The sequence below is a fragment of the Salmo salar genome, chromosome 02 (genome assembly GCF_965601325.2).
Source record: "Salmo salar chromosome 02, fSalSal1, whole genome shotgun sequence".
NCBI classification, from domain to species: domain Eukaryota; kingdom Metazoa; phylum Chordata; class Actinopteri; order Salmoniformes; family Salmonidae; genus Salmo; species Salmo salar.
In genome coordinates this window covers 80,890,494-80,952,500 of record NC_138292.1, presented here as the reverse complement: position 1 = coordinate 80,952,500, position 62,007 = coordinate 80,890,494, and the positions used below count along the sequence as shown (strand labels likewise).

General features: G+C 47.3%; 2 protein-coding genes across 6 annotated transcripts in view; both read right to left on the bottom strand.

The window, feature by feature from the left end:
- Positions 1-1,291: 1,291 nt before the first annotated feature.
- micall2b (mical-like 2b) lies at positions 1,292-37,877 on the bottom strand. Of its 5 annotated transcripts, none has more exons than XR_014382167.1 (17): positions 37,496-37,876; positions 35,144-35,192; positions 28,624-28,765; positions 26,750-26,937; positions 26,065-26,195; positions 23,124-24,023; positions 18,717-18,934; positions 18,519-18,579; positions 14,190-14,377; positions 14,036-14,103; positions 13,831-13,954; positions 11,213-11,315; positions 10,575-10,648; positions 8,858-8,972; positions 7,494-7,540; positions 2,093-3,362; positions 1,292-2,055 (listed from the first exon to the last, which is right to left on the bottom strand). XR_014382167.1 is itself a non-coding variant. In XM_082967483.1 (16 exons), exons 1-16 carry the CDS (start codon positions 37,636-37,638, stop codon positions 3,295-3,297), a joined length of 2,604 nt encoding a protein of 867 aa, XP_082823609.1. In that variant the 5' UTR covers positions 37,639-37,877; the 3' UTR covers positions 1,292-3,294. The 5 variants fall into 5 exon arrangements, 3 of the variants coding, with proteins under 3 accessions (XP_082823609.1, XP_045566542.1, XP_082823613.1); XR_014382168.1 differs by having other exon boundaries at positions 1,292-2,174; positions 2,212-3,362; XM_082967483.1 differs by having other exon boundaries at positions 1,292-3,362; positions 18,717-18,919; positions 37,496-37,877.
- A 13,950-nt stretch (positions 37,878-51,827) lies between these two features.
- The window catches only part of LOC106595381 (lysosomal alpha-glucosidase), a 40,801-nt gene continuing 30,621 nt past the window's right edge, over positions 51,828-62,007 (bottom strand). The window contains exons 18-21 of the mRNA XM_082967477.1: positions 60,150-60,248; positions 59,450-59,614; positions 58,608-58,754; positions 51,828-55,508 (exon numbers count right to left, since the gene is read on the bottom strand). Coding sequence (XP_082823603.1) covers positions 55,446-55,508; positions 58,608-58,754; positions 59,450-59,614; positions 60,150-60,248 — 474 coding nt within the window. The 3' untranslated portion in view covers positions 51,828-55,445. The remainder of the gene's footprint in view (positions 55,509-58,607; positions 58,755-59,449; positions 59,615-60,149; positions 60,249-62,007) is intronic.

Here is a 62,007-nt window from a genome sequence, read left to right as displayed (position 1 = left end):
CCAGGAAGCATAGGAACTGAGAAGTGGTCTGTGGTCCCCACCTGCAGAACCACTCCTTTATTGGGGGTGTCTTGCTAATTGCCTATAATTTCCACCTGTTGTCTATTCCATTTGCACAACAGCATGTGAAATTTATTGTCATTCAGTGTTGCTTCCTAAGTGGACAGTTTGATTTCACAGAAGTGTGATTGACTTGGAGTTACATTGTGTTGTTTAAGTGTTCCCTTTATTTTTTTGAGCAGTGTATTTTGTGAAGTGCACCAGTCCCTCCTGCAGCAAAGCACCCCCACAACATGATGCTGCCACCCCCGTGCTTCACGGTTGGGATGGTGTTCTTCAGCTTGCAAGCCTCCCCCTTTTTCCTCCAAACATAACAATGGTCATTATGGCCAAACAGTTCTATTTTTGTTTCATCAGACCAGAGGACATTTCTCCAAAAAGTACGATCTTTGTCCCCATGTGCAGTTGCAAACCGTAGTCTGGCTTTTTTATGGCGGTTTTGGAGCAGTGGCTTCTTCCTTGCTGAGCAGCCTTTCAGGTTATGTCGATATAGGACTCGTTTTACAGTGGATATAGATACTTTTGTACCCGTTTCCTCCAGCATCTTCACAAGGTCCTTTGCTGTTGTTCTGGGATTGATTTGCACTTTTCGCACCAAAGTACGTTCATCTCTAGGAGACAGAATGCATCTCCTTCCTGAGCGGTTTGACGGCTGCGTGGTCCCATGGTGTTTATACTTGCATACTATTGTTTGTACAGATGAACGTGGTACCTTCAGGCGTTTGGAATTTGCTTTCAAGGATGAACCAGACTTGTGGTCTACAATTTTCTGAGGTCTTGGCTGATTTCTTTTGATTTAACCATGATGTCAAGCAAAGAGGCACTGAGTTTGAAGGTAGGCCTTAAAATACATCCACAGGTACACCACCAAATGACTCAAATGATGTCAATTAGCCTATCAGAAGCTTCTAAAGCCATGACATCATTTTCTGGAATTTTCCAAGCTGTTTAAAGGCACAGTCAACTTAGTGTAATGTAAACTTCTGACCCACTGGAATTGTGATACAGTGAATTAATCTGTCTGTAAAAAATTGTTGGAAAAATGACTTGTGTCATGCACAAAGTAGATGTCCTAAACGACTTGCCAAAACTATAGTTTGTTAACAAGACATTTGTGGAGTGGTTGAAAAACAAGTTAATGACTCCAACCGAAGTGTATGTAAACTTCAACTGTACATATGTACACACACACACAGTGAGGAACAAAATATTTAAAAACCAGGGCAAAATGTACCATTTCTATCATTATTGAATTTATTGAAGAAAAAAGGAGATATGAGGAATAAACAGTGCAGAAACACAGGACAGTATATGCAGGGAGACACATGGGAACAGAGGATCAGTTACACGCTTTTAGTGGTTTTGGTCCAACTGTAGTCTGCCTTCCACAGTTGATTACAGCTCCTTCAATAGCACTGTTGAATTAGAAAGACAACTCTCCATTCTGATAAAACCACAAATCAGCTCACAAATTATACAGAAGGGAAAAAAAACAAAAAAAACTGACATTTAACAATTATCTCGATTCATAAAATTTCTCAATTCTGACACAACCATCTAAAAAGAAAACAGTTACTTGTCATTTATTAAAAGTGCCGTTAGCAAAAACAAATTTCCCTCAAAGACGACTCAGGTATTGACCATTTTGAATAGCACATTCACACTCAGGTCCAATATGGATCGAATCATTCACGCATTCATTTCCTGGTCAAATCATTAATTTCCTGGTCAAATCATTCATTTCCTGGTTTCTCCACAAGACTAAAACTGGCCACATTTCTGTTTTCCACTATTGATCATTATAACAGAATGTGAAGTCACTAAGGCACCACGCTGATCATTATAACAGAATGTGAAGTCACTAAGGCACCACGCTGATCATTATAACAGAATGTGAAGTCACTAAGGCACCACGCTGATCATTATAACAGAATGTGAAGTCACTAAGGCACCACGCTGATCATTATAACAGAATGTGAAGTCACTAAGGCACCACTGATCATTATAACAGAATGTGATGTCACTAAGGCACCACTGATCATTATAACAGAATGTGAAGTCACTAAGGCACCACGCTGATCATTATAACAGAATATGATGTCACTAAGGCACCACTGATCATTATAACAGAATGTGATGTCACTAAGGCACCACTGATCATTATAACAGAATGTGAAGTCACTAAGGCACCACGCTGATCATTATAACAGAATGTGATGTCACTAAGGCACCACACTGATCATTATAACAGAATGTGATGTCACTAAGGCACCGCGCTGATCATTATAACAGAATGTGATGTCACTAAGGCACCACGCTGATCATTATAACAGAATGTGATGTCACTAAGGCACCACGCTGATCATTATAACAGAATGTGATGTCACTAAGGCACCACGCTGATCATTATAACAGAATGTGAAGTCACTAAGGCACCACGCTGATCATTATAACAGAATGTGATGTCACTAAGGCACCACGCTGATCATTATACAGAATATGATGTCACTATCATCATTATAACAGAATGTTAAATGGTAAATGTGAGTCTATTATACTGAATAAAAACCCTTTGGCTGAAGGGCCAGCATTTATACACATTAACTTTGATCAATGCAAAATGCTGCTTAATAAAAGCTCATAAGACTGATCTGGATTCAGGACATAACATTCTAAAACAAACTAGGGGGCGATTACAGCGCTAACATCTGATCTGGAGTCAGAAGATAAACCATCCCATGGACAGATGAAGCTACAGAGAAACGTGATGATTAGTATGTCATAAGAAGAGTTGTCCGACTCCTGAAGAAAACAACGTCTCTCTATAGCCTGTAAACATGGCTTTAAAACAGCAGAGGGCAAAGGGCACAGACACACGGTACAGTGAGTGATGTAAGCCATTAGCAGTGAGTCATTATTAGACAGCGAGGCCAGAGTTCCTTTGATATCTTCTAATCCCTACATAATCCCCATCATACAGATTAACTAACCACACACACACACACATTACATACAGACAGACAGTGTGGATGTGTGGTGTTATACTGGGTTTCAGCCTGACACAGAGGACAGTGTGATGACGGATGACAATCAGGGGTCACACACATATGGCAGGAGCATGTTATAGAAACATGAATCAGAGAGCTAACAGACTTCAATACATGAACTATCAAAACAGTAATAAGCACATCTAAAGCAGTGTAACAGTGTGTCCCAGAGTTCCTCCCCGTGGGATCATCCCTCCTTCTTGTTCCTACCAAACAACTTAAAGCTAGACTTCTTCTTCTTTTCTTTCTTTGTGTCTGAAAGAGAGAGGAGGATGGGATGAGAGAGTAGAGGTAGAGAGGATGGGATGAGAGAGTAGAAGTGGTTAGAGAAGTTACAAAGAACCATAACTAAAAGAGTGATTGCAATAAGAACCACGACAAACAAAAGGAGAGAGAGAGCTTACAATAAGAACCACGATAAACAAAAGGAGAGAGAGATTACAATAAGAACCACGACAGACAATAGAAGAGAGAGATTACAATAAGAACAACATACAGTAGAAAATTGCATGGAATAAAGTTTCTCAGTACTCTCTCGAGACTGAGTTGGGCCTCTGGGGCTTGGCGCTGGCAATTGAGTTATGATGGCTTGGTGATAAAACCTACAGCCTGTATTTCATAGAATGACTTGGTGTTTGTGTACTATGAGCTACCAGGGAGGAGATGTCTCTGGTGTGGACGGCTGATGGGAGGAACCTTGTCTTTGGGGCCAAACCCTGGTTTCTATACAATTACAACAATCTGTCTGGGGGGTTCATTCTCTCTCACAAACAAAACCTCACCTTGAACAACATTCCACACATCTGTTGTTTGTCATGAACATTTCAGGAGGATGTACTTTGCTATAAAGAGCTGTAACCCAAATCTGCTGGTGGCTTCTCAGTGATCCCCTCCGGTTGACCAGCTCCATTATTACAAAAATTAAACCCATAATAAGGTTGATTGTTTTGAAGAAACCTAAAAAAAAAACGTTTTAAAGTCTCTCTAGTTAGAAATATTCCAGGACCAATTATTAGATTTTTTTTAACCTTTATTTAACTTGGCAAGTCAGTTAAGAACAAATTCTTATTTACAATGATGGCCTAGGAACAGTGGGTTAACTGTCTTGTTCAGGGGCAGAACGACAGATTTTTACCTTGACAGACAAAAAGAAGAGAGGTTACAATAAGAACCATGACAATCTGTAGTCAGTGTGCTGTTCATGACAACACGCTGCTGTGAACTTTGAACTGGCACACTGTACTAGTAGAGAACTGAACTACGAGCCAGATAGGTCGAGTCTAAGTCAAGGAGGGAGACAAGCCTGTCGGTCTGGGACCAGCTCCAAGCCCGTCGGTCTGGGACCAGCTCCACCAAGCCCGTCGGTCTGGGACCAGCTCCACCAAGCCCGTCGGTCTGGGACCAGCTCCACCAAGCCCGTCGGTCTGGGACCAGCTCCACCAAGCCCGTCGGTCTGGGACCAGCTCCACCAAGCCCGTCGGTCTGGGACCAGCTCCACCAAGCCCGTCGGTCTGGGACCAGCTCCACCAAGCCCGTCGGTCTGGGACCAGCTCCACCAAGGCCGTCGGTCTGGGACCAGCTCCACCAAGGCCGTCGGTCTGGGACCAGCTCCACCAAGCCCGTCGGTCTGGGACCAGCTCCACCAAGCCCGTCGGTCTGGGACCAGCTCCACCAAGCCCGTCGGTCTGGGACCAGCTCCACCAAGCCCGTCGGTCTGGGACCAGCTCCACCAAGCCCGTCGGTCTGGGACCAGCTCCACCAAGCCCGTCGGTCTGGGACCAGCTCCACCAAGCCCGTCGGTCTGGGACCAGCTCCACCAAGCCCGTCGGTCTGGGACCAGCTCCACCAAGCCCGTCGGTCTGGGACCAGCTCCACCAAGCCCGTCGGTCTGGGACCAGCTCCACCAAGCCCGTCGGTCTGGGACCAGCTCCACCAAGCCCGTCGGTCTGGGACCAGCTCCACCAAGCCCGTCGGTCTGGGACCAGCTCCACCAAGCCCGTCGGTCTGGGACCAGCTCCACCAAGCCCGTCGGTCTGGGACCAGCTCCACCAAGCCCGTCGGTCTGGGACCAGCTCCACCAAGCCCGTCGGTCTGGGACCAGCTCCACCAAGCCCGTCGGTCTGGGACCAGCTCCACCAAGCCCGTCGGTCTGGGACCAGCTCCACCAAGCCCGTCGGTCTGGGACCAGCTCCACCAAGCCCGTCGGTCTGGGACCAGCTCCAAGCCCGTCGGTCTGGGACCAGCTCCACCAAGCCCGTCGGTCTGGGACCAGCTCCACCAAGCCCGTCGGTCTGGGACCAGCTCCACCAAGCCCGTCGGTCTGGGACCAGCTCCACCAAGCCCGTCGGTCTGGGACCAGCTCCACCAAGCCCGTCGGTCTGGGACCAGCTCCACCAAGCCCGTCGGTCTGGGACCAGCTCCACCAAGCCCGTCGGTCTGGGACCAGCTCCACCAAGCCCGTCGGTCTGGGACCAGCTCCACCAAGCCCGTCGGTCTGGGACCAGCTCCACCAAGCCCGTCGGTCAGGGACCAGCTCCACCAAGCCCGTCGGTCTGGGACCAGCTCCACCAAGCCCGTCGGTCTGGGACCAGCTCCACCAAGCCCGTCGGTCTGGGACCAGCTCCACCAAGCAGACCCACATCACCAAGCCGACTTCTGCCATGCTGACTCTACCACAAGCCAAACTAACCCCCAAATCAGTAACAGAATGTTTCGGGTGTGGTTTGATATGGGTGTTGTGTGTGTTCACAGGTGGGAAGGGTTAGCCAAATTATTTAGCCAATTAGCTTCAGCCGTCTGTTGTGCGAAGGTGGCAAAATTGGTTTGACTTTGGGATAGTTAGGGGCCGTCAATAAATTACACACAATGTAAATCAGACCATATTTTCATGTAGCACACCTTTTAGTTCTCATTAAATGACTTCAATATCTGTATATGAATTTCTACAATTTATAGTTAGTTTGAGGTTAAGTAATTGAAATTTGGAGCTATTGTATTTTTGTGTACATTATGCAATTTACTGATGGTTCCATAGGGCTATTCATAGGGCTAAGTCAACACAAATTCACCACAGGCATTGCAATCAGGTCGCAAACAACTGCACTCCGAATTGATGATTACTTGTGTGCTGCCAGCTGTGGGCAGGGTTGAAACACACCCAACCTTCATTTATGCTGTGACGCAGTCACGACCTTAAATCTCACAAAACGACATTTTGGGGCAAGACTGACGTTATGACATAAATTATTCCATTTACATTTTGCAGTGCATTTTGTAAGTAGAATAAATGTTTGACTCAAAGATGCCACAGAGGCTGTTTTCTAAATGAGAAGTTGGTTTTCAGGGGCAGTTGCTCTTTAAAGAAAAGGTTAGACAGAGACCAGAGCAGTTGCTCTTTAAAGAAAAGGTTAGACAGAGACCAGAGCAGTTGCTCTTTAAAGAAAAGGTTAGACAGAGACCAGAGCAGTTGAAAAGCTGCACCAGAGGTCAAGTCAAGGTGACAAAGCAGTGGGTTTAAACACGCAGAATGATTTACATTCATTTAGAAGAGGCATTATTCCTTCAACTAAGGTACAAATACTGTTTCTACAGAACCCCCCCCCCGTGTAGAATCCCCGAGAAACGTCAAGCTGCGTGTAGAATCCCCGTGAAACGTCAAGCTGCGTGTAGAATCACCGTGAAACGTCAAGCTGCGTGTAGAATCACCGAGAAACGTCAAGCTGCGTGTAGAATCACCGAGAAACGTCAAGCTGCGTGTAGAATCACCGAGAAACGTCAAGCTGCGTGTAGAATCACCGAGAAACGTCAAGCTGCGTGTAGAATCACCGAGAAACGTCAAGCTGCGTGTAGAATCACCGAGAAACGTCAAGCTGCGTGTAGAATCACCGAGAAACGTCAAGCTGCGTGTAGAATCACCGAGAAACGTCAAGCTGCGTGTAGAATCACCGAGAAACGTCAAGCTGCGTGTAGAATCACCGAGAAACGTCAAGCTGCGTGTAGAATCACCGTGAAACGTCAAGCTGCGTGTAGAATCACCGTGAAACGTCAAGCTGCGTGTAGAATCACCGTGAAACGTCAAGCTGCGTGTAGAATCACCGTGAAACGTCAAGCTGCGTGTAGAATCACCGTGAAACGTCAAGCTGTGTGTAGAATCACTAAAACGTCAAGCTGTATACTGAAAGCAGCTCAGTTTTCTCCCCTGCTGGTTCTGATAAGGGTAATTGAAGGGAAACTGATCCTAGACCTGTCGTGTAGGGACTGACCTTGGGTTTGATAAGGGTTATAGAAGGCAAACTGATCCTAGATGTGTTGTGTAGGGACTGACCTTGGGTTTGATAAGGGTTATAGAAGGCAAACTGATCCTAGATGTGTTGTGTAGGGACTGACCTAGGTTCTTCATCATCTTACTGAGCTGCTCATCTTCCTCATCCTCCCTGAAAAGAGATCAGACAGAGAAGATTAACGACACAGCATGACTAATCTATACACACACACACACACACACATCCCAGAGAGCCATTCACATTAAGACAGCTTCTCCCCCCTCTCTCCTACCCGAATCTGACATCCCCCCCCTCTCTCTTACCCGAATCTGACATCCCCCCCCTCTCTCTTACCCGAATCTGTCATCCCCTCTCTCTCCTACCCGAGTCTGTCATCCCCCCCCCTCTCTCTTACCCGAGTCTGTCATCCCCCCCCTCTCTCCTACCCGTCTGTCATCCCCCCCCTCTCTCCTACCCGAGTCTGTCATCCCCCCCCCCTCTCCTACCCGTGTCTGTCATCCCACCCCCCCTCTCCTACCCGAATCGGTCATCCCCGGCCTCTCTCCTACCTGAATCGGTCATCCCCCCCTCTCTCCTACCTGAATCGGTCATCCCCTCTTACTACCCGAATCGGTCATCCCCCCTCTCTCCTACCCGAATCGGTCATCCCCCCTCTTACTACCCGAATCGGTCATCCCCCCTCTTACTACCCGAATCGGTCATCCCCCCCTCTCTCCTACCTGAATCGGTCATCCCCTCTTACTACCCGAATCGGTCATCCCCGGCCTCTCTCCTACCCGAATCGGTCATCCCCGGCCTCTCTCCTACCCGAATCGGTCATCCCCGGCCTCTCTCCTACCCGAATCGGTCATCCCCCCCTCTCTCCTACCCGAATCGGTCATCCCCCCCTCTCTCCTACCCGAATCGGTCATCCCCCCTCTCTCCTACCCGAATCGGTCATCCCCCCCTCTCTCCTACCTGAATCGGTCATCCCCCCCTCTCTCTTACCCGAGTCGGTCATCCCCCCTCTCTCTTACCCGAGTCGGTCATCCCCCCCTCTCTCCTACCTGAAATCGGTCATCCCCCCCTCTCTCCTACCTGAATCGGTCATCCCCCTCTCCTTACCCGAGTCTGTCATCCCCCCCTCTCTCCTACCTGAAATCGGTCATCCCCCCTCTCTCTTACCTGAATCGGTCATCCCCCCCCTCTCTCCTACCTGAATCGGTCATCCCCCCCCTCTCTTCTACCTGAATCGGTCATCCCCCCCCTCTCTCTTACCCGAGTCTGTCATCCCCCCCCTCTCTCCTACCTGAGTCTGTCATCCCCCCCTCTCTCCTACCTGAATCGGTCATCCCCCCCTCTCTCTTACCCGAGTCTGTCATCCCCCCCTCTCTCTTACCCGAGTCTGTCATCCCCCCCTCTCTCTTACCTGAATCAGTCATCCCCCCCTCTCTCCTACCTGAATCGGTCATCCCCCCTCTCTCTTACCTGAGTCTGTCATCGTCCAGTCCTTCTATGATGGCGTTCCTGTCATTGACGATCTCCACCAGCTTGACCATCAACTCCTCTTCTCTACGACGGTCCCACGACGTCTTCAGTCGCTCTGCACACAGTAACAAACGTCATGTTACTGACTAACATTCTGCTACAATCAGTGGAAACACACACATTAACAAACGTCATGTTACTGACTAATATTCTGCTACAATCAGTGGAAACACACACATTAACACACGTCATGTTACTGACTAACATTCTGCTACAATCAGTGGAAACACACACATTAACACACGTCATGTTACTGACTAACATTCTGCTACAATCAGTGGAAACACACACATTAACACACGTCATGTTACTGACTAACATTCTGCTACAATCAGTGGAAACACACACATTAACACACGTCATGTTACTGACTAACATTCTGCTACAATCAGTGGAAACACACACATTAACACACGTCATGTTACTGACTAACATTCTGCTACAATCAGTGGAAACACACAACTTTTCCATTGTCCCCAACACACCCCACTGTCTCCTCACCAGGTTTGTCCCCAACACACCCCACTGTCTCCTCACCAGGTTTGTCCCCAACACACCCCACTGTCTCCTCACCAGGTTTGTCCCCAACACACCCCACTGTCTCCTCACCAGGTTTGTCCCCAACACACCCCACTGTCTCCTCACCAGGTTTGTCCCCAACACCCCACTCTGTCTCCTCACCAGGTTTGTCCCCAACACACCCCACTGTCTCCTCACCAGGTTTGTCCCCAACACACCCCACTGTCTCCTCACCAGGTTTGTCCCCAACACCCCACTCTGTCTCCTCACCAGGTTTGTCCCCAACACACACCCCACTGTCTCCTCACCAGGTTTGTCCCCAACACACCCCACTGTCTCCTCACCAGGTTTGTCCCCAACACACCCCACTGCCTCCTCACCAGGTTTGTCCCCAACACACCCCACTGTCTCCTCACCAGGTTTGTCCCCAACACACCCCACTGTCTCCTCACCAGGTTTGTCCCCAACACACCCCACTGTCTCCTCACCAGGTTTGTCCCCAACACACCCCACTGTCTCCTCACCAGGTTTGTCCCCAACACACCCCACTGTCTCCTCACCAGGTTTGTCCCCAACACCCCACTCTGTCTCCTCACCAGGTTTGTCCCCAACACCCCACTCTGTCTCCTCACCAGGTTTGTCCCCAACACACCCCACTGTCTCCTCACCAGGTTTGTCCCCAACACCCCACTCTGTCTCCTCACCAGGTTTGTCCCCAACACACCCCACTGTCTCCTCACCAGGTTTGTCCCCAACACACCCCACTGTCTCCTCACCAGGTTTGTCCCCAACACCCCACTCTGTCTCCTCACCAGGTTTGTCCCCAACACCCCACTCTGTCTCCTCACCAGGTTTGTCCCCAACACACCCCACTGTCTCCTCACCAGGTTTGTCCCCAACACACCCCACTGTCTCCTCACCAGGTTTGTCCCCAACACACCCCACTGTCTCCTCACCAGGTTTGTCCCCAACACCCCACTCTGTCTCCTCACCAGGTTTGTCCCCAACACACCCCACTCTGTCTCCTCACCAGGTTTGTCCCCAACACACCCCACTGCCTCCTCACCAGGTTTGTCCCCAACACCCCACTCTGTCTCCTCACCAGGTTTGTCCCCAACACACCCCACTGTCTCCTCACCAGGTTTGTCCATGAGTCTCCTCAGCTCCTGCTCTACACTGGGCTGCTGTTCCTCTAAGTCCTGTGTCTTCGCTCTGCGCACACACACACACACACACACACACACACACATATTTTAGAGGAAATAAAAATATCTGCTGTGTGTATTTTTGTGGTTCTGTGTGTGTATATCTGCATGTGGTTCTGTGTGTGTATACAGTGGGGGGGAAAAGGTATTTGATCCCCTGCTGATTTTGTACGTTTGCCCACTGACAAAGAAATGATTAGTCTATAATTTTAATGGTAGGTTTATTTGAACAGTGAGAGACAGAATAACAACAAAAATATCCAGAAAAACACATGTAGGAAATGTTATAAATTGATTTGCATTTTAATGAGGGAAATAAGTATTTGACCCCCTCTCAATCAGAAAGATTTCTGGCTCCCAGGTGTCTTTTATACAGGTAACGAGCTGAGATTAGGAGCGCACTCTTAAAGGGAGCGCTCCTAACCGCAGCTTGTTACCTTTGTTACCTTTCTTTATCAGTGGGCAAACGTACAAAATCAGCAGGGGATCAAATACTTTTTTCCCCCCACTGTATGTGTGTATGTCTGCGTGTGGTTCTGCGTGTGTGTGTATGTGAGAGAGAGAGACTCACATGTAGACCAGTTCAGACTCTCTCCTCATGGACACCTGCTTGTTTCTGATGAGGTTGAACCATTCCACCATCAGGTCATCCATCACCACGTCCTCTTCTCCCTCTGAAACACACACACACACACACACACACACACACACACACACACACACACACACACACACACACACACACACACACACACACACACACACACACACACACAGTGGAATTTAAAAGCAGACTTCAAGATATTAAAGACATACTGACAGAGTTCAAGGTCATGAAACACTAGAGAAATATTAAAGACACTATTTCCCCTCCTCGCCCGCCCTCCCTCCCTCCTCGCCCTCCCTCCCTCCCTCCCTCCAGCCACCAGGGCTGTCTTTATTTCCTCCTACCGCCCGTCAATCCCACAGAGACAGGAAGCTATCAGAGACTTCATTAGAGCCAGAAGTGGCGGAAATTCACCAGTCTCTTTTTGGGTCACATCCCCTCAGGCGACACCGACCCCAATCTCCCCCTCTCAATCTCCCCCTCTACCTCCCTCCTCACGCTCAATATCCCCCTCTCCATCCCCCTTCCTCTTCCATCTGTGTGAGTCTTACCCTCTTCATCCCCCTCTGCGCCACCTCCTCACTCTCCTGTCTCCATCGCTCCTCTGTGTGAGTCTTACCCTCTTCATCCCTCCCTGCTCCCTCTCTCCTCTTCCTCCTCACCCTCCCATCTCCATCTCTCCTCTGTGTGAGTCTTACCCTCTTCATCCCTCCCTGCTCACTCTCTCCTCTTCCTCCATCTCTCCTCTGTGTGAGTCTTACCCTCTTCATCCCTCCCTGCTCCCTCTCTCCTCTTCCTCCATCTCTCCTCTGTGTGAGTCTTACCCTCTTCATCCCTCCCTGCTCCCTCTCTCCTCACTCTCCATCTCTCCTCTGTGTGAGTCTTACCCTCTTCATCCCTCCCTGCTCCCTCTCTCCTCTTCCTCCATCTCTCCTCTGTGTGAGTCTTACCCTCTTCATCCCTCCCTGCTCCCTCTCTCCTCTTCCTCCATCTCTCCTCTGTGTGAGTCTTACCCTCTTCATCCCTCCCTGCTCCCTCTCTCCTCTTCCTCCATCTCTCCTCTGTGTGAGTCTTACCCTCTTCATCCCTCCCTGCTCCCTCTCTCCTCTTCCTCCATCTCTCCTCTGTGTGAGTCTTACCCTCTTCATCCCTCCCTGCTCCCTCTCTCCTCACTCTCCATCTCTCCTCTGTGTGAGTCTTACCCTCTTCATCCCTCCCTGCTCCCTCTCTCCTCTTCCTCCATCTCTCCTCTGTGTGAGTCTTACCCTCTTCATCCCTCCCTGCTCCCTCTCTCCTCTTCCTCCATCTCTCCTCTGTGTGAGTCTTACCCTCTTCATCCCTCCCTGCTCCCTCTCTCCTCTTCCTCCATCTCTCCTCTGTGTGAGTCTTACCCTCTTCATCCCTCCCTGCTCCCTCTCTCCTCTTCCTCCATCTCTCCTCTGTGTGAGTCTTACCCTCTTCATCCCTCCCTGCTCCCTCTCTCCTCTTCCTCCATCTCTCCTCTGTGTGAGTCTTACCCTCTTCATCCCTCCCTGCTCCCTCTCTCCTCCATCTCTCCTCTGTGTGAGTCTTACCCTCTTCATCCCTCCCTGCTCCCTCTCTCCTCACTCTCCATCTCTCCTCTGTGTGAGTCTTACCCTCTTCATCCCTCCCTGCTCCCTCTCTCCTCTTCCTCCATCTCTCCTCTGTGTGAGTCTTACCCTCTTCATCCCTCCCTGCTCCCTCTCTCCTCTTCCTCCATCTCTCCTCTGTGTGAGTCTTACCCTCTTCATCCCTCCCTGCTCCCTCTCTCCTCACTCTCCATCTCTCCTCTGTGTGAGTCTTACCCTCTTCATCCCTCCCTGCTCCCTCTCTCCTCTTCCTCCATCTCTCCTCTGTGTGAGTCTTACCCTCTTCATCCCTCCCTGCTCCCTCTCTCCTCTTCCTCCATCTCTCCTCTGTGTGAGTCTTACCCTCTTCATCCCTCCCTGCTCCCTCTCTCCTCTTCCTCCATCTCTCCTCTGTGTGAGTCTTACCCTCTTCATCCCTCCCTGCTCCCTCTCTCCTCACTCTCCATCTCTCCTCTGTGTGAGTCTTACCCTCTTCATCCCTCCCTGCTCCCTCTCTCCTCTTCCTCCATCTCTCCTCTGTGTGAGTCTTACCCTCTTCATCCCTCCCTGCTCCCTCTCTCCTCTTCCTCCATCTCTCCTCTGTGTGAGTCTTACCCTCTTCATCCCTCCCTGCTTCCTCTCTCCTCTTCCTCCATCTCTCCTCTGTGTGAGTCTTACCCTCTTCATCCCTCCCTGCTCCCTCTCTCCTCTTCCTCCATCTCTCCTCTGTGTGAGTCTTACCCTCTTCATCCCTCCCTGCTCCCTCTCTCCTCTTCCTCCATCTCTCCTCTGTGTGAGTCTTACCCTCTTCATCCCTCCCTGCTCCCTCTCTCCTCTTCCTCCATCTCTCCTCTGTGTGAGTCTTACCCTCTTCATCCCTCCCTGCTCCCTCTCTCCTCTTCCTCCATCTCTCCTCTGTGTGAGTCTTACCCTCTTCATCCCTCCCTGCTCCCTCTCTCCTCTTCCTCCATCTCTCCTCTGTGTGAGTCTTACCCTCTTCACAGGAGCGTAGTTGTTTCTCCAGGTCCACTCCTTTCCTCTCCAACTCATTAACACTGTCCTCTATCTCCTGAAGCTCTCTGAGGATCTCTTCCTTCGGGATGTAGTCTGGTTTACCCTGCACACACACATTAATATAAAACACAACAAACACACAGGTATGAACATCCCTCACCGCGTCTCCATGTGTTAAACCTACTGGTTTAGGTGTGTTGGTGTCTGTGTTGGGGCCGTTGGCTGTCGTTGAGCTCTTCCCTGTCAGAACGCCTGGTAGAGGAAACACATAGAACACTGTTTTATGGGGAGCAGGGGAAGTGGATTTATGTCTGTCTCTGTGTGTGTGTCTGTCTTACCTCGTGTCCCAGGGCCGGTGTTCAGCGGGCTGGGTGAGGAGGCTTCTGGAGGGCTGGAGGGGGCCAGAGTAGACCCAGCAGGGACTGAAGCCTGGAGGTTTCCTGATCCACCGGCCCGGGGCCGAGACAGGGTTTCAGCCTTCTGAATGTCAGGGTGGAGGGGAGAGGAGTCTTTAGGTCCTACAGGCCTGGCAAGAGAGAGGAGGGGAGGAGGAGAGAGATGGAGGTGGATTAGAGAGAGGAAGAACAGAGGAGGGGAGGAGAGAGGAAGAACAGAGATGTAACAAAGTCTGTCTCTTCCTTTCCTCCCTGAACGCAATCTAACCTCTCATTTTCTCACAATTAGTTTTTTCCTTCACCAGTCTCTCACCTTTTGTACGTTCTGAGAGTCTGAGGATCAGTAGGACTGAGGAGGAGGAGGAGGAAGAGGAAGAAGAGGAGGAGGAGGAAGAATGGTCATCTGGGGCCAGGGGGTGGGACTCTGAGCAGTGACTTCACGTTGCACTAGGGAAGGGCTTTAGCCCCGACTCACCGCAGGTCTGATGTGGGCGAGGAGGGAGGGGAGGGTCTTTGATCTCCGGTGGACCATCAAAACAGAGCGGCTTGGAGCAGCATGTGCAGAACGAATGAACGGATGAGGGATGGAAAGATGAACGGATGAATCCACGAGTACAGGTAATATGGCCAAGTGATTTTCCTCAGACTGTGGTGACCTACATTATATGTGACCTCACACCCAGGTGACCCGTCTACAGCGGCTGGGACCTCACACCCAGGTGACCCGTCTACAGCGGCTGGGACCTCACACCCAGGTGACCCGTCTACAGCGGCTGGGACCTCACACCCAGGTGACCCGTCTACAGCGGCTGGGACCTCACACCCAGGTGACCCGTCTACAGCGGCTGGGACCTCACACCCAGGTGACCCGTCTACAGCGGCTGGGACCTCACACCCAGGTGACCCGTCTATAGCGGCTGGGACCTCACACCCAGGTGACCCGTCTACAGCGGCTGGGACCTCACACCCAGGTGACCCGTCTACAGCGGCTGGGACCTCACACCCAGGTGACCAGAGCTCCCAGATTACTAGTGGACCAGTGACAACACAACTGGAAGTGGGATAGAACCAAGTTGGAATAGAACCAAAGTAGAACATAATAGGAGTAGGGTAGAACAGTAGTGGAACATAAGAGTTCTGTAGAGTAGAATAGAGTTCAGTGACAAGAGAAAATAAGCAGCAGATGGAATAGAGCACAATTGAAACAGAACATAGTGGAATAGAGACAAGTGGAGCGAAACCAGAGTAGATGTGAATATAAAGTAGAAGAGTAGAATACGGAGTAGAATATAGAGTAGAATTATAGAGTACAGTAGAGAATATAGAGTAGAATAGAGCATATAGAGTAGAATAGAATAGAGAATATAGGGTAGAATAGAGAAGAATAGAGCATGTAGAATAGAGAATATAGGGTAGAATAGAGTATAGAGTAGAACATAGAATGTAGAGTAGTATATAGAGTAGAGTAGAACAGAGTAGAATATAGAGGAGAGTAGAAAATAGAGTAGAACATAGAGTAAAGGAAAATAGAGAGTAGAATGTAGAGTAGAATAGAGCATATAGAGTAGAATAGAATAGAGAATATAGGGTAGAATAGAGAAGAATAGAGCATGTAGAATAGAGAATATAGGGTAGAATAGAGTATAGAGTAGAACATAGAATGTAGAGTAGTATATAGAGTAGAGTAGAACAGAGTAGAATATAGAGGAGAGTAGAAAATAGAGTAGAACATAGAGTAAAGGAAAATAGAGAGTAGAATGTAGAGTAGAATGTAGAGTAGAATATACAGTAGGGAAGGTCAGAGTATAGAGTAGAGTAGAATATAGAGCAGAATATTGCGCAGAATAGAACATAGAGTAGAATATAGAGGAGAGTAGAAAATAGAGTAGAACATAGAGTAAAGGAAAATAGAGAGTAGAATGTAGAGTAGAATATACAGTAGGGAAGGTCAGAGTATAGAGTAGAGTAGAATATAGAGCAGAATATTGCGCAGAATAGAACATAGAGTAGAGAAGAATAGAATATAGCGCAGAATAGAACATAGAGTAGAGAAGAATAGAATATAGAGTAGAACACAGAGTAGAACAGAGTAGAGTAGGACAGAGTAGAACAGAGTAGGACATAGAGTAGAGTAGAGTGGAATATAGATTAGAATGTAGAGTAGAATATAGAGTAGAGTAGAACATAGAGTAGGGAAGGTTAGAGTAGAACGTAGAGTAGAACGTAGAGTAGAGCAGAGCAGAGTAGAATATAGAGTAAAATGTAGAGTACAATATAGAGTAGGACAGAGTAGAGCAGAATATACAGTACAATATAGAGTAGAGTAGAATGTAGAGTAGGGCTGGTTAGAGTAGAGTAGAACGTAGAGTAGAACGTAGAGCAGAGTAGAATATAGAGTAGAATGTAGAGTACAATAGAGTATAATATAGAGTAGGACAGAGTAGAGCAGAATATAGAGTAGAATATACAGTAGAATGTAGAGTAGAGTAGAATGTAGAGTAGGGCTGGTTAGAGTAGAATATAGAGTAGGGAAGGTTAGAGTAGAATGTAGAGTAGAGCAGAACAGAGCAGAGTAGAATATACAGTACAAAGTACAATATAGAGTAGAATATAGAGTAGAGCAGAATATAGAGTAGAATAGAATATAGAGTAGAATATAGAGTAGGGAAGGTTAGAGTAGAGTAGAGCAGAACATAGAGCAGAGCAGAGTAGAATATAAAGTAGAGAAGAATAGAATATAGAGTAGAACACAGAGTAGAACAGAGTAGAGTAGGACAGAGTAGAACAGAGTAGGACATAGAGTAGAGTAGAGTGGAATATAGATTAGAATGTAGAGTAGAATATAGAGTAGAGTAGAACATAGAGTAGGGAAGGTTAGAGTAGAACGTAGAGTAGAACGTAGAGTAGAGCAGAGCAGAGTAGAATATAGAGTAAAATGTAGAGTACAATATAGAGTAGGACAGAGTAGAGCAGAATATACAGTACAATATAGAGTAGAGTAGAATGTAGAGTAGGGCTGGTTAGAGTAGAGTAGAACGTAGAGTAGAACGTAGAGCAGAGTAGAATATAGAGTAGAATGTAGAGTACAATAGAGTATAATATAGAGTAGGACAGAGTAGAGCAGAATATAGAGTAGAATATACAGTAGAATGTAGAGTAGAGTAGAATGTAGAGTAGGGCTGGTTAGAGTAGAATATAGAGTAGGGAAGGTTAGAGTAGAATGTAGAGTAGAGCAGAACAGAGCAGAGTAGAATATACAGTACAAAGTACAATATAGAGTAGAATATAGAGTAGAGCAGAATATAGAGTAGAATAGAATATAGAGTAGAATATAGAGTAGGGAAGGTTAGAGTAGAGTAGAGCAGAACATAGAGCAGAGCAGAGTAGAATATAAAGTAGAATGTAGAGTATAGAGTACAATATAGAGTAGGACAGAGTAGAGTAGAATATAGAGTAGAGTAGAATGTAGAGTAGGGAAGGTTAGAGTAGAGTAGAATGTAGAGTAGAATATAGAGTAGAATGTAGAGTAGAACGTAGAATATAGAGTAGAATGTAGAGTACAATATAGAGTATAGAGTAGAATATAGAGTAGGACAGAGTAGAGTAGAATGTAGAGTAGGGAAGGTTAGAGTAGAGTAGAATGTAGAGTAGAATATAGAGTAGGGAAGGTTAGAGTAGAATGTAGCGTAGAATATAGATTAGAACATAGAGTACAACAGAGTAGAGCAGAACATAGAAAACAACATAGAGCAGAGTAGAATATAGAGTAGAATACAGAGTAGAGTAGAATATAGAGTAGAACGCAGAATATAGAGTAGAGTAGAACGTAGAGTATAGAGTAGAATGTAGAGTAGACTGTAGAGTAGAACGTAGAGTACAAAAGAGTACAACAGAGTAGAACACAACAGAGCAGAACATAGAGCAGAGTAGAATACAGAGTAGAATAGACTATAGTAGAATGTAGAGTAGAGTAGAATAGAATGTAGAGTAGAATAGAATGTCGAGTAGGATGTAGAGTGTAGAGTAGAATGTAGAATATAATGTAGATTAGACCGTAGAGTAGAAAAGAGTACAACAGAGTAGAACATAGAGTAGAATATAGAGTAGGGCACAGAGCAGAACATAGAGCAGAGTAGAATACAGAGTAGAATAGAATATAGAGTAGAGTAGAACAGAATGTAGAATAGAATGTCGAGTAGGATGTAGAGTGTAGAGTAGAATGTAGAATATAATGTAGAGTAGAATGTAGAGTAGAATGTAGAGTATACTTACTTGGAGGCAGGTTTGAGTCTGGACCGCCAGTCAGCAGGAGAGCTGCTGTTGTCTGCTGTTGCTAAAGAAAGACAAGACAATATACAGACCCCAAAAACATTACATCAACCATAATAGCCACAAATAATTACCACTGAAAAGTGAAATCAGTGAAATGTGGATAACCAACTAGACAGACAGGGGGCGAATGGTGCTCACCCATAGTGTTGCTGGGAGAAGCAGCTCCGGGTGCCTTATCTAGGGGTTTGTTCCACAGGCCTGTTCTGCTGGCTGGGGTTGGGGTGGAGGTGTTGGGAGTGAGGGGGACGAGGAGAGAAGGGTCTGCTTTTAGCTTAACTCTGCCCCCAGTCTCCTTTTTGGGAGTCTCCGTCTCTTTCTTAGGTGTTTCAGCAGGGATAGGTCTGAGAGAGGGAGATCTGGGGGTCAAGGGGAGACAGACAGGCCTTTCAACATCTTACAGACTCAAATAGTATTTCCTCAATTCCTCCCATCTTAATTAACGCCTCGCTTCCTTCTCATACGCATTCGAAGAGAAGGTCCCTCCCCTCTGATCTGAAAAGGAGACAAGGTAAGAGGATGCAAGGAAAGATGAATTGAGGAAGGGCGATTGACGGCAACTGTATGATTGAAGTGCTATTCCCCTATTTTACCAGCAGAGGTCGGGCTCTATTGTTTTAATTTAACCTTTAACTAGGCCAGTCAGTTAGGAACAAATTCTTATTTACAATGACGGCCTACACCGGCCAAACCCTTACGACACTGGGCTACAGCGCGGCGCACTATGGGACTCCCAATCAAGGCCGGTTGTGATACAGCCTGGAATCGAACTAGGGTCTGTAGTGATGCAGTGCCTTAGCCCGCTGCGCCAATATTGTCTAACAACATTTCCAATACAGAAGGGGTGGTCGTTTTGGTTTTTTGCCCTAACATCAGTGCTTAACTTGAGCCGGATCCTATTTGAGCCGGATCCTATTTGCCCGGATACGGTAACTCTCGCGGCATAATTCATTCATTATTTCACTGTTTGCACTGAAGACATTCTAATGAAAGATATCGGAGTTAAATCAAGATGCCTGCTCGGTATTTCTCCCGCCCCCCAGAAAGACCATCATGTAAAAGTACAGTGATATTTCTATGTAATTATCCCATCCTGCCACACTGATCCCAGACCTGCCCTCTTATTTATATATAGAGGTTATGGGGGGGGCAGTGTGGTATGTAACTGATCCTGACACGGGGGGGGGCGCAGTGTGGTATGTAACACGGGGGGGGGGGCAGTGTGGACTGTAACTGATCCTGACACGGGGGGGGGAGGGCAGTGTGGTATGTCACTGATCCTGATATGGGGGGGGGGGGGGGGGGGGGGCAGTGTGGTATGTAACTGATCCTGATATGGGGGGGGGGGGGGGGCAGTGTGGTATGTCACTGATCCTGACACGGGGGGGGGGGGGGCAGTGTGGTATGTCACTGATCCTGATATGGGGGGGGGGGGCAGTGTGGTATGTAACTGATCCTGATATGGGGGGGGGCAGTGTGGTATGTCACTGATCCTGACACGGGGGGGGGGCAGTGTGGTATGTCACTGATCCTGATATGGGGGGGGGGGCAGTGTGGTATGTAACTGATCCTGATATGGGGGGGGCAGTGTGGTATGTCACTGATCCTGACACGGGGGGGGGGCAGTGTGGTATGTCACTGATCCTGATATGGGGGGGGGGGGGGCAGTGTGGTATGTCACTGATCCTGACACGGGGGGGGCAGTGTGGTATGTCACTGATCCTGACACGGGGGGGGGGGGGGGGGCAGTGTGGTATGTCACTGATCCTGACACGGGGGGGGGGCAGTGTGGTATGTCACTGATCCTGACACGGGGGGGGGGGGGGGCAGTGTGGTATGTCACTGATCCTGACACGGGGGGGGGGGGCCAGTGTGGTATGTCACTGATCCTGACACGGGGGGGGGGGGGGCAGTGTGGTATGTCACTGATCCTGACACGGGGGGGGGGGCAGTGTGGTATGTAACTGATCCTGACACGGGGGCAGTGTGGTATGTCACTGATCCTGACACGGGGGGGGCAGTGTGGTATGTAACTGATCCTGACACGGGGGGGGGGGGGGGCAGTGTGGTATGTCACTGATCCTGACGGGGGCAGTGTGGTATGTCACTGATCCTGACGGGGGGGGGGGGGGGGGCAGTGTGGTATGTCACTGATCCTGACAGGGGGGGGGGGGGGGCAGTGTGGTATGTCACTGATCCTGACACGGGGGGGGGGGGGGCAGTGTGGTATGTCACTGATCCTGACACGGGGAGGGATTCAACCAGCAGAACTAGAAGCTGGGCTGGACAACATGCAGAAAGGTAGAGAGCTTGTGTCTACAAACCACTGGAGGGATTCAACCAGCAGAACTAGAAGCTGGGCTGGACAACATGCAGAAAGGTAGAGAGCTTGTGTCTACAAACCACTGGAGGGATTCAACCAGCAGAACTAGAAGCTGGGCTGGACAACATGCAGAAAGGTAGAGAGCTTGTGTCTACAAACCACTGGAGGGATTCAACCAGCAGAACTAGAAGCTGGGCTGGACAACATGCAGAAAGGTAGAGAGCTTGTGTCTACAAACCACTGGAGGGATTCAACCAGCAGAACTAGAAGCTGGGCTGGACAACATGCAGAAAGGTAGAGAGCTTGTGTCTATAAACCACTGGAGGGATTCAACCAGCAGAACTAGAAGCTGGGCTGGACAACAGGCAGAAAGGTAGAGAGCTTGTGTCTATAAACCACTGGAGGGATTCAACTCGCAGAAGAGTGGCTGGACTGTACAGTAACATCCTCTGACTCAAATGTTAAAATAAAATGTAAAAAGGATTTTGAACATGCCTGAACCAAGGCGCATTTGGTGGCAGGAAGCCTTGTAGACGAGGTTAAAGAGGACACCCAGGTTGGACAAATCAGACACTACAGCCAGAGTCTTCAGAACAGCCTTAGGAGACCAAACACCACAGCCACAGGACCGCTCATGGCTTTGAGCTACAAATGGACTCTCAGGAGCTAAACGGACTTGACTTGGGAAGATCCGTTGTGGGAGGTTTTGAAAACTAAAAAAAATTGGATTTATATTTTTCCTTTACAAACTTGTTGAGTAGTGTGAAGTTAAGGTGAATGTGCATCATATAACATATGGAGGCCTATATATCCTCATATGTGTGTTCTGCTGTAGCCTACATTGATGTATTTTATTTGAAGTTATATTGTGATATTTGTTCTACTGTTACATTAATGTCGAGAAAATGATCTGAAATCTGGGTCTGCAGGACACCCATTTTAGAAGTCTGCAGTGACTTCTAAAATGTTCCTGTACATTGATGTCGAGAAAACGATGCTATAAGAAAGTGGGACTTGTGTAAACCCCGCAGCTATACTGGAGTATGTGGATGAACTGCAGTGACATCTAAAATGCTTTGAATGAATCAGTACCTTGGAGAACGCTGTCCGTTTCACCACCAGAGACAGTAGGCTACTTGGAGAGCGCTGTCCGTTTCACCACCAGAGACAGTAGTCTACTTGGAGAACGCTGTCCGTTTCACCACCAGAGACAGTACTCTACTTGGAGAGCGCTGTCCGTTTCACCACCAGAGACAGTAGGCTACTTGGAGAGCGCTGTCCGTTTCACCACCAGATACAGTAGGCTACTTGGAGAGCGCTGTCCGTTTCACCACCAGATACAGTAGGCTACTTGGAGAGCGCTGTCCGTTTCACCACCAGATACAGTAGGCTACTTGGAGAGCGCTGTCCGTTTCACCACCAGAGAGTAGTCTACTTGGAGAGCGCTATCCGTTTCACCACCAGATACAGTAGGCTACTTGGAGAGCGCTATCCGTTTCACCACCAGATACAGTAGGCTACTTGGAGAGCGCTGTCCGTTTCACCACCAGAGAGTAGTCTACTTGGAGAGCGCTATCCGTTTCACCACCAGATACAGTAGTCTACTTGGAGAGCGCTGTCCGTTTCACCACCAGAGACAGTAGTCTACTTGGAGAGCGCTATCCGTTTCACCACCAGATACAGTAGTCTACTTGGAGAGCGCTGTCCGTTTCACCACCAGAGAGTAGTCTACTTGGAGAGCGCTGTCCGTTTCACCACCAGAGAGTAGTCTACTTGGAGAGCGCTGTCCGTTTCACCACCAGAGACAATAGGCTACTTGGCTGTTTACTCTGTCTGCTGCGCTGCTACGTTCTGTTCAACACTTTTTTTCCTCAGTGTGTTCCGGTACCTCAGAGCCCCCCGATAACCCCCTGCTTTCACGCTCACTATGTGTTCCGGTACCTCAGAGCCCCCTGTATAACCCCCCGCTTTCACGCTCACTATGTGTTCCGGTACCTCAGAGCCCCCCGATAACCCCCTGCTTTCACGCTCACTATGTGTTCCGGGACTTCCCGATCTACAAATGAAGTACCGCCTAACACTGCACAGCTGACAAATGATCAAAGCTTGATGATTAGTTGATTATTTGAAATCAGCTGTGCAGCGCTACGGCAAAAACCAAAACGTGCACCCCTTTGGGGTCCTGAGGAGAGAGTGGAGTTCTGAGAATGTCTGAGATGTCTCACCTGTTCTCAGTCTTCTTCAGTCCTACAGGGGGCCAGGGAGGGCTTGAAGCACCAGCTGTGGTGTTGTTGCTCTCTGTTAGTTTCTTAGTGATGACAGCAGCAGCCTGGGTCTTGGTACTGCAGTCTTCTTTAGATGGAGAGGCTTTCACATCACTATCCATCTTGAAGACAACGCTACCTCTACCCTGAACCACGTCCCTGTCCCCACCTACCACCACATCCCGACCCCAACCTGAACCCCCTCCCTTACCCCCTACCCCACCCATACTCACACCCTGGCCAACCCCCACTACTGTCCCCTGTGAGCCGGCGTTCGGGACTCTATTTGTGGGTAGACTCTGTGCCTGTCCCTGAGTCTGGGTCTTGCCCTGGTTCTCCTGCCCAGTGGGGGTGTTCCCAGATTGGAAGAACTGGAGCCGGGCCTGCTGGGTCTTGGATGCTGTGGGAGTGGTGGCGCTAGTTGTAGTGTTGAAGCTCCGTGGGACTGTGGTGGGTCCAGAGGCTGCAGGGCTCACTATGCCCGGGGAGGAGAGCCCCGGGCTGGGCCGCGAGGAGGCGGCAGAGGGGGTGGTGGTTTTGGAGCTCAGCCAGCTAGGGCCAAATTTGGAGGGGGTACTGGTGGGTGTCGGAGCTGGGGTGGATTTCGAGGGGTCTGTGTATTTGGGTCCGGGGTTATTCTTGGAGAGGTCTGAGAGAGGGGTGGTCTTGACAGTGGGAGGAGGGTGAGGGGTGTATTTGGATGCAGCAGGGGTAGTAGGGTTGTTTTTGGCCAGGTCTCGGAGAGGGGTGTGTGTTGGCAGCGCCCCCTGGGGGTGGTGGTGGGAGGTACAGATGAAGGAGCCTGGTGTTGGTCCAGGTTTACAGTTACCTGACAGTAGAGTGGTGGAACACTCACTACACCTGGAGAACACAGGAACAGACATTACATAGAACACCTATATATATGGAGAACACAGGAACAGACATGACATATAACACCTATATATATGGAGAACACAGGAACAGACATGACATAGAACACCACCTATATATGGAGAACACAGAAGACCAGTGGTAGAAACAATATTGTGTCTGGCTGTCTGCACATCTGTCAACCAACCAAATCTCTGTCTCCACCTGTCCGTGTATAGACTGATACATGTTACAGTAATGAACGTAGTGTGAAGTACAGCTGTCTACCATGGTACAGCTCCATATAGTTAACCCTTTCAATAGGTGACTGGTATAATAACACATGGTACAGCTCCATATACAGTTGAAATCGGAAGTTTACATACACTCAATTAGTATTTGGTAGATTTGCCTTTAAATTGTTGAACTTGGGTCAAACATTTTGGGTAGCCTTCCACAAGCTTCCCACAATAAGTTGGGTGAATTTTGGCCCATTCCTCCGGACAGAGCTGGTGTAACTGAGTCAGGTTTGTAGGCCTCCTTGCTCGCACATGCTTTTTCAGTTCTGCCCACAAATGTTCTATAGGATTGAGGTCAGGGCTTTGTGATAGCCACTCCAATACCTTGACTTTGTTGTCCTTAAGCCATTTTGCCACAACTTTGGATGTATGCTTGGGGTCATTGTCCATTTGGAAGACCCATTTGCGACCAAGCTTTAACTTCCTGACTGATGTCTTGAGATGTTGCTTCAATATAGCCACATAATTTTCCTGCCTCATGATGCCATCTACTTTGTGAAGTGCACCAGTCCCTCCTGCAGCAAAGCACCCCCACAACATGATGCTGCCACCCCCGTGCTTCACGGTTGGGATGGTGTTCTTCGGCTTGCAAGCCTCCCCCTTTTTCCTCCAAACATAATGATGGTCATTATGGCCAAACAGTTCTATTTTTGTTTCATCAGACCAGAGGACATTTCTCCAAAAAGTACGATCTTTGTCCCCATGTGCAGTTGCAAACCGTAGTCTGGCTTTTCTATGGCGGTTTTGGAGCAGTGGCTTTTTCCTTGCTGAGTAGCCTTTCAGGTTATGTCGATATAGGACTCGTTTTACTGTGGATATAGATACTTTTGTACCCGTTTCCTCCAGCATCTTCACAAGGTCCTTTGCTGTTGTTCTGGGATTGATTTGCACTTTTCGCACCAAAGTACGTTCATCTCTAGGAGACAGAACTCATCTCCTTCCTGAGCGGTATGACGGCTGCGTCGTCCCATGGTGTTTATACTTACGTACTATTGTTTGTACAGATGAACGTGGTACCTTCAGGTGTTTGGAAATTGCTCCCAAGGATAACCAGATTTGTGGAGGTCTACAATTTTTTTTCTGAGGTATTGGCTGATTTTAGATTTTCCTATAATGTTAAGCAAAGAGGCACCGAGTTTGAAGGTAGGCCTTGAAATACATCCACAGGTACACAGCCTATCAGAAGCTTCTAAAGCCATGACATCATTTTCTGGAATTTTCCAAGCCGTTTAAAGTCACAGTCAACTTAGTGCATGTAAACTTCTGACCCACTGGAATTGTGATACAGTGAATTATAAGTGAAATAATCTGTCTAAACAATTGTTGGAAAAATGATGTGTCGTGCACAAAGTAGATGTCCTAACCGACTTGCCAAAACTATAGTTTGTTAACAATACATTTGTGGAGTGGTTGAAAAACGAGTTAATGACTCCAACCTAAGTTTATGTAAACTTCCCGACTTCAACTGTAGTTAACCCTTTCAATAGGTGACTGGTATACTAACACATGGTACAGCTCCATAGAGTTAACCCTTTCAATAGGTGACTGGTATAATAACACATGGTACAGCTCCATAGAGTTAACCCTTTCAATAGGTGACTGGTATAATAACACATGGTACAGCTCCATAGAGTTAACCCTTTCAATAGGTGACTGGTATACTAACACATGGTACAGCTCCATAGAGTTAACCCTTTCAATAGGTGACTGGTATACTAACACATGGTTGAGTCATTAAGGTGAAGTCTTACCTGGCACAGCTCCTGTGATACAGCCTCCCATCCACTAGGTGTCTCTGGACCAGATGAACGTGTTTATTACACACGGAACACTTACTGCTCAGAGTCCCCGTCTTATTGGAGCGCTCCGACAACACATCCTTCTGGGGGGGGGGGGACAGATTAGCCTTCTGTTAGTTACAACAGACAGTATTTAACCTAGTAACCTAGGGGTTATTGGAGGGACTACAGTGGGTCCGTGAAACAATGATTATTTTTTATTTCAAATCGCTAGAAACAAGACCGAAAACAAAAAAAATTGAATTACAAACCTACACTAGAAAAGAGGAGAATCTTATTGTATTCCTCAACTCGTTATATGGAGTTAAATATCTGACATAGGCTTTGACAAAGCACCTGTTCATTGCCTACCAGTCTCAACGACACTCACTGGACTATCTGACAGACTGACAATACAATCAAATCAAAGTGTATTGGTCACGTGCACAAGGTACAGTGAAACGCTTGCTTTGCTAATAACCCTTCAACAATGCACTACAACATCAATATCCATCAACAACTAGTAATAATAATTAGCTTGTTAATAAGACCAATCAGGCTAGTTAGGACTGGGGCGGAGTGAAAACCCACAGGAGGGCATCTCTCCAGGAACAGGGTTGGCCAACCCTGGAGAAGAGTATTTAAAGGAGATCCTTACCTGTGCTGCCCTGTCTGGTCTGGTTGAGGCTTTGGGTGAGGAGGAGGGGGGAGGGCGGTTCTCAGTAGCAGATTTAGAGGGGGGAGAGGCGGGGAAGACCTTGGAAACAACTGCTTGGTTCTTTTTACCAGAAGGCCCCTCTTCTGTGGATGCCTCCGCTGGACGCTTTATCCCCGCCATGCCGCCAACTACACACACACACACACTACTTGATCACAAAGTTCATCACAGTATGTGTGTGCCCATATCGCGTGAGCAGCATGTGGGTATCGTGTGGGCAGCGTGTTGGCAGCATGTGAGCATCATGTGAGTATCGTGTGGGCAGCGTGTGAGTATCGTGTGGGCAGCATCGTGTGGGCAGCAGCGTGTGGGCAGCAGCGTGTGGGCAGCAGCGTGTGGGCAGCAGCGAGTGGGCAGCATCGAGTGGGCAGCATCGAGTGGGCAGCATCGAGTGGGCAGCATCGAGTGGGCAGCGTGTTGGCAGCTTGTGAGTATCGTGTGGGCAGCGTGTTGGCAGCTTGTGAGTATCGTGTGGGCAGCGTGTGACTATCGTGTGGGCAGCGTGTGACTATCGTGTGGGCAGCGTGTGACTATCGTGTGGGCAGCGTGTGACTATCGTGTGGGCAGCGTGTGGGCAGCGTGTGGGCAGCGTGTGGGTATCATGTGGGCAGCGTGTGGGTATCATGTGGGCAGCGTGTGGGTATCATGTGGGCAGCGTGTGGGTATCATGTGGGCAGCGTGTGGGTATCATGTGGGCAGCGTGTGGGTATCATGTGGGCAGCGTGTTGGCAGCATGTGAGTATCATGTGGGCAGCGTGTGAGTATCATGTGGGCAGCGTGTGGGCAGCATCGTGTGGGCAGCGTCGTGTGGGCAGCGTCGTGTGGGCAGCGTCGTGTGGGCAGCGTCGTGTGGGCAGCGTCGTGTGGGCAGCGTCGTGTGGGCAGCGTCGTGTGGGCAGCGTCGTGTGGGCAGCGTCGTGTGGGCAGCGTCGTGTGGGCAGCGTCGTGTGGGCAGCGTGTTGGCAGCTTGTGAGTATCGTGTGGGCAGCGTGTTGGCAGCTTGTGAGTATCGTGTGGGCAGCGTGTGGGCAGCGTGTGACTATCGTGTGGGCAGCGTGTGACTATCGTGTGGGCAGCGTGTGACTATCGTATGGGCAGCGTGTGACTATCGTGTGGGCAGCGTGTGACTATCGTGTGGGCAGCGTGTGACTATCGTGTGGGCAGCGTGTGGGCAGCGTGTGGGCAGCGTGTGGGTATCATGTGGGCATCATGTGGGTATCATGTGGGCATCATGTGGGCATCATGTGGGCAGCGTGTGGGTATCATGTGGGCAGCGTGTGGGTATCATGTGGGCAGCGTGTGGGTATCATGTGGGCAGCGTGTTGGCAGCATGTGAGTATCATGTGGGCAGCGTGTTGGCAGCATGTGAGTATCATGTGGGCAGCGTGTTGGCAGCATGTGAGGTGGGCAGCATGTGGGCAGCGTGTGGGCAGCGTGTGGGCAGCGTGTGGGCAGCGTGTGGGCAGCGTGTGGGCAGCGTGTGGGCAGCGTGTGGGTACCGTGTGGGTACCGTGTGGGCAGCGTGTGGGTATCATGTGGGCAGTGTGTGGGTATCACGTGGGCAGCATGTGGGCAGCATATGAGTATCATGTGGGCAGCATATTGGCAGCGTGTGAGTATCATGTGGGAAGCGTGTTGGCAGCATGTGAGTATCGTGTGGGCAGCGTGTGGGCGGCGTGTGGGCGGCGTGTGGGCGGCGTGTGGGCAGCGTGTGGGCAGCGTGTGGGCAGCGTGTGGGCAGCGTGTGGGCAGCGTGTCATATGTATGCTTGCACATGTTTACTCAATATGTATGTGTGTATGTGTACTACTCACTAGGTGATTTGCCATGGAAGTAGTTGTAGTATTGTGAGACATATGTCAGAATACTGAGTCTGTCTGGTATCTTCAGGGCCACCATGTCCTCAGCATCTAACAGAGCTGGGATCCCCAACTCATCCTCCGCTACCCGGAACGCCTGGGAACACACAGATGTATAGAAGGCTGGAACACACAGATGTATAGAAGGCTGGAACACACAGATGTATAGAAGGCTGGAACACACAGATGTATAGAAGGCTGGAACACACAGATGTATACACACAGATATATACACACAGATATATAGAAGGCTGGAACACACAGATATATAGAAGGCTGGAACACACAGATATATAGAAGGCTGGAACACACAGATATATAGAAGGCTGGAACACACAGATATATAGAAGGCTGGAACACACAGATATATAGAAGGCTGTACACCTGGGAACAAAGAGATATCAAGAAGGTTGGAATGCCTGGGAGCACAGAACAAGAAGGCACGACAACGTCTCTTCCCCCTCAGCAGGCTGAAAAGATTTGGCAGGGGTCCTCAGATCCTCAAAAAGTTCTACAGCTGCACCGCTGAGAGCATCTTGCCGCGCTGCCAACTGCTTGGCATCCGTCCACAAGGCACTACAGAGGGTAGTGTGTACGGCCCAGTACATCACTGGGGCCGAGCTTCCTGCCATCCAGGACCTCTATACCAGGCGGTGTCAGAGGAAGGCCGTAAAAATTGTCAGACTAAAGCCTCCCAAGTCATAGACTGTTCTCATTCTATGCTACCGCACGGCAAGCGGTACCGATGTACCAAGTCTGGAACCAACAGGACCCTGACCAGCTTCTACCCCCAAGCCATAAGACTGCTAAATAGTTAACCAGACTATCTACATAGGATCTCCATTACCTTGTACCCCTGCACATTGACTCAGTACTGGTACCCTGTCTATATAGCCAAGTTATTACCTCGTACCCCTGCACATTGACTCAGTACTGGTACCCTGTCTATATAGCCAAGTTATTACCTCGTACCCCTGCACATTGACTCAGTACTGGTACCCTGTCTATATAGCCAAGTTATTACCTCGTACCCCTGCACATTGACTCAGTACTGTTACCCCGTCTATATAGCCAAGTTATTACCTCGTATCCCTGCACATTGACTCAGTACTGGTACCCTGTCTATATAGCCAAGTTATTACCTCGTACCCCTGCACATTGACTCAGTACTGTTACCCCGTCTATATAGCCAAGTTATTACCTCGTACCCCTGCATATTGACTCAGTACTGGTACCCCGTCTATATAGCCAAGTTATTACCTCGTACCCCTGCACATTGACTCAGTACTGGTACCCCGTCTATATAGTCAAGTTATTACCTCGTACCCCTGCACATTGACTCAGTACTGGTACCCCGTCTATATAGCCAAGTTATTACCTCGTACCCCTGCACATTGACTCAGTACTGGTACCCTGTCTATATAGCCAAGTTATTGTTACTCGGTGTGTATATAGCCAAGTTATCGTTACTCGGTGTGTGTATATAGCCAAGTTATCGTTACTCAGTGTGTGTATATAGCCAAGTTATCGTTACTCATTGTGTGTATATAGCCAAGTTATCGTTACTCATTGTGTGTATATAGCCAAGTTATCGTTACTCAGTGTGTATAGAGCCAAGTTATCGTTACTCAGTGTATATAGAGCCAAGTTATCGTTACTCATTGTGTATAGAGCCAAGTTATCGTTACTCAGTGTGTATATAGCCAAGTTATCGTTACTCATTGTGTATAGAGCCAAGTTATCGTTACTCATTGTGTATAGAGCCAAGTTATCGTTACTCGGTGTGTGTATATAGCCAAGTTATCGTTACTCGGTGTGTGTATATAGCCAAGTTATCGTTACTCGGTGTGTATATAGCCAAGTTATCGTTACTCATTGTGTATAGAGCCAAGTTATCGTTACTCATTGTGTATAGAGCCAAGTTATCGTTACTCATTGTGTATAGAGCCAAGTTATCGTTACTCATTGTGTATAGAGCCAAGTTATCGTTACTCAGTGTGTATATAGCCAAGTTATCGTTACTTATTGTGTATATAGCCAAGTTATCGTTACTCGGTGTGTGTATATAGCCAAGTTATCATTACTCGGTGTGTATATAGCCAAGTTATCGTTACTCATTGTGTGTATTTAGCCAAGTTATCGTTACTCATTGTGTATAGAGCCAAGTTATCGTTACTCAGTGTGTATAGAGCCAAGTTATCGTTACTCATTGTGTATAGAGCCAAGTTATCGTTACTCAGTGTATATATAGCCAAGTTATCGTTACTCAGTGTGTATAGAGCCAAGTTATCGTTACTCATTGTGTATAGAGCCAAGTTATCGTTACTCATTGTGTATAGAGCCAAGTTATTGTTACTCAGTGTGTATATAGCCAAGTTATCGTTACTCATTGTGTGTATTTAGCCAAGTTATCGTTACTCAGTGTATATATAGCCAAGTTATCGTTACTCAGTGTGTATAGAGCCAAGTTATCGTTACTCATTGTGTATAGAGCCAAGTTATTGTTACTCAGTGTGTATATAGCCAAGTTATCGTTACTCGTTGTGTGTTTATTGACGTGTGATTACTGTTGTACTACTTGTCTATGTTCTTTCTCTCTCCCTTGTTGGGAAGGACCAATCAGCTGTTAGTCTACACCTGTTGTTTACCAAGCATGTGACCAATAACATGTGATTTAGATATTGTTATCAAGATTGACACACTGTAGATATGGAGATCTGCTGACTCAGGGACTGGTCTATAGAGGCAGAGACTCAGAGACAAAGTATTGTTCTCATTCCAACACTCCCATTGGTCTATAGAGGAGGAGACTCAGAGACAAAGCGCTGTTCTCATTCCAACACTCCCACACCACACATGACTGAAATAACTGGTAAAGTGACTTTGTGTGTGAGAAAGAGAGATGTCTTTGTTACCATTTCTGTGTTTGAGAAATCCCTGTCCACTAATTTCTGAATTTGCAAGGCAGAATGTGGGTTAACTCCTTGTTTACAGTAGCTGCTATGTAGGTCTTAGTGTTGTAATGGACTGTGTGTGTGTGTGAATACAGCCCAAGCAACTGAAGTAGCTGGCCTGGCAGGCTGGCTGGCCTGGTTCTACAGCTGCGTTTTTACACCAGAACAAATAAAGTATGAGAAGAAAACAGACAAGACAGGATAGATAACAGCAATGATTCAGGAAAGAGAAACACACATGTAAAAACAGGACAGGATAGATCACAGCAGTGATTCAGGAAAGAGAAACAGACATGTAAAAACAGGACAGGATAGATCACAGCAGTGATTCAGGAAACCATTGCAGGACCATCAACAGTCTGGAGTTCTTGGGAATTTCTCCTGTTAGATTCCTCACTTTCAAGTCAGAAATGTTCCTGGCTTCCTGATGACTAGGAGAAAGAATGGAAAGCCCGGGGGTTTCAACAGTCAAAGTGTGTGTGTGTGTGTGTGTGTGTGTGTGTGTGTGTGTGTGTGTGTGTGTGTGTGTGTGTGTGTGTGTGTGTGTGTGCTGTCTGCAGCAGGACATGCTCCCCTCATCCACACCAGTTCCTGGAACACCAACTCCATGGAAGCAGAAGGGAAGGACAGAAGAGCTACTCCATAACAGCATTCCAAGTAGGGCCCTGTTCCCTATAAAGTCCACTACATTTGACCCAAGCCCTGTGGACCCTGGTGAAAAGTAGTGCACTATTTAGGGAATAGGGTGCCATTTGAGCTGTGACCCGTGACAACATGATTTGATAAACAACATGTCTATGTCTGAAACCGGCTGACTTATCAGTTCATCACTACAGCTATAAAAAGCTGTTTACATTACTATGATCCAACTTTCACTTCTGAAGGCAGGCCAGCCATGACACACACACACACAGTTGAAACCTCCGGGCTAACCTCTCCCTTCTCTCTCCCTGCCCTGAGGAAACCTCCAGGCTAACCTCTCCCTTCTCTCTCCATGCCCTGAGGAAACCTCCGGGCTAACCTCTCCCTGCCCTGAGGAAACCTCCGGGCTAATCTCTCCCTGCCCTGAGGAAACCTCCGGGCTAACCTCTCCCTGCCCTGAGGAAACCTCCGGGCTAACCTCTCCCTGCCCTGAGGAAACCTCCGGGCTAACCTCTCCCTGCCCTGAGGAAACCTCCGGGCTAACCTCTCCCTGCCCTGAGGAAACCTCCGGGCTAACCTCTCCCTGCCCTGAGGAAACCTCCGGGCTAACCTCTCCCTGCCCTGAGGAAACCTCCGGGCTAACCTCTCCCTGCCCTGAGGAAACCTCCGGGCTAACCTCTCCCTGCCCTGAGGAAACCTCCGGGCTAACCTCTCCCTGCCCTGAGGAAACCTCCGGGCTAACCTCTCCCTGCCCTGAGGAAACCTCCGGGCTAACCTCTCCCTGCCCTGAGGAAACCTCCGGGCTAACCTCTCCCTGCCCTGAGGAAACCTCCGGGCTAACCTCTCCCTGCCCTGAGGAAACCTCCGGGCTAACCTCTCCCTGCCCTGAGGAAACCTCCGGGCTAACCTCTCCCTTCTCTCTCCCTGCCCTGAGGAAACCTCCGGGCTAACCTCTCCCTTCTCTCTCCCTGCCCTGAGGAAACCTCCGGGCTAACCTCTCCCTGCCCCGAGGAAAACCTCCAGGCTAACTCTCCCTTCTCTCTCCCTGCCCTGAGGAATCCTCCGGGCTAACCTCTCCCTTCTCTCTCCCTGCCCTGAGGAAACCTCCGGGCTATCCTCTCCCTTCTCTCTCCCTGCCCTGAAGAAACCTCCAGGCTAACCTCTCCCTGCCCTGAGGAAACCTCCAGGCTAACCTCCCCCTGCCCTGAGGAAACCTCCAGGCTATCCTCCCCCTGCCCTGAGGAAACCTCCAGGCTAACCTCCCCCTGCCCTGAGGAAACCTCCAGGCTAACCTCCCCCTGCCCTGAGGAAACCTCCAGGCTAACCTCCCCCTGCCCTGAGGAAACCTCCAGGCTAACCTCCCCCTGCCCTGAGGAAACCTCCAGGCTAACCTCCCCCTGCCCTGAGGAAACCTCCAGGCTAACCTCCCCCTGCCCTGAGGAAACCTCCAGGCTAACCTCTCCCTGCCCTGAGGAAACCTCCAGGCTAACCTCTCCCTTCTCTCTCCCTGCCCTGAGGAAAGGGGGGAACAGGATCATTCCAAAACAAAAGTGAAAATGTATGTGTGGAATCTAACGGGAGAAATTCCCACAAATTTCCAACTGTTGGTATGGCCCTGTTATGCTTTCAGAGGACATGTAACTATGGCAACTACATTAATCATTAATAACTGGCCTGCATGACACAGAGCTGTGGGTAGTGTAGCTCTGTAGCTAACATTCCACTCCTTGTCATTGGCATAGAGAACTGGCCTCTGGTAATCTCAACGTTCAATATGCACCTGGTTTACGGCAGAGTTCCTCGTTGGTTGTTCGAAATAACACTAATATTTTCCATGAGGCTAGAATGTTACTGTAGTTCTATGTCAGAATAATTCAGAGGCTAGAATGTTACTGTTGTTCTATGTCAGAATAATTCAGAGGCTAGAATGTTACTGTAGTTCTATGTCAGAATAATTCAGAGGCTAGAATGTTACTGTAGTTCTATGTCAGAATAATTCAGAGGCTAGAATGTTACTGTAGTTCTATGTCAGAAGTATAGTGGTAGAATGTTACTATAGTTCTATGTCAGAAGTATAGTGGTAGAATGTTACTGTAGTTCTATGTCAGAAGTATAGTGGTAGAATGTTACTGTAGTTCTATGTCAGAAGTATAGTGGTAGAATGTTACTATAGTTCTATGTCAGAAGTATAGTGGTAGAGTGTTAGGCCTAGATATATCACTCTATATAATGAATTGGTGCTAAAATGGTGGTCAGTTTTCTGGAGTTTATGGTCTGGAGTGACAGTCAGCTGGCTGTATAATCTATAGTAGTCTATGGTGAAGAGTAGTGAGATTTAGCTGACTGTATAATCTATAGTAGTCTATGGTGAGACTCAGCTGGCTGTATAATCTATAGTAGTCTATGGTGTGGAGTAGTGAGACTCAGATGGCTGTATAATCTATAGTAGTCTATGGTGTGGAGTAGTGAGACTCAGTTGGCTGTATAATCTATAGTAGTCTATGGTGTGGAGTAGTGAGACTCAGATGGCTGTATAATCTATAGTAGTCTATGGTGAAGAGTAGTGAGACTCAGCTGGCTGTATAATCTATAGCAGTCTATGGCTGAAGAAATTTGTCTTGGCACCTAAAACCCTCAAACTTTTACAGATGCACAATTGAGAGCATCCTGTCAGGCTGAATCATCGCCTGGTACGGCAACTGCATAGCTCGCAACCGCAGGCCTCTCCAGAGGGTGGTGCGGTCTGCCCAATGCATCACGGGGGGACGACGACACATATAGCATCCGATGTCACAGGAAGGCCAAAACAAACCTCAAGGACATCAACCACCCGAGCCATCCCGCTATCACACGTATGTGTGTGTTTATCGGTAACTTACCAGGTGGTTGTTGTCATAGACATTCTCCTTCTTCAGGGAATCAAAGTCACTGAGGAGAAGAAGCACAGATTTGGTTGATGACATGACACATCAATAACACCACTGACACAAGCTACCTGTCATTATTCCCTGGATCTCACACCCCACTGACACAAGCTACCTGCCATTATTCCCTGGATCTCACACCCCACTGACGCAAGGTACCTGCCATTATTCCCTGGATCTCACACCCCACTGACGCAAGGTACCTGCCATTATTCCCTGGATCTCACACCCCACTGACGCAAGCTACCTGCCATTATTCCCTGGATCTCACACCCCACTGACGCAAGCTACCTGCCATTATTCCCTGGATCTCACACCCCACTGACGCAAGCTACCTGCCATTATTCCCTGGATCTCACACCCCACTGACGCAAGCTACCTGCCATTATTCCCTGGATCTCACACCCCACTGACGCAAGCTACCTGCCATTATTCCCTGGATCTCACACCCCACTGAAGCAAGCTACCTGTCATTATTCCCTGGATCTCACACCCCACTGACGCAAGCTACCTGCCATTATTCCCTGGATCTCACACCCCACTGACGCAAGCTACCTGCCATTATTCCCTGGATCTCACACCCCACTGAAGCAAGCTACCTGTCATTATTCCCTGGATCTCACACCCCACTGAAGCAAGCTACCTGTCATTATTCCCTGGATCTCACACCCCACTGAAGCAAGCTACCTGCCATTATTCCCTGGATCTCACACCCCACTGACGCAAGCTACCTGCCATTATTCCCTGGATCTCACACCCCACTGACGCAAGCTACCTGCCATTATTCCCTGGATCTCACACCCCACTGACGCAAGCTACCTGCCATTATTCCCTGGATCTCACACCCCACTGACGCAATCTACCTGCCATTATTCCCTGGATCTCACACCCCACTGACGCAAGCTACCTGCCATTATTCCCTGGATCTCACACCCCACTGACGCAATCTACCTGCCATTATTCCCTGGATCTCACACCCCACTGACGCAAGCTACCTGCCATTATTCCCTGGATCTCACACCCCACTGACGCAAGCTACCTGCCATTATTCCCTGGATCTCACACCCCACTGACGCAAGCTACCTGCCATTATTCCCTGGATCTCACACCCCACTGACGCAAGCTACCTGCCATTATTCCCTGGATCTCACACCCCACTGAAGCAAGCTACCTGCCATTATTCCCTGGATCTCACACCCCACTGAAGCAAGCTACCTGTCATTATTCCCTGGATCTCACACCCCACTGACGCAAGCTACCTGCCATTATTCCCTGGATCTCACACCCCACTGAAGCAAGCTACCTGTCATTATTCCCTGGATCTCACACCGCACTGACGCAAGCAACCTGTCATTATTCCCTGGATCTCACACCCCACTGACACAAGCTACCTGCCATTATTCCCTGGATCTCAATCTAGTCCACAGGAGGTTGGTGGCACCATAATTGGGGAGAACAGGCTCGTGGTAATGGCTGTAGTGAAATCAGTGGAGTGGTATCAAAATACGGCAAACACATTGGATGCCATTCCATTTGCTCTGACTCCTTTGCAGAATCATTCAAAAACGTCTTCACTTGACAACCACACAATCATAACGACAGCATCAATGATGTCACTCCATCTTATGACCAGTGATTCACTTTGCTATTATTAAAATGTCAAAATGCAACTCAGAGTCAGTCTCACACACCAGTTTTCCACTGATTCTATAAAAAATATATATTTGGGTCTTTAGACTGAGTTCTCCTTTGAGTGAAACATGTGGAAAAGACGCCTTGTCATTCAAACAGTAGACTTCTTAGGCTACTGATTATCTCAAATAGTCAATGTTATGTTTAGACGGTTACCCTCTCATCAACTGTTTACTGTAAACCTATAAGCTACTGTGTCTTTAAAGAAAGATTTGACAAAAGACTAGGCTTTATCACTGATATACAGATATTGTTATATTCAGAAATCGTGTCAAATTCCGTTTTTTATTTGAGGATTCGTTTACAAATCGGAAGGAAGCACAAATGTTTACTGCCACGTTGAGTTGGCAAGAGTTGTAGGGTTTTCATGTCCATGTTGTTAGGCTACTGATACTTTCAGGGAACTACCTCCAGGCAATGAAAGGAAACTAACATAATATTTATTTCGTGTTGCATACAAGGGCTACTTTGTTGCAATAAATACAGGTTACGCTGTCACCATAGGAACTAAGACAAAAATCAAGACTCATTCTGTTTAAACTGTCGAGTTTATTAACTTCCTCATAGAATTTCGCAACTCTCGAAGTAGTTCTATCGATACTGCCCTCTACTTACATGAGGTCGGGTCTGTTTCGGTGAATGAGGGCGCAGAAAGCCATCCCGTCCCTGAAAGAAGTTGTCATATTGGTGATAGTGACATCTCTGTAACCCTGAACCTGGATCTTACACCACTGTTGCAGCGCTTTCACCGCAGACATCCTAGTTCTCTCCCGAAACCCCGAACCGAGTGCAAGCGGCAAGACGCGAACCAAGTTCACGATCTGACGGCAACTAGCTGAGTTTTCACAACTTCAATAAATAGACTGACTGAAATCCGCCTTACGGGAAAAAGGTTTTGATCCAACTTCTGAAGAATGATTGGGGAAACCGCGTTAAAAAAAGAGAGAGAGAAAGTCGTCCGCGTGGTTCTGTTCAATTATTTATATAAATACACTAGATAACGCATACGGGGCGCTGTGTTGAAGCCGCCGCGCCTCCATCTTGTCACTCCCCTACCGATGGAAAACATATTCTGGAAGCTATAGAAATCCATTTATTCATGTCAACATTCGTTAACGCCATTTTTATTGTATTACTGACACCACAATGCATACTTTACACGTGAGCTAAACATAAAAAATAAATATATAAAAACATTTTCCTTCAAGTATAATTTTGGGGAGATTACTAATGCTACTGTCCCCACGCCAAAAAAAATACATGTAATTTTGTCCTTGAAACATTTAATTGAAATACTGTATATTTCCATTAATTCCTATGGATGACTGCTACTGGGGAGTACCAATATGGCCGACCGGTGGCTTCAAAGCCTCTCAATGCCCAATACATAGTATATTCAATCTAGTGTTGATATACATCCTTGATTGTTTGACAATCAAATAAAAACTGATTTGATACCTGAAAAGGTTTCTTGTCATGACGTAGAATGGGCGGAGTCAAACGGGTACTTTCCGGAAAAGGGGGTGTTTTCTGATATCGGAGTTTCTTGATATCAACTTACACCCATTGACGCTCGTCATCGGTCCGTGGCTGTTTCTTTTGAGGGATAGATAGAGAGAGAGAGGGAGAGAAAGGTGAGAGAAAAAGTATTGCTCTATTCATGAATTTACAATTACAGTAGTATTTTGTTGCAAGAACAATGCAAGTATCAGTTACAAGAGAGTCGTCTATGGGGTTCTTTTTGGTGATCAAATCAAACCGATTAAGTCAACTGATTTGACACCTGAAAAGGTTTCTGTGGCGGGGAGAGGGAGAGAGAGTAAAGAGGAGAGAGGGAGAAAGAAAGAAAGCAATGCTCTAGTCATGGATTTACAATTACAGTGATTTTGTTGCAAGAACATGGTAAATATCAGTAGTGAATTTGACAAAGGCTGTGACTTTCCTTTTGAAAGGGGATCTGTGTCTGATCTTGGCCTAGATGAAGGAGGATCTGTGTCTGATCTTGGCCTAGATGAAGGAGGCAGATGCAGTAAAACAGCTGACTCACAGTCGAGGGTGTGGCTTTATGTAACACTAAAGGGTTCTACACAGTCTACGGGGTTCGTTTGCGTAGCTCTCAACGTACTTTTGTGTGACTGCATTTTTGCAACACGAAACAAACAGAGCTCCGTAGAAAATCACTGTGGAGAGCCCTTAAAGCTACCAGGTGGTCCCTGGTCTGCTCTACCTTAACTTACCTGTCCTGCCAGGAGAATGTGTGTATGTGTGCCCAACCTGCCAAGTTACCTGATACCTTCCCACTACCATACTGAGATCCTGTTTCCAGGTAGATATGGAACTACTACAGTACTATAACCTAGATACTGATCTGAGATCCTGTTTCCAGGTAGATATGGAACTACTACAGTACTATCACCTAGATACTGATCTGAGATCCTGTTTCCAGGTAGATATGGGAGGAACTACTACAGTACTATCACCTAGATACTGATCTGAGATCCTGTTTCCAGGTAGATATGGAACTACTACAGTACTATAATCTAGATACTGATCTGAGATCCTGTTTCCAGGTAGATATGGGACTACTACAGTACTATCACCTAGATACTGATCTGAGATCCTGTTTCCAGGTAGATATGGGAGGAACTACTACAGTACTATCACCTAGATACTGATCTGAGATCCTGTTTCCAGGTAGATATGGGAGGAACTACTACAGTACTATCACCTAGATACTGATCTGAGATCCTGTTTCCAGGTAGATATGGGACTACTACAGTACTATCACCTAGATACTGATCTGAGATCCTGTTTCCAGGTAGATATGGAACTACTACAGTACTATCACCTAGATACTGATCTGAGATCCTGTTTCCAGGTAGATATGGGAGGAACTACTACAGTACTATCACCTAGATACTGATCTGAGATCCTGTTTCCAGGTAGATATGGGAGGAACTACTACAGTACTATCACCTAGATACTGATCTGAGATCCTGTTTCCAGGTAGATATGGAACTACTACAGTACTATAACCTAGATACTGATCTGAGATCCTGTTTCCAGGTAGATATGGGACTACTACAGTACTATCACCTAGATACTGATCTGAGATCCTGTTTCCAGGTAGTTATGGAACTACTACAGTACTATCACCTAGATACTGATCTGAGGTCCTGTTTCCAGGTAGATATGGGAGGAACTACTACAGTACTATCACCTAGATACTGATCTGAGATCCTGTTTCCAGGTTGATATGGAACTACTACAGTACTATCACCTAGATACTGATCTGAAATCCTGTTTCCAGGTAGATATGGGAGGAACTACTCCAGTACTATTAACTAGTTTTGTCCCATTAACGGTTCAGGTTAGGAGTAGGGAAGAGTAATTTGATCCTAGATCTGTGGTTAGGTTAGTATCTAATGGTTCAGGTTAGGAGTAGGGAAGAGTAATTTGATCCTAGATCGGTGGTTAAGGAGGATGTACCTGGAGAAGTAAATACAGGTGAAGGGAGCACCACAGGAAGCACAGATTGAACATGCATAAATGCAGAGCATGCACAGCCATATTGAAGAAGTTTTATGTTCTAGAACATTCTCTCTGTCTAACCTCTGTCCACTTAGACAGAGCAACAGACTGAGGAATAAACAGTCCAAGGGTTCCTGTAAGAGTGCTGGCAGTGTACACACACACTATCAACATCCCTACTGGACATCCCCCTACCCACCCACACACACACTATCAACATCCCTACTGGACATCCCCCTACCCACCCACACACACACTATCAACATCCCTACTGGACATCCCCCTACCCACCCACACACACACTATCAACATCCCTACTGGACATCCCCCTACCCACCCACACACACACTATCAACATCCCTACTGGACATCCCCCTACCCACCCACACACACACTATCAACATCCCTACTGGACATCCCCCTACCCACCCACACACACACTATCAACATCCCTACTGGACATCCCCCTACCCACCCACACACACACTATCAACATCCCTACTGGACATCCCCCTACCCACCCACACACACACTATCAACATCCCTACTGGACATCCCCCTACCCACCCACCCACACACACACTATCAACATCCCTACTGGACATCCCCACCCCCCCACACTATCAACATCCCTACTGGACATCCCCCCCCCCCCAAACATAACTACTGCAGTCTGTCCCCCACCCACCCACACACACAGAACCTCGGCCCAGTCTCCTTTTAATCCCAAAATCCAGACAGGAAATGCTTTGAGTGTGCGGACCAGAGAGCATCTGACAGGGCTCTCCTAAACTACACAACCACCCTATCGCTCTCTCTCCTCTCCACACTTCTTTTCTTCCCTCCATTTATTGATATATGTCTGCACCGGAAAGACCCATCTGGAAACAGTTAGCCCTTCACCCCATGTGTGTGTGTGTTTGCCCAGAGCCAATGAAAACACTGTGTGAGAACTTAGTTTATCAGTAATGGGGACTGACCCAACCCACAGTGTATCTACTACTGTGATAACAGGGAACATAATCAGTGGTTAGCGTTCTCTTTCTAAGGCAGTTACAGATTACTGGGAGAGAGATACTGGGAGAGAGATACTGGGAGATATCACCACAGCAGGCATGTGTTTGCACAAGGGAAAGAGAGAGATACAAAAGGTGTGTGTGTGAGAGAGAGTGTATTTGAGAGTTTTGTACTTGAACTATTTGCACATCGTTACAACACTGCACATGGCAATAATATGACATTTGAAATGTCTCTATTCTTTTGAAACTTTTGTGACTAATGTTTACTGTTAATTTCTTGTTTATTTCACTTTTGTTTATTCTCTTTCACTTGCTTTGGCATTGTAAACAGATGTTTCCCACGCCAATAAAGCCCTTTGAATTGAGAGAGAACATCTGTAAGTAAGAGGACATAACAAATGATTCACTATTGCTCATATTTCCTCATTGCCAAATCCCAGCCTGATGCAGAGCAGTCAGGAAGTAGAACCATGAATAGTTCCTTATTAGAAGAAGAGCTCACAATGGTCCTCCTCCTGAACAGACTGGGGAGAACAGATTAATATGAAACTAATCTACTCTCTCCCTCCCACTACGTCTGTCTGCCTCTCTCTCTCTCCCTCCCACTACGTCTGTCTGCCTCTCTCTCTCCCTCCCACTACGTCTGTCTGCCTCTCTCTCTCTCCCACTACGTCTGTCTGCCTCTCTCTCTCTCCCTCCCACTACGTCTGTCTGCCTCTCTCTCTCTCCCTCCCACTACGTCTGTCTGCCTCTCTCTCTCTCCCTCCCACTACGTCTGTCTGCCTCTCTCTCTCTCCCTCCCACTACGTCTGTCTGCCTCTCTCTCCCTCCCACTATGTCTGTCTGCCTCTCTCTCTCTCCCTCCCACTACGTCTGTCTGCCTCTCTCTCTCTCCCTCCCACTACGTCTGTCTGCCTCTCTCTCTCTCCCTCCCACTACGTCTGTCTGCCTCTCTCTCTCCCTCCCACTACGTCTGTCTGCCTCTCTCTCTCTCCCACTACGTCTGTCTGCCTCTCTCTCTCTCCCTCCCACTACGTCTGTCTGCCTCTCTCTCTCTCCCTCCCACTACGTCTGTCTGCCTCTCTCTCTCTCCCTCCCACTACGTCTGTCTGCCTCTCTCTTTCTCCCACTACGTCTGTCTGCCTCTCTCTCTCTCCCACTACGTCTGTCTGCCTCTCTCTCTCTCCCACTACGTCTGTCTGCCTCTCTCTCCCTCCCACTACGTCTGTCTGCCTCTCTCTCTCCCTCCCACTACGTCTGTCTGCCTCTCTCTCTCTCCCTCCCACTACGTCTGTCTGCCTCTCTCTCTCTCCCTCCCACTACGTCTGTCTGCCTCTCTCTCTCTCCCTCCCACTATGTCTGTCTGCCTCTCTCTCTCTCCCTCCCACTACGTCTGTCTGCCTCTCTCTCTCTCCCTCCCACTACGTCTGTCTGCCTCTCTCTCTCTCCCTCCCACTACGTCTGTCTGCCTCTCTCTCTCTCTCCCTCCCACTACGTCTGTCTGCCTCTCTCTCTCTCCCTCCCACTACGTCTGTCTGCCTCTCTCTCTCTCCCTCCCACTACGTCTGTCTGCCTCTCTCTCCCTCCCTCCCACTACGTCTGTCTGCCTCTCTCTCCCTCCCACTACGTCTGTCTGCCTCTCTCTCCCTCCCACTACGTCTGTCTGCCTCTCTCTCCCTCCCACTACGTCTGTCTGCCTCTCTCTCCATCCCACTACGTCTGTCTGCCTCTCTCTCCCTCCCACTACGTCTGTCTGCCTCGCTCTCCCTCCCACTACGTCTGTCTGCCTCTCTCTCTCTCCCTCCCACTACGTCTGTCTGCCCCTCTCCCTCCCACTACGTCTGTCTGCCTCTCTCTCCCTCCCACTACGTCTGTCTGCCTCTCTCTCCCTCCCACTACGTCTGTCTGCCTCTCTCTCCGTCACACTACGTCTGTCTGCCTCTCTCTCCGTCACACTACGTCTGTCTGCCTCTCTCTCCGTCACACTACGTCTGTCTGCCTCTCTCTCCCTCCCACTACGTCTGTCTCCCTCTCTCTCCCTCCCTCCCACTACGTCTGTCTGCCTCTCTCTCCCTCCCACTACGTCTGTCTGCCTCTCTCTCCCTCCCACTACGTCTGTCTGCCTCTCTCTCCCTCCCACTACGTCTGTCTGCCTCTCTCTCCCTCCCACTACGTCTGTCTGCCTCTCTCTCCCTCCCACTACGTCTGTCTGCCTCTCTCTCCATCCCACTACGTCTGTCTGCCTCTCTCTCCCTCCCACTACGTCTGTCTGCCTCGCTCTCCCTCCCACTACGTCTGTCTGCCTCTCTCTCTCTCCCTCCCACTACGTCTGTCTGCCCCTCTCCCTCCCACTACGTCTGTCTGCCTCTCTCTCCCTCCCACTACGTCTGTCTGCCTCTCTCTCCCTCCCACTACGTCTGTCTGCCTCTCTCTCCGTCACACTACGTCTGTCTGCCTCTCTCTCCGTCACACTACGTCTGTCTGCCTCTCTCTCCGTCACACTACGTCTGTCTGCCTCTCTCTCCCTCCCACTACGTCTGTCTCCCTCTCTCTCCCTCCCACTACGTCTGTCTCCCTCTCTCTCCCTCCCACTACGTCTGTCTGCCTCTCTCTCCCTCCCACTACGTCTGTCTCCCTCTCTCTCCCTCCCACTACGTCTGTCTCCCTCTCTCTCCCTCCCACTACGTCTGTCTGCCTCTCTCTCCCTCCCACTACGTCTGTCTGCCTCTCTCTCCCTCCCACTACGTCTGTCTGCCTCTCTCTCCCTCCCACTACGTCTGTCTGCCTCTCTCCCTCCCACTACGTCTGTCAGCCTCTCTCTCCCTCCCACCATGTCTGTCAGCCTCTCTCTCCCTCCCACCATGTCTGTCAGCCCCTCTCTCTACCTCTGTCAGCCTCTCTCTCTCTCTCTCTGTCAGTCTCTCTCTCTACCTCTCTCTGTCACTCTCTCTACCTCTCTCTGTCAGTCTCTCTCTCTCTGTCAGCCTCTCTCTGTCAGCCTCTCTCTCTCTACCTCTGTCGGCCTCTCTCTCTCTTCCTCTGTCGGTCTCTCTCTCTCTACATCTGTCAGCCTCTCTCTCTCCCCCTCTCTACCTCTGTCGGCCTCTCTCTCTACCTCGTCGGCCTCTCTCTCTCTCTCTCTCTACCAGCCCCTCTCTCTCTCACTGTCAGCCTCTATCTCTCTCTCTGTCAGCCTCTCTCTCTATGTCTGCCTTTCCATTCAATTCAATTCAAGGGGCTTTATTGTCATGGAAAACATATGTTAACATTGCCAAAGCAAGTGAAATAGATAATAAACAAAAGTGGAAAAAAATGAACAATAAACATTACTCACAGAAGTTCCAAAAGAATAAAGACATTACAAATGTCATGTGTATATATACAGTGCTGTAATGATGTACAAATGGTTAAAGTACAAAAGGGAAAATAAATAAGCATAAATATGGGTTGTATTTACAATGGTGTTTGTTCTTCACTGGTTGCCCTTTTCTTGTGGCAAAAGGTCACAAATCGGGCTGCTGTGATGGCACACTGTGGTATTTCACCCAGTAGATATGGGAGTTTATCAAAATTGGATTTGTTTTTTAATTCTTTGTAGGTCTGTGTAATCTGAGGGAAATATGTCTCTCTAATATGGTCATACATTTGGAAGGAGGTTAGGAAGTGCAGCTCAGTTTCCACCTCATTTTGTGGGCAGTGTGCACATAGCCTGTCTTCTCTTGAGAGCCAGGTCTGCCTACGGTGGCCTTTCTCAATAGCAAGGCTATGCTCACTGAGTCTGTACATAGTCAAAGCTTTCCTTAAGTTTGGGCCAGTCACAGTGGTCAGGTATTCTGCCACTGTGTACTCTCTGTTTAGGGACAAATAGCATTCTAGTTTGCTCTGTTTTTTTGTTAATTATTTGGCACATTGGAAAGAATTATCTTTTTGTTTTCTCATGATTTGGTTGGGTCTAATTGTGTTGCTGTCCTGGGGCTCTGTGGGTGTGTTTGTGTCTGTTTGTGAAGAGAGCCCCTCTCTCTCTCGTTCTCCTCCCTCTGTGAGTATGGATTAAGTGAGACTGTGTGGGGGGATAGGGGTGCATAGATGTGTGATTAGGTTTGTTTTATTTGACTTCAACACATCCTGGGCCCCCACTGTCGTAATAATAACAGAGCTCACAGGGGTGAAAAGTGAGAGGGGGAGGAGGGAGAAGAGAGAGCAGAGAGGGGGAAGAGAAGGGGGAGGAGGAGAGCAAAGGGGGAGGAGAGAGAAGAGGGGGGAGAGGGGACACAGTTGTTCATACCTGTAATGTGCTGTATGAGAGATGAACATAAACACAGTTGTTCATACCTGTAATGTGCTGTATGAGAGATGAACATAAACACAGTTGTTCATACCTGTAATGTGCTGTATGAGAGATGAACATAAACACAGTTGTTCATACCTGTAATGTGCTGTATGAGAGATGAACATAAACACAGTTGTTCATACCTGTAATGTGCTGTATGAGAGATGAACATAAACACAGTTGTTCATATCTGTAATGTGCTGTATGAGAGATGAACATAAACACAGTTGTTCATATCTGTAATGTGCTATATGAGAGATGAACACAGTTGTTCATATCTGTAATGTGCTGTATGAGAGATGATTAACTATGTGACCAGTGTGTTCAGTAGAGGTGAGAACAGCAGCATTCAGAATAACAGAGAACAGATGTCCTTCCTGGTTCAAGACACAGATGTCCAGCATCAGCCCTGTACTCCACTTAAACCCTACCTTTAGTGGGGAAGACGACACCAAACTGTACCTAGAACAGTAAGGGGGTTGAATTGTGACAGCACAGCGCCCTCTACAGGTGAACATATGTCAGTGGCTCATGAGGACCAACTGAGCCAGCGAAGACCGATGAGGGAGAGAGAAGATTCAGAAACTCTTGGAGGACAAGAAATGTTCAGAACTTTTGTGAAACATCACAACACAGTGGGAAAATATGACCAGTAGAAATCTAAACTGGAAGGTCTTCAGAGATAGATGAGGGGTTGAGGGGAGCTGAAGGATGGGACTGGAAGGTCTTCAGAGATAGATGAGAGGGGTTGAGGGGAGCTGAAGGATGGGACTGGAAGGTCTTCAGAGATAGATGAGGGGTTGAGGGGAGCTGAAGGATGGGACTGGAAGGTCTTCAGAGATAGATGAGGGGTTGAGGGGAGCTGAAGGATGGGACTGGAAGGTCTTCAGAGATAGATGAGGGGTTGAGGGGAGCTGAAGGATGGGACTGGAAGGTCTTCAGAGATAGATGAGAGGGGTTGAGGGGAGCTGAAGGCTGGGACTGGAAGGTCTTCAGAGATAGATGAGGGGTTGAGTGGAGCTGAAGGATGGGACTGGAAGGTCTTCAGAGATAGATGAGAGGGGTTGAGTGGAGCTGAAGGATGGAACTAAAAATGAGCAAAAGATAACTACTGTCAAATATATATATATAGTAGAAGCTGGAAGTAGAAGCCTAAGTGTTGTTGTCCATTAGTTTACTCCAGTTAGGAGAGGGGTGGTAGGGTTAGGAGAGGGGTGGTAGGGTTAGGAGAGGGGTGGTAGGAGAGGGTGGTAGGGTTAGGAGAGGGGTGGTAGGGTTAGGAGAGGGGTGGTAGGGTTAGGAGAGGGGTGGTAGGGGTAGTGTTAGGAGAGGGGTGGTAGGGGTAGGAGCGGGGTGGTAGGGTTAGGAGAGGGTTGGGAGGGTTAGGAGAGGGGTGGGAGGGTTAGGAGAGGGGTAGTAGGGTTAGGAGTGGTAGGGTTAGGAGAGGTAGTGTTAGGAGAGGGGTGGTAGGGTTAGGAGAGGGGTGGTAGAGTTAGGAGAGGGGTGGTAGGGTTAGGAGAGGGGTGGTAGTGTAAGGGGAGGGGGGGGTAGTGTTAGGAGAGGGGTGGTAGGGTTATGAGAGGGGTGGTAGGGTTAGGGGAGGGGTGGTAGAGTTAGGAGAGGGGTGGTAGGGTTAGGAGAGGGGTGGTAGTGTAAGGGGAGGGGGGGTAGTGTTAGGAGAGGGGTGGTAGGGTTATGAGAGGGGTGGTAGGGTTAGGGGAGGGGTGGTAGGGTTAGGAGAGGGGTGGTAGTGTTAGGAGAGGGGTGGTAGGGTAGGGGGAGGGGTGGTAGGGTTAGGGGAGGGGTGGTAGGGTTAGGAGAGGGGTGGTAGGGTTAGGAGAGGGGTGGTAGGGTTAGGGGAGGGGTGGTAGTGTTAGGAGAGGGGTGGTAGGGTTAGGAGAGGGGTGGTAGGGTTAGGAGAGGGGTGGTAGTGTTAGGAGAGGGGTGGTAGGGTTAGGAGAGGGGTGGTAGGGTTAGGAGAGGGGTGGTAGGGTTAGGGGAGGGGTGGTAGGGTTAGGGGAGGGGTGGTAGTGTTAGGGGAGGGGTGGTAGGGTTAGGAGAGGGGTGGTAGGGTTAGGAGAGGGGTGGTAGGGTTAGGGGAGGGGTGGTAGTGTTAGGAGAGGGGTGGTAGGGTTAGGAGAGGGGTGGTAGGGTTAGGGGGAAAATAATACAAAAAAATATACAGTGCATTCAGAGAGTATTCAGACCCCTTCACTTTTTCCACATTATGTTACGTCACAGCCTTGTTCTAAAATTGAATATTGTTTTTCCCCCTCATCAATCTAAACACAATACCTCATAAATAACAAAGCAAAAACAGTTTTTTGAAATGTTTGCAAATTTATAAAAAAGAAAAAGAAAACTGAAATATCACATATACATAAGTATTCAGACCCTTTACCCAGTACTTTGTTGAAGCACCTTTGGCATCGATTACAGCCTCAAGTATTCTTGGAAATGACTCTACAACCTTGGCACACCTGTATTTGGAAGTTTCTCCATTCTTCTCTGCAGATCCTCTCAAACTCGGTCAGGTTGGATGGGGAGCGTCGCTGTACAGTTATTTTCAGTTCTCTCCATAGATGTTAGATCGGGTTCAAGTCCGGGCTCTGGTTGGGCCACTCAAGGACATTCAGACACTTGTCCCGAAGCCACTCCTGCATTGTCTTGGCTGTGTACTTAGGGTCGTTGTCCTGTTGGAAGGTGAACCTTCGCCCCAGTCTCAGGTCCTGAGTGCTCTGGAGAAGGTTTTCATCAAGGATCTCTCTGTACTTTGCTCCGTTCATCTTTCCTTCAATCCTAACTAGTCTCCCAATCCCTGCCGCTGAAAAACATCCCTACATCACTATGCTGCCACCACCATGATTCACCGTAGAGATGGTGCCAGGTTTCCTCCAGATGTGACGCTTAGCATTCAGGCCAAAGAGTTCAATCTTGGTTTCATCAGACCAGAGAATCTTGTTTTTCATGATCTGAGAGTCCTTTAGGTGCCTTTTAGCAAACTCCAAGTGCGCTGTCATGTGCCTTTTACTGAGGAGTGGCTTCCGTCTGGCCACTCTACCATAAAGGCTTGATTGGTGAAGTGCTGCGGAGATGGTTGTCCTTCTGGAAGGTACCGCCATCTCCACAGAGGAACTCTGGACCTCTGTCAGAGTGACCATCGGGATCTTGGTTACCTCCCTGACCAAGGCCCTTCTCCCTGATTGCTCAGTTTGGCCGGGCGGCCAGCTCTCGGAAGAGTCTTGGTGGTTCCAAACTTCTTCCATTTAAGAATGATGGAGGCCACTGTGTTCTTGGGGACCTTCAATGCTGCAGACATTTTTTGGTACCCATCCCCAGATCTGTGCCTCGACACAATACTGTCTCAGAGCTCTACGGACAATTCTTTCGACCCCATGCCTTGGTTTTTGCTCTGACGAGGTCAACTGTGGGACCTTATATAGACAGGTGTGTGCCTTTCCAAATCATGTCCAGTCAGTTGAATTTACCACAGGTGGACTCCAAGTTGTAGAAACATCTCAAGGATGATCAATGGAAACAGGATCATAGCAAAGGGTCTGAATACTTATGTAAATATGGTATTTATGTTTTTTCGCTTTGTCATTACGGGGTATTGTGTGTCGATTGAGTATTTTTTAAATCAATTTCAGAATAAGGCTGTATCAAAATGTGGAAAAAGTCAATACTTTCCAAATACACTGTGTGTGTGTGTGTGTGTGTGTGTACACACACACTGAACAAAAATATAAATGCAACATGTAAAGTGTTGGTCCCATGTTTCATGAGCTGAAATAAAAGACCCCAGGAATATTCCATACCTACAAAATTCTTATCTCAAAGTTTACATCCCTGTTAGTGAACATTTCTCTTTTGACAAGATAATTATTCCACCTGACAGGTGTGGCATATCAAGAAGCTGATGAAATAACATACGGAATCATGATGTAACTAAAAAAGTGTTAAACAAATCAAAATATACTTTATATTTGAGATTCTTCAAAGTAGCCACTCTTTGCCTTGACACTTTTGCACACTTCTCTCAACCAGCTTCATGAGGTAGTCACCTGGAATGCTTTTCCAACAGTCTTGAAGGAGTTCCCACAGCCCGGGTCGTCTGATGCAGCACTCTATCACTCTTCTTCATGGTCAAATAGCCCTTACACAGCCTGGAGGTGTGTTTTGGGTCATTGTCCTGTTGAAAAACAAATGATAGTCCCACTAAGTGCAAACCAGATGAGATGGCGTATCACTGCAGAATGCTGTGGTAGCCATGCTGGATAAGTGTGCCTTGAATTCTAAATAAATCACAGACAGTGTCACCAGCAAAACACCCCCACACCACCACCTCCGTGCTTCACAGTGGGAAACACACATGCGGAGATCATCCGTTCACCTACTCTGCGTCTCACAAAGACACGACAGTTGGAACCAAAAATCTCAAATTTGGACTCATCAGGCCAAAGGACAGACTTCCACCGGTCTAATGTCCATTGCTCGTGTTTCTTGGCCCAAGCAAGTCTCTTTTTCTTATCGGTGTCCTTTAGTAGTGGTTTCTTTGCAGCAATTCGACCATGAAGGCCTGATTCATGTAGCGGTCCTGTAGCTGATTCCTGTAGCGGACTCCTGTGGCGGTCCTCATGAGAGACAGTTTCATCATAGCGCTTGATGGTTTTTGTGACTGCACTTGAATAAGCTTTCAAAGTTCTTGAAATTTTCCGTATTGACTGACCATGTCTTATTAAAGTAATGATGGACTGTCGTTTCTCTTTGCTTATTTTAGCTGTTCTTGCCATAATATGGTATTTTACCAAATAGGGCTATCTTCTGTATACCAACCCTACCTTGTCACAACACAAGTGATTGGCTCAAACGCATTAAAACTTCTTCGGGATCGGTGTCCCTTCCACGGGACGGTTGAGCTAACGTAGGCTAATGCGATTAGCATGAGGTTGTAAGTAACAAGAACATTTCCCAGGATACACATATCTGATATGGGCAGAAAGCTTAAATTCTTGTAAATCTAACTGCACTGTCCAATTTACAGTAGCTATTACAGTGAAAGAATACCATGCTTTTGTTTTAGGAGAGTGCCCAATTTTGAACATGAAAAGTTATTAAACATTAGGCACATTTGAGCAGTCTTCATACAACATTTTTAATGGACATGCAATGGTTCATTGGATCAGTCTAAAACGTTGCACGTGCACTGCTGCCATCTAGTGGACAACATCTAAATTGCACCTGGGCTGAAATAATACATTTCGGCCTTTCTCTTGCGTTTCAAAGATGGTACCATTTTTTTTTTTAAAGAACGATAGTTTCTTTCTTTGGATTATCTTTTACCAGATCTATTCTGTTATTCTCCTACATTCATTTCACATTTCCAGAAAGTTCAAAGTGTTCTCTTTGAAATGGTATCAAGAATATGCATATCCTTGCTACAGGCTGTTAGATTTGGGCATGTCATTTTAGGTGAAAATTGAGGAACAAAAAGGGGCGTATCCTTCACATTAAGGAAATAAATTCCACAAATTAACAAGGTACACCTCTTAATTGAAATACATTCCAGGTAACTACCTCATGAAGCGGATTGAGAGTGTGCAAAGCTGTCAAAGGCAAAGGATGGCTACTTTGAAGAATCTCAAATATATTTTGCTTTGTTGAAAACTTTTGGTTACTACATGATTCCATGTGTTATTTCATAGTTCTGATGTCTTCATTATTCTACAATGTAGAAAATAGTAAAATTAAGAAACCTACTCATTCCAGGGTTTGTGTCCAAACTTCTGACTGGTGCTGTATATATTTACAAAATAAATATATTGGGGATTGGAAATGATGCAGACAATTACAGTGATAGAAACCACAATCTACCCCCCCCCCCCACACAACAAAAATGATTAGAGGACAATGGAATGAAAGAAAAGGGCATATTTGATGGGTGCAGGATTCTGTTCCAGCCAAGCAGTAGTAATACCTGGATTAAACTAAATTACACCCAGGTAATATAGGTCCCTCCCATCCAATCCATCCATTGGAGAAACAGATCTCAACAGACACATGGGAGTCAGGATTCATATTTAATCAAGTTATCATTTGAAATGAGCATGTCTGAGCATGTCCCAATCAACTTAACACAAATGGAAATGGAGAGGCAGGCATTACAGCATCAACAATCATTGTAATATTCATGCCAGATAGATACACCCACTGGCAGAACTGACCAACATAAGGCAAGTCTTCCCTTACATAGTTTTCATTTTACCACTTGAATAGAACAAAAACAAATTTGTCAAACAACATTTCAACCAATCAATTTCAAACGTTGCATTACCATAATACTTCAAATGTCAACTACAATCCTCTTTCATTATCTAGTAAAGACAACTGTATGTCTAAGAAAGCTTGACAATACTTTAAAAAGCCTTGAATATCATTATTCAGTGTTTTAGAGAGAAAGACCCTGTTTTAGAGTCACAGTAAAGCAGTTAGAAAACCAACTGAAACTAGAATTCTAGTTTTAGAACAATGTAGAGCTGTTCTAGAGGTGTTCTGAAACTAGAACAGAGTTAAAACAGAGCTGTTCTAGAGGTGTTCTGAAACTAGAATTCTAGAATAGAGTTAAAACAGAGCTGTTCTAGAGGTGTTCTGAAACTAGAATTCTAGAACAGAGTTAATACTGAGCTGTTCTAGAGGTGTTCTGAAACTAGAATTCTAGAACATAGTTAAAACTGAGCTGTTCTAGAGGTGTTCTGAAACTAGAATTCTAGAATAGAGTTAAAACAGAGCTTTTGTAGAAGACAGTTTGATCATTCGTAAGGCACTTCTCTGTACCTTCAATATGTCCTGATTCAGTGCAAACAAGCTTGTCAACAACAATATGTACATATCAAGATCAATAACAACAATCACTGATTATTATCATGAAACTCCCCAAATACACTAAGATCCATTTCACCCCATTCTAGTCTTGTTCTGAGGTAAAGAAAAGTTCCTCTCCTTTTTATTGCACATCTTCACCTTTCCTCTGAGAAATGAAAACAGCAAATAAAAGTTGGCTCTTTACTGTAGTAATGACCAGTGGCAGAACTAGTAGACTTCATATTTTACTACTAACCAGTAAAATACACAGGAGGCCTTTCAAACGAATGCTGGCGTCTGGCTTACGGTTTAATATTTTCACAGTATTTTACAAATGTTCCATCCCGAGAATAAATCACTTTCCTACCGACTAAACCAGTAATTCCAGTCCAAACCAGAACGGTCATTCAAAAGCATTATAAAGCATATAAACAGACCTGTCTGGATTTGATTAGAGCTTTGATAAAAAAATATTCAAGCCTGATGCTACCGGAGCCCGATGAGCCCTACATTAAAGACATTTAATGAGCCCTACATTAAAGACATTTAATGAGCCCTACATTAAAGACATTTAATGAGCCCTACATTAAAGACATTTAATGAGCCCTACATTAAAGACATTTAATGAGCCCAAGACCAAAAAATCCCAAAAGATTGTGCCGTTATCCAATACATATATGATATAGGCTACTGCACGACAGAAAAACAGAAAAGCCCATAGATGTAGCTAGCTATATGCTCTGTTGGCTAAATAAATGAAACTAGCTCCAGTAGGCTTTTTGAGTGTGAACTGTATTACTGTACTGTATTATACTGTATTATATGGACTGGAATTACTCACATCGTTCAAACCATGATAAAGCAGGTAGAGAACATGCGGCTAGTATAGGCTAGTGGATTTTATTTTAACTTTGAAATATAATAGGGCCTTTTGTATAATTAGCAAGCTGACAAATACCTTTCATAATATTTCATGCACTGATTTAAAGCAACGATATTCGAGTTACAGGCAGTTTGAAAAAACTCTGCAGCCGCAATAAAAATAGAGATGGGTAAATTAGATACTTATTCAGTCTTTATATTACTGTAGCATAGGCTGCGCCTCAGCAAATGTAGGCCTACCTGTCACATGAAAAAAAGTTACCATGATGAGCTGATAGATCTACACGCCTGTCCCCACCCCGAGACGGGCCCCGCCTGTCCCCACCCCGAGACGGGCCCCGCCTGTCCCCACCCCGAGACGGGCCCCGCCTGTCCCCACCCCGAGCGCTGATTCATTATGCAGAGGCCGTTTAGAAGCCAGATTCAGACAGGGCATATCATTTAACATCATTTATCAGTGTCTCAATGTTATTAATCCTGGGAAAAGGGAGTGGTTTTGGGAGGTAAATCCCGGTAACCGGGTCTGGCTGTACTGTTGGCTGGGCTGGTTACACTGTGTGGTGGTAGTTTGTGCATTATTATAGACATTTATAATTTAAATACTATATAAAATGTCATTTTTCATAGATGTTTATATCATAAATCAGCAAAAACAAATACTGTCATCACCACCACTATAAAGCTTCACAGAGACTATACATGTCTCAAATGGCACCCTATACCCTATATACAAGGGCCCTGGTCATTAGTAGTACACTATATAGGGAATAGGGTATTATTTGGGACACAGGCTACTTTTGGCACAGTTACAGCAGACAGGGCGGAAGTAGTCCCCTAGACCAGGGATCATCAACTAGATTCATACAGGGAGGAAGTAGTCCCCTAAGACCAGGGATCATCAACTAGATTCAGACAGGGAGGAAGTAGTCCCCTAGACCAGGGATCATCAACTAGATTCAGACAGGGAGGAAGTAGTCCCCTAAGACCAGGGATCATCAACTAGATTCAGACAGGGAGGAAGTAGTCCCCTAGACCAGGGATCATCAACTAGATTCAGACAGGGAGGAAGTAGTCCCCTAGACCAGGGATCATCAACTAGATTCAGACAGGGAGGAAGTAGTCCCATAAGACCAGGGATCATCAACTAGATTCATACAGGGAGGAAGTAGTCCCCTAAGACCAGGGATCATCAACTAGATTCAGACAGGGAGGAAGTAGTCCCCTAGACCAGGGATCATCAACTAGATTCAGACAGGGAGGAAGTAGTAGCCAAGGGCCGATTTTTTTCGTGAGCGGATAGTTGGGGCCGGAATATAATTACAAATCATTTGTAGACTGTAATTTCACTGCAACAAGCCCAAACAAACAGATATAATAAATTTGACTAAAACATAATCATTTCAAACGTTGCCTACATTTGTATACAATCACGTGTCTCTCTATTGTGCATGGGAATACTTGGGAACAGATTTCCAAAATAAAAATAACTGGTGTTACAGTTTTTTTATGTCGAACAATAAAAATGAACTATTATTTTGATTATTTTTTTTTAATTGCTCCTCAGAAAACTTGGGGGGGGGGGGTCAAATAAAATCAGTTGGCCGCCAGTTGGGGAACCCAGTCCTAGACACTGGTTTTAGGACTGGTCCTAGATCAGTGGTTAGGTTAGTATCTAATGGTTCAGGTTAGGATTTTAGGAGGGTAATCTGGTCGTAGATCAGTGGTTAGGTTAGTATCTAATGGTTCAGGTTAGGATTCAACTCTACCCGGAGCAACATATGGTGCGTGTCCTATAGTGAGTGTCTTTTGAGCCCTGATAGTACACCATATAGGGAATAGGGTGCCATTTGGGTCACAGACATGGGCAGTAAAGCAGTGGAGACCGTCAGGGAAGGAAAACCAACATTCCAAAGGTCAGAATTCCCATTTTTGGGAAAACCTGTTAGATCCAACTGATGGTGAAGTTCTGGCTGAGATTCAGTCCTAGGTCTGTTACAGTCAACACCTAGAGGGAGGGAGACAAATTGAGAAACAGAGAAATACATTAATAAGAAACTACAGATATCATTTTCTCTAAACATGGGGAGACTCAACTCACACATTTCCTAGGGGGCAAAGGTCAGGATGGATATTGTTATTTATCAGCCTTGTCGGTGAACAAACAAACCCCCAGCTCACACCCATGCGACCCTAAACTGTTCACACACCTTTTGTTGGTGGAAACAAACACAAACACACACACACACACACACACACACACACACACACACACACACACACACCTATACACACCTATTTCAGCCACACTCCTTGCTGATAGGTGTATAAAATCCAGCACACAGCCTTGCAATCTCCATACACAAATATTGGCAGTAGAAAAGACTTACTGAAGAGCTCGGTGACTTTCAACGTGGCACCGTCATAAGATGCCACCTTTCCAACAAGTCAGTCAAATTTCAGCCCTGCTAGAGCTGCCCCGGTCAACTTTAAGTGCTGTTATTGTGAAGTGGAAACATCTAGGAGCAACAAGGGCTCAGCAGAACGGGACCGTCGAGTGCTGAAGCATGTAAAAATCATCTGTCCTCGGCTGCAACACTCACTACCAAGTTCCAAACTGCCTCTGGAAGCAACGTCAGCACAAGAACTGTTTGTCGTGAGCTTTGTGAAATGGGTTTCCATGGCCGAGCAGCCGCACACAAGCCTAAGTTCACCACGCGCAATACCAAGAGTCAGCTGGAGTGGTGTAAAGCTCGCCGCCATTGGACTCTGGAGCAGTGGAAACGTGTTCTCTGGAGTGATGAGTCACGCTTCACCATCTAGCAGTCCGAAGGACGAATCTGGGTTTGGCGGATGCCAGGACAATGCTACCTGCCACCAATGCATAGTGCCAACTGTAAAGTTTGGTGGAGGAAGAATAATGGTCTGGGGCTGTTTTTCATGGTTCAGGCTAGGCCCCTTAGTTCCAGCGAATGGAAATCTCAACGCCCCAGCATAAAATGACATTCTAGATGATTCTGTGCTTCCAACAGTTTGAGGAAGGCCCTTTCCTGTTTCAGCATGACAATGCCCCCCGTGCACAAAGCGAGGTCCATTCAGAAATGGTTTGTCGAGATTGGTGTGAAACAACATGACTAGCCTGTACAGAGCCCTGACCTCAACCCCATCGAACACCTTTGTGATGAATTGGAACGCCGACTGTGAGCCAGGTCTAATCGCCCAACATCAGTGCCCAACCTCACTAATGCTCTTGTGGCTGAATGGAAGCAAGTCCCCGCAGCAATGTTCCAACATCTAGTGGAAAGCCTTCCCAGAAGACTGGAGGCTGGGGGTCTCCCGAGTGGCGGAGCAGTCTAAGGCACTGCATGTGTCGCACTGGGAGACCCATGAGGTGACACACAATTGGCCCAGCGTCGTCCGGGTTAGGGGAGGGTTTGGCCGGCTGGGATGTCCTTGTCCCATCGCGCTCTAGTGACTCCTGTGGCAGGCCACGCTGACATGGTCGCCAGGTGTACGGCGTTTCCTCCGACACATTGGTACGGTTGGCTTCCGGGTTAAGCGACCACTGTGTCAAGAAGCAGTGGGGCTTGTTGGGGTCTTGTTTTGAAGGACGCACGGCTCTCGACCGTCGCCTCTCCCGAGTCCATACGGGAGTTGCAGCGATGGGACAAGACTAACTACCAATTGGATATCACGAAATTGGGGAGAATAAAAGGGGTCAAAGTACAAAAAATTTAACTTAAAAAGAAGAGTGGAGGCTGTTATAGTAGCAAAGGGGGGGACCACCTAAATATTAATGCCCATGATTTTGAAATGAGATGTTGGACAGCAGGTGTCCACATACTTTTGATCATGTAGTGTATATTTTTTAGGTCTAAGGTTATGTCTACCCAGTTTACCATGTCTTAAGTGTGTTCAAATAATACCTGTTGACTTAACAACATCAATGGTGTATTTGGGAAGGTAAGTTGGAATAAGCAGCTATCTATCTAACGTGGGCTAGTAGTAGATCAACTGGAGATTCCTGACAGGTTATAAACAGCTGTATCGTGGGCTAGAAGTAGATCAACTGGAGATTCCTGACAGGTTATAAACAGCTGTATCGTGGGCTAGAAGTAGATCAACTGGAGATTCCTGACAGGTTATAAACAGCTGTATCGTGGGCTAGAAGTAGATCAACTGGAGATTCCTGACAGGTTATAAACAGCTGTATCGTGGGCTAGAAGTAGATCAACTGGAGATTCCTGACAGGTTATAAACAGCTGTAACGTGGGCTAGAAGTAGATCAACTGGAGATTCCTGACAGGTTATAAACAGCTGTCTAAGGTCAGTCAGTGAATGACATGAGAGAACTGTCCATGCAGCAGCACCACTACCACATTTACACATGGCACCTTGTGCTTCCTACTATTACAACTCTCAACAGCATTCAATTGAAAGCCCGACTACATTCCTTAGTTTTTTTATCCTCTTCTTCGTGATAGCCAAATTGGTAGTTAGCCTTGTCCCATCACTGCAACTCTCGTAAGGACTCGGGAGAGGCGAAGGTCGAGAAGCATGCGTCCTCCAAAACATGACCCCGCCAAGCCACACTGCTTCTTGACACAGTCGGAAGAAACAATGTACCAGCTGACAACCGAAGTCAGCGTGCACTGCGCCCGGCCCCCCACAAGGAGTCGCTAGAGCGCGATGAGACAAGGACATCCCAGCCGGACAAACCCTCCCCTAACCCGGACGACGCTGGTCTCCCGGTCACGGCTGACTGCGACACAGCCCGGGATCGAACCCGGATCAGAGGTGACGCCTCTAGCACTGATCAGTGCCTTAGACCACTGCGCCACTCGGGAGGTACATACATTCCTTTAAAAAAATGTTTTATTGTGAGTACGGCTGCTCTAAAACATTATCTGAACTTTATAAAATGTTTTATTGTGAGTACGGCTGCTCTAAAACATTATCTGAACTTTATAAAATGTTTTATTGTGAGTACGGCTGCTCTAAAACATTATCTGAACTTTATAAAATGTTTTATTGTGAGTACGGCTGCTCTAAAACATTATCTGAACTTTATAAAACACTTAACCTGACTCCTGACACCAAGCCTCACCTGATTGGCTCTGTAGGTGAATGCAGCATCCTGGGAGTTGACCGTGACCGTGGTAGGCTCCACCTTCACGCCATAGAAGGAGGCTGTTTCCACGGTGATGTAGGAAGCCTCCACGTGGTCGTGCAGCACCTCCGATGTCATCGTGTTCTAGAACACAATAGGAAGAGAAGAAGGCTATAGCGTTAGTAGTGGTAGAACCAGCTGTCACGGCTATAGCGTTAGTAGTGGTAGAACCAGCTGTCACGGCTATAGCGTTAGTAGTGGTAGAACCAGCTGTCACGGCTATAGCGTTAGTAGTGGTAGAACCAGCTGTCACGGCTATAGCGTTAGTAGTGGTAGAACCAGCTGTCACGGCTATAGCGTTAGTAGTGGTAGAACCAGCTGTCACGGCTATAGCGTTAGTAGTGGTAGAACCAGCTGTCACGGCTATAGCGTTAGTAGTGGTAGAACCAGCTGTCACGGCTATAGCGTTAGTAGTGGTAGAACCAGCTGTCACGGCTATAGCGTTAGTAGTGGTAGAACCAGCTGTCACGGCTATAGCGTTAGTAGTGGTAGAACCAGCTGTCACGGCTATAGCGTTAGTAGTGGTAGAACCATTCTTTGACGACAGTAGTCACTGTGTACAGTAGTTTATCAAGTGGTTGTGTTGTATTATGGTTGTGTAGTGGTCGGAGCGTACCTTCACCACAGTGAACACTATGTGACGTACTGGTCTGTAGTGGTCGGAGCGTACCTTCACCACAGTGAACACTATGTGAGCGTACTGGTCTGTAGTGGTCGGAGCGTACCTTCACCACAGTGAACACTATGTGACGTACTGGTCTGTAGTGGTCGGAGCGTACCTTCACCACAGTGAACACTATGTGAGCGTACTGGTCAGTCTCCAAGGTGTCGATGGTCTCTCCGTCGTCCCAGAACAGCTCTCCTCCGGCCGAGCCGTCTTCAGACAGACTGGACACGAGGTGGAGCGGCTGACCACTGCTCACAAACAGGGTTGTGTTGGGACGCTACAAAGGGAGCGACACGCACAGACACAGGGAGCGACACAGGGAGCGACACGCAGACACAGGGAGCGACACGCAGACACAGGGAGCGACACGCAGACACAGGGAGCGACACGCACAGAGACACACAGACACGGAGCGACACACAGAGAACGAAAGAGAGAGAAAGAGGAATAGAGACATACACAGTGATTTATTATTTCGATATAGATGCCTGACCATCCACTTTGTGACATCTTCTTATTAATCCTCTAGAAACTCTGTCATAATAATTCTGATTTAACCTTTATTTAACTAGGCAAGTCAGTTAAGAACAAATTCTTATTTACAATGACAGCCTACCCCAGGCCAAACCCTAATGACGCTGGGCCAATTGTGCGCCGCCCTATGGGGCTACCAATCACAGCCGGTTGTGATACAGCCTGGTATCGAACCAGGGTCTGTAGTGACGCCTCTAGCACTGATAGACCGCTGCGCCTCCTCGGGAGCCCCAATAATATGGATGATCCAGCTACTTGACGACCTATTGTCTGTTTACCTGTGTAGGTATGACAGCTCCTTCTCTCAGGTGAAGGTTGATATGCTCTAGAGGAGCCTTCAGCCTCAACTCTTCTCCTTTACTACGGATAGAATCACCCTGACAGAGGACACACACAGAGACAGAGAGGGAGACCGAGGGAGAGAGGAGAGAGAGCAGACAGAGGAAAGAGAGAGAGGGAGATTCAATATTCAGCATGTGAATTATACACTGAACAAAACATTAAGAACACCTGCTCTTTCCATGACATGGACTGACCAGGTGAATCCAGGTGAAAGCTATGATCCCTTATTGATGTCACTTGTTAAATCCACTTCAATCAGTGTAGATGAAGGGGAGGAGACAGGTTAAAGAAGGATTTTTAAGCCTTGAGACAGTTGAGAATGTGTGCCATTCAGAGGGTGAATGGACAAGACAAAATATTTAAGTGCCTTTGAACGGGGTATGGTAGTAGGTGCACCGGTTTTTGTCAAGAACTGCAACGCTGCTGGGTTTTTCCCTGCGCAACAGTTTCCTGTGTGTATCAAGAATGGTCCACCACCCAAAGGACATCAAGCCAACTTGACACAACTGTGGGAAGCATTGGAGTCAAAAGTGGACCAGCATCCCTGTGGAACGCTTTCGACACCTTGTAGAGTCCATGCCCGACAAATCGAGGCTTTTCTGAGGGCAAAAGGGAGCTGTAACTCAATATCAGGAAGGTGTTCCTAATGCTTTGTCCACTCAGTGTAAGTGCCATTGTCCAGCATAAAACAAAAGCCTTGTAACTACCATCACATTCTGTTGTCATTAACCAGAATTCCTACTAGTTGTGTCCTGTGTGGTCCAGTGGTTCCAGCTGGTTGGAATCCCGCCCACTGCCCTTAGACTCCACCTCCCAATCATCTGGTACATTTTAGTCCTTCATTTAAATAAAACGTATCCACTTACAGTAGTGAGTACACATAGTTCTCATACTGGTCCGCCATGGGAATCAAACCCACAACCCTGCGGTTGCAAGCACCATCCACTACCAACTGAGCCCCACGGGACAATCTTTATCCAACACTTTACCATCTAAACAATACAGCTGGAAATATAGAAATACGAAGGGAGTGAGACTGTCCCCAGTCCTAAAAAATACCCTCATTATCTTTAACTAATAATTACTGTAGCTGTGTTCTTACCGTATAGTAGAGGTACCAGAGTCCTGGGGTTAGGGTTATTAAGGGTTATGTATAGTTAATATATATAGCTGGGTTCTTACCGTGTAGTAGTGGTACCAGAGTCCTGGGGTTAGGGTTATTAAGGGTTATGTATAGTTAATATATATAGCTGGGTTCTTAGCGTGTAGTAGTGGTACCAGAGTCCTGGGGTTAGGGTTATTAAGGGTGATGTATAGTTAATATATATAGCTGTGTTCTTACCGTGTAGTAGAGGTACCAGAGTCCTGGGGTTAGGGTTATTAAGGGTTATGTATAGTTAATATATATAGCTGGGTTCTTACCGTGTAGTAGAGGTACCAGAGTCCTGGGGTTAGGGTTATTAAGGGTGATGTATAGTTAATATATATAGCTGGGTTCTTACCGTGTAGTAGTCGTACCAGAGTCCTGGGGTTAGGGTTATTAAGGGTTATGTATAGTTAATATATATAGCTGTGTTCTTAGCGTGTAGTAGTCGTACCAGAGTCCTGGGGTTAGGGTTATTAAGGGTTATGTATAGTTAATATATATAGCTGTGTTCTTACCGTATAGTAGAGGTACCAGAGTCCTGGGGTTAGGGTTATTAAGGGTTATGTATAGTTAATATATATAGCTGTGTTCTTATCGTATAGTAGAGGTACCAGAGTCCTGGGGTTAGGGTTATGTATAGTTAATAT

Excerpts from the sequence above, each read along its gene's own strand:
- micall2b (XM_045710586.2), bottom strand. The coding sequence starts at position 37,638 with ATGTCTGCGGTGAAAGCGCTGCAACAGTGGTGTAAGATCCAGGTTCAG. Across the intron at positions 14,378-18,518 it reads AGACTCAAACCTGCCTCCAA|GCCTGTAGGACCTAAAGACT; the intron begins GTAAGTATACTC and ends CTCTCTTGCCAG. Across the intron at positions 8,973-10,574 it reads GAGACTCATGGACAAACCTG|AGCGACTGAAGACGTCGTGG; the intron begins GTGAGGAGACAG and ends TACTGTGTGCAG.